This window comes from Dermacentor variabilis, chromosome 8 (assembly GCF_050947875.1).
Source record: "Dermacentor variabilis isolate Ectoservices chromosome 8, ASM5094787v1, whole genome shotgun sequence".
Taxonomy (NCBI): domain Eukaryota; kingdom Metazoa; phylum Arthropoda; class Arachnida; order Ixodida; family Ixodidae; genus Dermacentor; species Dermacentor variabilis.
This window is the reverse complement of record NC_134575.1, coordinates 62,320,258-62,392,103: the sequence shown is the minus strand read 5'-3', so window position 1 is coordinate 62,392,103 and position 71,846 is coordinate 62,320,258. Positions and strand designations below refer to the sequence as shown.

At 44.6% G+C, this 71,846-nt stretch overlaps 1 protein-coding gene across 1 annotated transcript; it reads left to right on the top strand.

Annotated features, from left to right (window-relative positions):
- Positions 1-12,045: 12,045 nt before the first annotated feature.
- Positions 12,046-46,155, top strand: LOC142591053 (uncharacterized). Its single transcript, XM_075703425.1, has 6 exons — positions 12,046-12,109; positions 30,279-30,431; positions 39,297-39,448; positions 40,133-40,388; positions 42,316-42,479; positions 46,064-46,155. The coding sequence occupies exons 1-5, from the start codon at positions 12,084-12,086 to the stop codon at positions 42,404-42,406; spliced, it is 678 nt and encodes a 225-aa protein (XP_075559540.1). The 5' UTR covers positions 12,046-12,083; the 3' UTR covers positions 42,407-42,479; positions 46,064-46,155.
- Positions 46,156-71,846: the final 25,691 nt, after the last annotated feature.

The following is a 71,846-nucleotide window of genomic DNA, read 5'->3' as shown; positions in this document are numbered from 1 at the left end:
ATGTTCTAACTGAACACCATGATCGGTGGGTTGGGAGCTTTAGTAACGGCGATGCTGTTTGAGCTGGTGGTTAGGCCAGAGAAGGTGCATAGCGAAACCTCGCCGAGCGATGACGTTATCGTGCGTGCCGGCACCGCTTCGCCGTAGCTTTGCCGTGCCGTACGGATGCCGCGCATGCGCAGATGCGGATCGAAGCCGTAACGTCATTACCGGGGTATAAAAGCAGCTCCGCTCCGCCACCACGCCAACAGAAAAGCCGGGTCTACGAAGAGAGAGATGAGGCGACAGAAGAAGAGCGTTACTCCGGAAGAAAAGGAATATCAGGGCGAAATCCACCGTACCGCTACTCGAGAACAGTTGCGACAACTTCCGTCCAATACCGAATATCGTGCCAGTAAATGGGCGGCAAAACGTCAACTTGGCCAAATCTCCAAGCACAACCACGCATAAATTTAGCCAAACCAAGAATAACCTGGGTGGGGCCGCCAGATTCGCTGTTTGCCCAGTCTTCACGCCACCAGTGCGAAGCTGTCGCAATTTTTTTTATATTTATGGATTTGAGAGATTGCTGCTTTGCATACGCGTTGTGTGCTTTGAAGTTGAGCTTCTTTTCGAAGATTGTACACCAAGAAATTTGTGTTCATTCCTTGCTGTGACTTGTTATCCTTTAGCGTGTAATGTTGGGTTCTATGTGAGACTTCGGTACTTACTGAAAGGTACGCGTATTTTTTCTGGGCGAAATTTAAAGTCATTTTCATTTGCCCCTGGCACGCCCAGCTGGAGTTGGCGCTCGAAAGTGACCATATTGCAAGAGGAGCAACAATGTTGTATGTCATCGACATTCAAACGCATTAAGGACGACGTAATAACTGTATTTATCGATTTAAGCTTAATTAAAAATAGTGTAACACTTAATACTCCACCCTGTGGTGCACCATTAATCTGTATAGAACAGTTAAACAAAGTTGTTCCAAACATTACCTGATAAATTTTATTCTCCAGATAGGCTTTGATTATAGCAAGCATGTGCCTTTTTGTTTCTGTATCTACGCAAGTCCATTAACACGCTATGTCTCCACGTCGTACCATATGCTTTTGATAAGTCAAAGAAAACGGAGCCGCTCTGTTGCCTTTGGACGAATAATTCGTGAATTATCTTTTCTAACTTGACTAATTGGCCGATTGTGCTGCGATTGGCTCAGAAACCACACTGATACTGATCAAGTAACCCGTTATTTTACAAAAAGGTGCACAAGCCGGTTGTTAAACATTCTCACAAATGCTTTTCCTAAGCAGCTGGCGAGAGAAATGGGACAATAACGGTTCGGGTCAAATGGTTTCTTTCCGGGTTTTAGAAGTGGCATAGCTGTCGCCTTCATCCATGCTTTTGCAAAATAGCCTTCCGTCCACAACCGGTCGAAGAGGCGCAGCATTGTACCGCTGGTGTTCGAGTGTAGGTGTCACAGCATTTCATAGTGTACCTTATCCAGACCTGCTGAATGGCTCGTTCCGAAATTGATCGCATCAAAGAGATCAGTTTTAGTAAAAGGACAGTTATATGGGGCAGTACTATTCAGTGATATCCGAGGATTTTTCTTTTCTACAGTGGACTTAATCTTAAGAAGCTCAGGAGTGTAGCGAGCGTCGCTCGAAATTCGAACAAAGTGCTCGCCAAGTATATCTACTTGCCCTTCAAGATCCGTTTTCTATTCAGATATAGGAAGTCTGTATTCTGCGTGAACTCCATCAATTTTTCTCACTTTATCCCAGACTAATTTATTTCATGTGCGACTGTTTATTATAGAGCTTACGTATCTCACCAATGATCTCCTTTTTGCTATCCGTCCTTCCCTCCTTGTTTCACTGCGCGTACGTTTAAATAACAACAAATTTTCGAAAGCTGGGTATCTGTTCAGTCGCGACAACGCATAGTTTTCCTTCCAATGAGCCTTAAAATATGCATCATTCCACCACGGCTTTGGTCCACGGGAAATCTTCCCTTGTGAAAGCGGAATAGTGTTTTCAGCTGCTTCTGAAATTTCTTTAGTCGCGGAATCACATGTATTCCACATCGAGTGCGCTGATGTCTTCAATCCCTTTTCATAAATTTGTAAAAAAAAAAGAGACCACTATGCCTTACCCAGTTTCCATATCGGTCTTCGTGCTGGCATTGTTCGAAGCACGCAGGTCGGTTTAAGTACTCTCTGGTAGTGGTCGCTGCCACATGGGCAGCGACCACTACCAGAGACATCCGAAGAAAAAAACGTGGGGAGTGACGGCGTGCAGCAAGAGAGGCCATTGCTTGAAGTAGATTGCGTTTTGTCAATAAAATATGTTCGCATTCTATTGTTAAAAGGGTACAGATTACAGTTGTCTAAAAACTGTTCCCCCATTTTTCCCCTCCAGTCGGTCTGGCTTCTGCCCAACGTGCTGTTCTGAGCATTGAAATCACCCAATAAAAGGAGAGGTTCTGCAAATTCGTTCGCAATATTTTTTATCCCGTTTCTTCTGATATTCTTACCTGTTCGTAAGTACAGGGAGCATACTGTTATTACTTTGTCTATTTGAACCTTTACCACAACAGCTTCTAAATTGGTTTTAAGCTTCAATTTGCGCACTGGGACTCCTTGAGCAACCACCATAGCGACTCCTCCGAAGTCGACTGAAGACAGTTTCCGGTCTTTGCGAAATATGATATATTGACGCAGAGATAGTTTATGGCAACCTTTCAAAGGAGTTTCTCGCAAACACATAACAGAATTCGCAGCATCTTCGAAAGCATCCTAAATCCTCATCACTCAAGGCTTCTTCTACTTCCTGGTCTGTGCATTTTAGGAGTTCTGTATCTGAGATTACACACTTAGCATTGTATGGTGTATGATGCGGCGAGACAGAAAAAAAATGTAGCTGATCTCCTCAAGTCTCTTAATCTTTCTGCTATGCTCAGCCATCATAACTTCGAGCAAGAGATCTCCAGAATTAATTTTCTTTGCTCTGCAAATCTGACCAATACGCTCGTTGAGTGCTTTGGCAATCAGGAAAGGGGACAGGTCCTGAATTTTTGTTCAGTTTCAATTTATTTATTTATTTATTTATTTATTTATTTATTTATTTATTTATTTATTTATTTTCAATACTGCCAGTCCCATCAGGGACCATAGCATGTGGACATACAAAAATGAAACACACGGTAATATTGGTGCAGATACAAATTGCGTGTCAATAAGCCAAACAAGGAACCTAAAGGAATAAGGTAAGAATACATAAAAAACAAATATAGATATCGCAATTCTAGGACACATGCGCAATACAGAGAATACGTCATGAAAAGGACAGCAAACGGGAACAAAAATAACAGTAAACACCTTCACGATAATCATCATGGCTTACAAGAGTTGCAAAGCTTATTACGTGAATAATATCGGCGTTACTGATTGCTTGATATGGATTCTAACCGTGATGTGAACTGAGATAATGGGTCTGCAGAAATGACTGAAGTATCGAGGCGATTCCATTCTCTTATCACTAGGGGGAAATAAGAATACATGAATGTGTCATTATGGCATGAATATTCTGTTAAAGCGTGTACACGTTTATGTCTCGATGATCGTGACTGCGGAAAACATATGTATTCTGTTAGATCTATCTTATAATAGTTGTGAATCTAGTTAAATTAAAATTTGAGCCGCGCTTGCTTCGCTCTTGATGAGAGCGTCGCTAAACAGGATATAGCCACAAGGTTAGTGGGTGAATCTGTGCGCTTATACTTGTTGTAGATACACCGCAGCGCTTTTCGCTGTACTTTTTCCAGTTTAGTTATGTTAGTTACTGAGTGGAGAAACCAAACTGTATTAGCGTACTCCAAAACAGGTCTAACGAAAGTAGTATACGCGAGAAGCTTAGTCGACGTTGGTGCGAGGCGGATACATCTTCGGAGATTATATAGCTTGCGTAATGCCTTCGAGGTCACGTTGGCAATGTGCGAGTCCCATCTCCGGTCAAAAGTTAGAGTGATGCCTAAGTATTTATGCTGGTGAACGTTCGTTAGCATTGCGCCGTTAATAAAGAACGGAAAGTCTTAAGGTTGTTTTTTTTCTTGTTACCGTCATGCAAACTAATTTAGTTGTGTTTATCGTCATTTGCCATTTTGCACCATTCATTTAGCTGGTATAGTGAGTCGCTAAGCGAAACATGATCTTCGTAGGTGTTAATTGTTTGGTAGATGATGAAGTCATCAGCAAACAGCTTTATGTTACAGTCAATATTTCTAGTTATGTCGTTAATGAAAATTAAAAATAACAGTGGCCCCAACACGGATCCTTGGGGGACGCCTGATGTGACAGGCACTGTCGCAGATTGCACATTCTGAAATAGTGCGAATTGTGTCCGGTTTGTTAAGAAATATGTTACCCAGTCTAAAATTTCTCCATTCCTAATAAAGCCACGCAATTTTATTAATAACTTACTGTGGCTTACGCGACCAAATGCTTTCTAAAGGTCTAATATTATTATATCAGTCTGGCTACAGTGGTTGATGTTAAATGCGAGGTCATGCACAACTTCCGCAAGCTGCCTGACGGTTGACAATCCATGGCGGATCCGTGCTAATGTGGTGTTAAAAAGTTGTGTGTCAAAAAAGTTTGTTAGGTGTTTAAGAACGATATGCTCGAGCATCTTGCAAGTGTTGCCAGTGAGTGATATTGGTCGATAATTAGAGGGCAATGAGGTGTCTCCTGTTTTGTGTATTGGGATGATTTTCGCATTTTTCCAGTCGTCGGGAAAGGATGATTGCAATAGGGATTTTCGAAATATGAGGCCCAAGTATCGGCTGCACCACTCTGCGTATCTCTTTAGAAAATGGTTTGAAATGTCATCTGGTCCGCATGACTTTTTAGGGTCAAGTGTGAGCAACATGTTAAGGATAGCCGCGTCAGATATGATTAAAGGATCGATGCGCGATGTTGAACTGCTACTCATGTCGGACAGGTTACCGCCATATTTTGTGAAGTTCGAGTGAAAATAGTTATTGTACTCATTAGCGCTGTTAGTTTTTTCATCAGGAGACAAGTCCGATAACGTGTCTTTAGTAGGGTGGAATTGGTTCCAGAATCGCTGAAGGCTATTTGTCAGATAGTTAGGCAGCGTTACATGAAAATAATGTTCTTTAGCTTCTTTGGCTGTCTGTCGAAAATGTGCTACTGCGCATGCTAGTTCGTTAGTTTTGGATGGGCTTGATCCATGATTTTTAATAGAGGTACGTATCCTTTTTACATGACACTTTGCGTGGATGACTTCCCGAGTTATCCATGGGCTTGTTCTTTGTGGCCGCTTGTTTTTTAATGGAACATAGTTAGTTACGCAGTAGCAAACCATATTCTTAAAATGAAGCCAGGCTGCGTTCACATCGACTGAGGGGTCGGAGGTTATTTCAGTAAAGGCTTTAAATTCGTGCGCAAGCTGGGTTACTATGCTGGCGTCATCCGCCTTCTCGAAGTTGGTTACTATAGACGTGCTACAACGCGTTCTTCTCGAGCAGTCCAGAGGCAACAAGCATAGCGGTATGTTGTGATCTGAAATGCCTTCAATAATTTCTATCTGTTCTTGGTGCCCTGAAAAACAATCACTGATTAGTATAAGGTGAAGGATATTGTATGGTGAACCTTGCTCTTACGCGTCGGTTCTAGGATTATTTGGTGAAGGTTAAATTATAACATTAGGTCAAACAGAATTTCTGAAGATGATGTGTGATGCATAGTTACCCAGTTTACTTCTGGAAGGTTAAAGTCTCCCATAAGGATAGTTCTAGGGTTGTTAGCATATCGGTGTAGAAACTCATGAATGGCAGAAATGCTCTCATCACCCGAAGAGGGGCTTCTATTGAAGCAACCGACACAAATAGTAGTATTGTTGCAAAGAATCCTGCAAAACACGCTTTCAGCACCTGACACATCTGGCAGTAAAACAAACGGAAGGTTTTTCTTTATCACAAGAGCCACGCCACCACCTCGGGAACCCCGATCTTTTTTGAATGACTGAATAGTTCGGTGGAATGATTTCATGGTTGGAAACACCCGGTTAAAGCCACGTTTCCGTGACGGCGACTATATCAGGTTCGCGATCAGTTAACAGGTTTTCGAAAGATTATATTTTGTTTAGTAAGCTTCTTGCACTTACATTTATGATTGTTAGTTGTCTTATCCAGCTCTTCTCCGAGTCATTGGCGGGCGGTTTATTTTTCTTGATACCGCTTCGTTTTTTAAGGGGTACTTTCTCATTTGTTTCGTCGTCCCAAGCAAAAGCGCGACTGTTAATGTACAGTTTGTCGAAGGCGAGGGAGACTTTGTCCTGTTTGTCGCGATTTTCTTTGGCACTGTTCCACAGTCTCTTTCTAATGTCCCGAATTTTAGGAGAGAAATCTACCCAGATGGCAAATTAGGGCCTTTAAGTTTGAAACCTTTTTTTCAATATTGCCGATTTGTCATGGGAATTTAGAAGTTTAAAAATTACCGGCCTAGTTTTTTTCGCTTGCGGCCTGCCTAACCGGTGTATACGCTCTATGGCAACTGGGTCCAGCTCTAGGTTATCTTGTATGATATCTCTGCTAACTATATGCTCAAGATTGTCGCTCATTTCTTCTTCCGATTCCGCTATGCCATAAACTATTAGGTTATCTCTCCTGCTTCTCTTCTCAAGGTCATCGATTTATTGTTCCATTGTTTCTATTACGCGACTCATGCGGAAAATCTCGGTCTGAAAAGATTGTACTTTATTTTCTAGAAGTGCTATGGTACCTAATTTGGTCTCTATATCTGCAAGACGTTCTTTCTTTATTTCTTTGATATCAGCAGCAATTTCCTTCAGGTCCTTAACGATGTCCTTTAGTTCAGGGCCGGGGTTTGTTTCTACGTCTCCTGATAACAGTAGCAACTTCCACAGAAATACAGCCATATCAAACATCCCGTGACATAGCTGCGGGCACGGCAGCACCACCAAAAAAGCGGTCGCTAGGGCGGAAGCGTTTTCCTAAAGGCCTTCTCACCTGCACAATGATGATGAGAGGATTAGTGCACCGCATGCTAGTAGTGCCGCCATGCCCACTGCCGATGTAGTGCCCGTGCGGGATATATATGGTCCACACTTGTCGCAGCGGCTTATGCGCCGATCAGTCTGCGCACGTTGCCGTCTCAAGGTGACTTGGCCGATGAAGGTCTGATGATGTCAGCGTATTCCACACGTGGACGAGTGCTTCATTCACCGGTGGGGTGGCAAAGGTTATCCCAGGATGGTCAATGCTGCTCTTGGTGCCATGAAAACACAGAACAAGGGCGAGCTACACAACGAAGATGAGACGATTAGTGCATCGCATGCTAGTTATGCCGCCGAGCCCACTTCATTGTAATGACAAACGAAAACTTTGTAAAACAATCACAAGGTTTAGTGAAATTTATTACCTCGGTCCGGTGCCTTTCTGGCTTCCGGTCAGGTTCTGCTGAAGAGGGAGTTTTATACATAAAAATACATAGACGTTCCGCAGCTAATCTGGCTGCCCACCATGGAGCCCAACACGGGAGTGCTTTAAAAAACACTAGCCATATGTAACTGCTATGGCCATATGAGCCTGACCAAGGATGACCGTGCTAACATTGTTAGCCCTAGCCACCCGGAAACTCGAAAATGAAGTGAATAGGAGACAGAAAAGATGGAATTGCGTAAAGGAAAGGAAAATACCACCCAGTATTATCAAATAACGAGCGTCTGACAAAAGTGTTCCGGATGTACCAATGGTTACCTGTCGCCGCAACAGGACCATGAAAGGCATGCGAAAGTCAGCCAGCATCATTTTCCCATAATAGAAGCATGTTGTCGCCTCAGGTGGGAAACTTGCAGGCACCTTCAAAGTGGCATTATAATGAAAAGCACCGCAAATAGTTAGACACGCGAAGCCAAATCTAGCTTCACTTGTACAAGTTCGGATGTGATTTATATGCTTGAGTGTCTCTTCTGTAAGAAACAATATATCGGTGAAACGGGGCAATCAATGAACGTCAGATTAAACAAACATCGCGCGGACACAACTAGAAATATTCCCAAAGCCGTCACTGAGCATTTCAACCAACCAGGTCACAACTTTGATGAAGTTGAACTCTTCACCTTGCAGTGAAATTTTCGTTCTGAAGGAGACAGAAAATAGAGGGAATAATACTTTATCCACAAGTTCAAGACATCGCAACTAACAGGCATAAAAGTTTCAAAGGAAGCTTTAGATGCTATTCGCTAGGCTAAATTTCAAGCTATAGGCAACAACACTTAGTTCGGTTGCTCAGTGTTTCTTTCCTTTCTTTCCGTTTTTCCCATTTATTTATTTATTTATTTATTTATTCCATTTCAATATTTTCTGTGAATTTTTCCTTTTTTTTCTTTTTTTTTTACGAGCACCGGTTTCTGCCGCTTCTTCTATTATCTCTTTCACAGACACGGTAGCCCACGACCACCAGCGAAATAGGTAATGGAGAGCTGCTGTGCCAGCCGTTGACATGCCGGCATACACATGGCCGTTGACGCCTGATTGGCAGACGGCCGTGTCACTGGCCTTGTACACCGCACTCCTTTATTCTCAATTCGACACCCCTGCCGCTAACACAACTTCGCTCGTTGTCACACCCACCCGCCTTACACCCTCTTTTCTTCAGAAGAACCCCACCGATTTACACTGTCGCGAGGAAAGCATATGTCGCCTTGAAACAGACAAGTGCACTTGTCGAAACGTTGGCTCCTGCTTTCACGTTGTTGTCGTTTTGTTCATCGTCTTGAATTTCCACCTCGCGCCCTCCCCCTGTTTTCAAAGGAAAGACAGAGATTTAAGAGGGGGACAGGAAGCGGCAACTGCTGGTTTTTTTCCAGGTGGGTCAGTCTGGAGGGGCCTTTCTATGTGAAGCAGAGGCCAAACAGATGTGTTGCCTACGCCGGGGACCCTGAACACCCGGAATCCGCTCAATCCCCCGGATTCCGCTTTCCCCAGACACGGATAAACGCGCACGGCTAGACGCTGGAGGGCCCGACTCTCATGTGCTCGGGGTATACGTGGTGTTGCAACACATCAAATGGCATCTGACGCAGACGCCCCTGCGGGGAGGTAGTTCATAAGGCCGGAAGGAGCGTAGTTGATAACTGTTTATAATTTTTACCCGCGTCATGACCAACTATTGCAAAGGTATACTACTTCTACATACACATGTGAATGTAGTGAGACTATGCATGCAGAAAAATATTCTGTGAAGAAGGACGGTGAGCAGCGAAACTGTGATGTATGCTCCCGCAATCGACGCATCTATGTAAATACAAGTATTATTATTATTATTATTATTATTATTATTATTATTATTATTATTATTATTATTATTATTATTATTATTATTATTATTATTATTATTATTATTATTATTATTATTATTATAACACACAATGCCCACCGGTGGTAACAGTGTGTATAGCGCGCAGGTGGCCGTTAAAATGAGCCTCGAAGCGAGCGATGACATATGTTGACCGGGGCACAGTTAAAGGAGTGCGCAAAACAAAACGCGTTTGTTTGTAATTTGTGAATGAGCATACTTCCTAGTTAGTTAGCTAAATGAAACTTACAACACTAGAGTTTTATTCTAGCTGACTAACATGGGGCTGTCCGTTTCTCTCCCGTATTGAACCTCTTGTATTGACAGCAGACGTGAATTCCACAACATTTACAACTTCACTGTGAACTACGTAGTTTTGAAAGGTAGGTGAAACTCAGTGTAATGCTAGAGTCATCTTAGCGTTTAGTTTTCATATTTTGTTTCCTAATTTGTTTCGGGATAGTTTTGATAAAACAAGATTTAGAGCCTTTTTCTGTAGCAATACTCCCGCCGTAGACGGCCATGCATTGACTGCAGACGGGAATTCTGTTACGTTTACAATTTCTTTCTGAACTAGCCAATTAGGACAAGTAAATGAAATTCGGTGAAATGCTAGAGTCGTCTTAGCGGGCAATTTCAGCAAAATTATTTTTAAGACACCCGCAATAAATCGAGAGCTACAGAGCATTCGCGAGAAACTAGAGACAAACATTTTTTCGTACCGACGCCCCGCGTAAACGGACAAGCATCGACCACCGCCGGAATCATTGCTATATACAACTTCGCTGTAGAAAGCCGTAGCGCTGTCTAGGTTGGAATAAGTGAATTCGTGCGAATACACATGCTTCTGTACGCTTACCGCCACCTTCTTCTGCGCTCACGAACCTCCGATGCGATATTTTATCAGAAAGCCAGAAGGTGTCTACACACATGCACCCAAAGTCCAAACTGTTGCTAGAATTTTCTCAACAAGCGGCGAAGGTATGTGTAGCGCGTGGTAGCGAAACTTCCATAGAAGCCCATATTTCCAGTAACGGCGGAATGTGGAGGCCGCGTAGGGCCATCTACATTCTGCAGGGTCAACATATTGGGAAATAAAAACTACGTTTCCGTACGACACTCGCTGCTCCAAGACAGCCACTGCCGTAGCTCACATCCATCGCTGACACTGCATAAAAAGAAAACATAAGAGTACAAATGAAGCACAAGCAAGTGGGCAAATTCTCCACAGCAACGCGTTACAATCCGGCGCAAGCACAGTTACTAACCCATCTATTTTTTTATAGCGCTTGTTCTAAACGGCAGGTGTTAAACCGGTGAGACTCGCGAGATTTGCATGAAATATAAACAGTGAGCGCACATTATTTTCAACTAAGTACCACATGCATGCAGCACTTAATTGTTTTTTATTGGCCTTGTGTTGGGTCGCCAGGTTTGGTATGAAAGCAAGAGAAGATTCGACATTCGTGGCGAAGTCTCCAAGGGAGCGTATTTCATTGGCCAAACACAAGACTGGTGGTAAAATGAGTTTGCTGGGGCGATCGCCAAAGTGTTCGAGCAATTCCTGGAAACTACTTATTTCTTGAAATACAGTAATTTTAGTGTCAAACGCACGATTGAAGCCCGTATATAATGATTCCAAGGAATTCTACGCACCATATGACAAGTTCCCAGTGGTGAGTTTCTGTCGGAAATGCTTGAGATGCACTGAGGTCAATTAGCTCACGGCTGCTGCCGCGATTCCAAACTCTAGCGTATACTCAGAGTTTCCGCTGTCATCGAGCGAGATGTTTTCATGTTTACCTGTGCGTGCGTGACACCATGCTGGTTAATTTAGTTAAAACACCTTGACGGGCTAGTTGGTTTCAATCCATGATAAAATGGCTAAGCGCGACTGAACAAGACGTCCAAAGAAGCAGACATGCAAAGGCAGCGCTGTCTTAGTGTGTCTGTTTCTTTCTACGTCCTTGTTGGATCAGCCTTACAATTTGTATCATTGTTAATTTAGTTAGTATGCGAATGTTACAAGTTTACACGACCGATAAAACTATTACGGTAACTTTGTACAGCTAGCTGTTAACTTGTTATCGCAGTCAGTGCTTCGCATTTTGGGCAGAACTGCGATTTTTTTTCATTCCCGGCAATAGCTGCGACGGACACTGGCGGTGGCGGCAGACAACATCGCCAACCAAAACAGCTATTTGAATGAGCCCATAACAGCTTACAATATAAAAAAGGTTCTCGTAGATACCACGATTGCCAGGGTGCGCCTTCTCGACACGTTTTGCTTTCAACCTTTGGGTAAGGCCAGCGGGGCATTGTGCCCTTGTGTCCGCTTGCCGTCTCCCCTTTATAGCTTCCAGCAAGCTAGTGAAAATGAAAGTAGTGATAAAGCCGGTGACCGCCTCGATGACGACACCTAACAATGGTTGAGCTAGAAGGATTCAAGAAATATATTTATTCAAGTGCCTCACGCATTGCAAATAGATTATTATGTGAGGGGGCTTAAAAGTTTGGTGAGCACAGAAGCAGTTTGAACATTGTTATTGGAAGATCATTACACAGTAGTAAATAAATAAACACATTGTAAAGTCTCACTAAAAAGAAACACTTCAAGAACAAATGCTGCCTGTTTTTATTTTTAAATATGCAGGGGTCAGAGATGGGAACAATCCTGTCCGAAAGGCCATTCCAATGGGTGATTCCTCGTGGCAAAGCCGGTGAGTTGAATGCGGTGGTTTGTCCCGAAAAACGTTTGAAACGGAGGTGATTATGGAATTGGTCCGTAGTGCGATTTGGCTGTGTAAGAGGTAGGGACAAAGGAAGGTGGATATGAACAAGTTTTTGGAAGAGGAAAATAATTGCCATTATTCTGCGACATTCTAAGAAAGGAAGGGACAACAATGCCTTAATATTAGTTATGATGGAATTCTGGCGGTAGTCTCATGCAATAAAGCCAGCGACATGACTTTGCCATAAGCATTCGTGAGGGCCACTTAATTTTATACTAATAACATTCTGTCATTAGTTATAAAACTGTTCACACCCTTTTAAGTAACGCGGTATTCAAACGTACAAAGGCAGAACTTCAAGCACTGCGTAGGCTTGGGCGATGTTCCTGTAACACCTTAGTTGAAAATCGGTCAAGATTTTAAAAAAAAACGTGCACTCTGTGTGTGGTTTACGAATTTGGAAGCCGGCGTTGAATGTAATACAGCAACGAATCATATTACAGAGTGCTAGAGTACGCAGTGCCAAGTAAAACAGACATCAAAGCCCAGATTCGTCACCACATGCCAAAATTTGCTGTTGAGCAGACGGTGCCCCAAAATTCATGATCAAAGTCATCATGAAAGAAAACCAGATTACCATATCCGTAGCGCGCGTACACGCCCCGTTTGTAACATTATCATTCGCCAAAACATTTTGCGTTGCCAATGGCTTAGTACTCTTCTCGCGTAGACGCTTGTAAAAGAGTGCGGCCAGCTCTGACTTCAAACATCAATAGCCACTGTTTTGAAATGAGACATATTGAGGTCGTCTTCTTTGCTGCCTTCACGCGTGTTTGGCGTGCTGTGGATCTGGGTAGTTTCTGAGCAATTCTAGAGAAAAAACTGCCCTTGCGAGCCTTATGTCATGATTGCAGCCATTGTCAATTTTTATAGTTCACAATAATGTAGACTACACTGTGCGCCGTACATAGTGGTCGTCATACCTTTCCTTTTGTTTGGCAAGCAGCAACACAGTTTTTTTGTCCTTTTCGTTATTGCCGTGCCTCGCCTTTCGATTCCCGAGTTCGCTGACTAACTCGCGCTTTCGGCATCCATTTTATGTTGTAGAAAGATTCTCACAAATGCCTAATGCAATTCCATCAAAGAGATATTAAAGAAGAAAGCCTCACGTTTTCACCTACGCCACGAGCCCCATTCCTCCTCTAGCGACCCGATTTGAAAGTCAAGCGTCACCTTCTGTTCTTTCTTATCGACCCTGGGCCTGTTACATTTGGAGCGCGTGATAACGGAGGTAGCATTTGATGATGACGAGTGTCGTCTCGTCCTTACGCATCCCTGGTACTGAGTACTTACCTGGTTCAGTGCCACAGTATCCTCGAAAACACAGAACACCGAGACCAGCCCGGTAGCCTGTTTAGACAGAGTGAAGTCACCCATTGTTTATTTCGCGTGCTTTTTTTTTCATGTGTATTGCAAACTCACGTAAATAGCCACACAGTTTAGTAAACTTCATACATACAGGGGCACTCTCTCAATGTTGGCGCCTTTCAGGAATAAGCACGCTGCAGGACCAGCTGATGAGAAAATATCGCGGTCAAGTGCACAATGCGGACTTTTCGGTGCGCTGTAATTGCGATAGCGTGTCTTGGCATCAATGAGGACGAGAAAATATCATGGGTGTTTTCCATTAATTCTGTCCACGGTCTGCGAGCCTGCCTCGCGCTAGCGCCTCTTACGAATGACAGCTATAGAAGACAACTATTTATCAGTAAGCTTAGTTCAGGCTTTCCTTTGGCCTTTATAAGTATTTCTCATAATACTTCACTTAACCGTCACCAATCCTAACATAATTTGTCATTGTCTTCAATATGCCAGCAAAATACTAAGTGATGCTAACTGTTTTTTTAACTACGTAATAATGTAGTTGGGAGCTGCTTAAGCCAACTGCAACGAAGTTCCACTTGGGCTGAATTTGGCTATAAATATGTGGCATATACTGCCAAAGTAATCTTTGCAAAATCGCACAGCTAGTAATTCTATCACTTTAAGACAAGTATCATTGAAATAGCGCTGAACCAGAACACGCGAGCAGCAGGTGGTAAGTGGTAGTGATGCGGATATGATGCTGCAAAGGCTACATTTCGCGAGCATAGTCTGCACTTGCGGCGCCAAACAATGTCTGAATGCAGTGCTTCCAGAGTGTATAAGGCGAAACTTCGTGCGCACTTTGTGATTAGCGTCAGCTACTTTCCGTGATTTTCTACAGATGGCGCTACTTGTCGTCTTCATCTATAAAGTGCCGTATGGCCCTCAGCTTGGCAACGTCAGTGCGATGCTTGTCTCCCAGCGAAGACGGAACGCATCGACGTTCTGCTCATTGATCGCAAAGAGTCAGATAACCAAATCGAGCTTCACTCCGTAGAGAATCGCATTAAAAAAGAACATCGCCGGCATGCAACCCCGGTGGCACAGCACACAAAGCAGCCACCAGTTCGCCAACTCTATGGCTTGCAGACGTGCGCGGTCTAGTCCCTGACACATGGCCTGTGCAAGCAAGTATAGGAGACAACACTGGCCCTAGTTATTTATAGTCTAAGTCGTACGTCACTTCCGGCGAGTGGTAAATGCGTCGTTTTCTTTTTCGATTTTGGTGTGAAACACATAAAATTCGGCAACAGTATTATGATGCATCTGCTCCCGTTTCAAGCGTCAAATATTGATGGCTACAATATCGTACAATATTGACACGTGTACTTCTTTATCTTTATCGGGCGACCACATTTCGCCGCCTAACGAATGTTATCGCACAGCGCAGGACGCGCCTGCATGTAAAAGAAGTTTCTGGGATGTTATCGACGGTTCTGTCCACTGTCCTTCACCGCATTTTGTGTTATCTGATTACATGTGTGCACGACGCGAATAATGTGGAACTTTGTGGAAGGCACGCGGGTCCCAGCGATTGCTCTGGAACTTTCGACGACAGGTGTATAAAAGCCAACGCGCTTGACCCGCTCATCAGATTTTCGATGACCGCCGATCGTGTTCGCCGCTACCATCCTTCTTTGAGTGTAGCCTGTTTTCGAGGGCACAAGTTCGCCCAATAAAACGCTCGTTTCGTTAATCACAGTTTTGCTGCCTTCTTAACCGTCACTACCACGTGACATCTGGTGGAGGTACGGGGTACGTCACGGTAATCTACAAGTCCGGGCGAAAACACTCTGACGCGGACTGCCTATCACGCGCCCCCATCGATCCCCCGCCGGAAAACGACGAGGATGACGACACCTTCCTCGGAATAATAAGCGCAGAAGACTTCACTAAACAGCAACGAGCAGACCCGGAGCTAAAAGGCCTCGTCGAGTATTTGGAAGGGAACACCGACGTAGTACATAGGGCTTTTAGGCGCGGATTGTTTTCGTTCACTTTACAAAACAACCTGTTCCTAAAGAAGAACTTCTCACCAGTCCGCGCCAGCTACTTTCTTGTTGTTCCGTCAGCGCTGCGTCCAGAAATACTGTACGCCCTACATGACGATGCAACGGCTGGGCACCTTGGATTCTCCCGAACGCTGTCGAGGATACAGGAAAGGTATTATTGGCCGCGTCTGACTGCCGACGTCGCCCGTTACGTCAAGGCATGCCGGGATTGTCAGCGACGCATGACAGCACCGATCAAGGCCAGCAGGATTACTACAGCCAATCAAGCCCCCTTGTCGACCGTTTGAGCAGATTGGGATGGACTTGTTGGGACCGTTTCCGACGTCAACATCCGGAAATAAGTGGATCGTCATGGCGACGGACTATCTCACCCGCTTCGCTGAAAGTAAAGCTCTACCGAAAAACAGTGCAGCCGAAGCAGCGAAATTTTTCGTCGAGAACATTCTGCTGCGACATGATGCCCCAGAAATCCTCATCACCGACAGAGGAACGGCATTTACAGCCAGAGCTCACCCAAGCGATTCTGCAGTACAGCCATACAAGCCACAGGAGGACTACTGCCTACCACCCGCAGACGAATGGTCTCACGGAGCGCCTGAACAAGAGCCTCGCCGATATGCTAGCAATGTACGTCGACGTCGAGCACAAGTCGTGGGACGCAGTCCTGCCGTACGTAACCTTTGCTTACAAGACGGTGGTGCAAGAACAACACAGATCACGCCGTTTAAGGCGGTTTACGGCAGGAACCCGACGACGGCGCTCGATGCCATGCTGCCGCACGTCACCAACGAAGAGAATCTTGACGTCGCGACCTTTCTCCAGCGCGCCGAAGAAGCCCGACAACTCGCCCGCCTACGGATCAAGAGCCAGCAGCGTACCAACAGCCGACACTACAACCTCCAATGACGCTTCGTCGAGTACCTGCCCGGTGACCGTGTTTGGGTTTGGACCCCTATACGCCGACGAGGACTGAGCGAGAAGCTTTCGCGTCGCTATTTCGGACCGTACAAGATCATCCGACGTGTATGGGCACTGGACTATGATGTCGTACCAGACGGCAATTCGCTATCACAGCGGCGCCGCTCACGACCTGAAATAGTCCACGTTGTGCGACTCAAGCCGTACTACCAGCGTTAATTAATTTTGTGACTTCGCGTAACCAACCTTTGAACTTTGTTTCTTTTCGTTGTTTTGTTATTTTTCTTTAATGAATGTTCTTTTGTGTTTCGGTCTCATATTTGTAGCATCGGAACGATGCTTTTTTAAGAGGGGGGTAATAACACGTGTACTTCTTTATCTTTATCGGGCGGCCACTTTTCGCCGCCTAACAAATGTTGTCGCACAGCGCAGGACGCGCCTGCATGTAAAAGAAGTTTCTTGAATGTATCGACGGTTCCGTCTACCGCAACTTGTGTTATCTGATTACATGTGTGCGCGACGCGAATAATGTGGAACTTTGTGGAAGGCACGCGGGTCCCAGCGATTGCTCTGGAACATTCGACGACAGGTGTATAAAAGCCAACGCGCTTGACCCGCTCATCAGATTTTCGACGACCACCGCTCGTGTTCGCCGCTACCATCCTTCTTTGAGTGTAGCCTGTTTTTGAGGGCACAAGTTCGCCCAATAAAACGCTCGTTTCGTTAATCACAGTTTTTCTGCCGTCTCAACCGTCACTTCCACGTGACAATATATATCTATATGCACTATAATACAATACAAAATATTGATGTCTATTGATGTCTAAAACATATAGATGTATACGCTACATGTAAATGGGCTTTTTGCGTGATTTGAGCGAATGGGCTTTTTGAGTGCAGTTCGTATTCCGTGTTCCAATAAGACACATTGGTGCACAGATGCGGCCGAAAGTTAAGAACTCAGTACCTTCGCTTGATGGAACAAATTATAACCCAGTTATGCATACTCGCCCAGCTTCTGCCATCGTTTTCCCCCGCAAAGTAACCATGCTAGTACCTTTAAGTGCTCGGTTTCTGGAACGAAACACCACGTCCATCACATCACGCCAACATGCCTTTGCGTGATATTTGTCAGTACACCGGCCGAGAAGCTCCAGTGAAACGCTAATCGCAGTGATGCAAGGAGGGCCCGCAAGCGCGCAAAGACCACTCCGTGGTCCAGACGCCCGGACAACTTGGTGGAGCGTGTGCGGCGTACGCTGCAGCTCAACGCCGGTATCCCACAGACACAGCGCTGCGGAAACAGTAGGCCGAGGCTGATTGACAACGCCGGCAAAATCCAGCAGTTCAAAACTGCGAAGCATGTGTGCTGTGTGATGTGTGATGCATGTGTGATGCTGCGAAGCATCATGCCCGCCGTGAGCATGCCGCAGTACGGGAATGTGAGGACGCCTCAAGTCGACAACATCGTCTGAGCCTAGCTCAGTTCTAGCTGTTCCTGCATGCGGTCGTCGAGTTCATTTCGTCAGCGTGTGCCTGCGCTCATGACGCCACAGGTATTTACTTAGCGAGCTTATGTTTACTGCCATTCATGCTGCTACTAAGGCTGCGAGCGTAGTTCATGTAGTATTGCAACATGTTGCCATCGCATTCATTGTCTCGCCTTTTCAGCAAAATTGCAATTTTCTAAAGTCAATCAAACAATAAAATTCTCCAAAGCCCGATTTCGAACGGAGGCCATCTTGCATAGAAGGTGAACCTTTACGCCATGGATGGGTTTACCCCATAATGGTGTGCCTCATAATCTGGTAGTAGTTTTGGCGTGGTAAATTTTGGAAATTATTTAAAGTTAAATATTGCATCATCATTCCTCAATATGTGGGGCCATCCCGAAGGTAGTAAAGAAAAAAAATGAGCCGACACTCCTGCTACTCACCTCTCGCGAGGATTGATGCAACAAACTGTTGTACGGGTCGACCCCTCCTTTATCTCGCACCTAACTTGCTCAATAAGACTTTCTTTCACCGACTGCAACTGGGGGTTGCATCACCTTACAACTTTTTTGCTAGCAAAGGCTCAGCGGTATTGACCAGCCGGCATCGTTAACGATCTGTATCGGCTGCACTTTTCTCTCGGAAAGAATTCTATCGTGAGACGTTTTTGTGAATACGTCGCCGATCAATAAAACAGTTATCCAAAAACTACAGAGACAGTGGCCGAAGATAACAAGCTCGTGTACCCTTTCTGACACCTTAATGCATTAGGCCCTTCCCCGGTTGCAAGCCGCGGAGTATAGCTTGTCTGTTTGCGAGCGCCAAAAGCGATATCTGAAGCTTTCAGCTCTGTGTTTGGATTTACCGGACCCGGTGTATATGGTTCACTGTTACGAAGAGCGCTTATGCTAGTAGTATAGGCAAACGTAAATATTTTACAATTAGCATGAGTGAGGACAAAAAGAATAGTCTTACTGCCTTGCTTAAGTTGCCATTCGCTTTGTGTTGTTTTTTGTGGACGGTATTTTGTTTTTATTTGCGATAGCAAATACATGGACATCCTAGGTACATTTCTACCGTCGTCGTGATGTTCTGTACAAATGCAAAGATCTAGAACGCTGTCGTCGTGCGCCGTATGCTCTATGTGCTAGGGAAACTTGCGAGGGTGAGCCGATAAGGGCGGCTCCATCTCGCGCGCATAAGGGAGGAAAGCGGGGAGGAAGCGTGCCGTCTTTCGTCGTGCGGAAGGTACCAGGCTGAGGGTATGGAGGGGCGAGTTCTATCCGGCGGCTGCGCGGGTTCTATTTTGAAAGCGAACTGTTATGAGCAGCAAGTCTAGGAGCGCGGACAGCTCAAACCTTGGTATGCGCTGTCTTCTCGAGGCTTATTTAGCGTTGAAGCGAGAGGCGGCATCAAGGTGACTTCGCTCACTGCTGTTGCTGCACTTCCTCAATTCAGCGTTGGGAGAAGGAGTTTCCGCGCTCATCGAGTGAGATGTGTTCATGTTTCCTCGGGACGTGTAACACCATGCAAGCTAATTTAGTTAGTCAGCGAATGTTTACAACTTTATACGGCTCATAAAGCTTCTGTTCTTACTCTGTACAGTTGTGTACTAATTTGTTATCGCAATCGATTATTCGCCTTTCGGGGAAAACTGCGACTTTTTTTTAATTCAGCCCACATATCATAAGAGATGATTTGCATTGAGGGGAAGTAGGGGAAGATATTGAAATTTATTATCTTATCACGTACGGGTAGCGCTCCGATGTTTGTTAGTAGCTTGTAAGACTTCTGTAAACCTCTCGTAAAGATTTGTAACATGTTAGACGTTAGCTCAAAATTTATGTAACACATTTTTAGGAATCAGATGCTTTAATAGATGCATTTTACAGAATTGTAATACATTCCTACGGTTGGGGATTCGTAAAATTCATGCTCGAATTTTTTTTTAAGTTGCGAATTATAGTAATAGTTCTAAAAGTATGTAAGCCCAAATGAAAATTTAGCCTCATGCACTTGGTAGAATTCAATTTTCTCTCTCAAATGGAGCACATAATATTCAAGTTTTTAGAGCTATTGCCAAACCAGAACATTTCTGCGCTTCCGAAGTTTTTTTTTTTAATATAGACTAGAGAATTGGCCTTAAGGTACACCAGCGTTCTGAGGCGGATACTTTTCACAGTTATTTATTAGTGATGTTCTTTCGTGACCAATAGCATTGGTCATGTTCTTGCGGTCACCGCTTTTCACCGCTTAAAGGCTGTTAGGAATTAGCTTGGTTTTGGCACGTAAAACAAAACTACATAAAGAAATGGTATCACTTCACATTAAGTGCTGTCCGATTCCTGATTTTTGACGAATGTTGCCGCCAATAATATGATGAAAGAATCCTTGTCTAAGCACATTTCATGCGTGAACCAAATGTTGGTGTACATGCGGGAAGTTACGCGAGCCTAAGCAGATAAGCTGAAATGTATGGTCAGTCATGTACAAATAGCTGACGCGCTTGACCCGTGAAAGAGTTTTCAACAGTCGACAAATGGGTTCGGCAGTATTGTTCAGCTGTTAGTATTACTTATTTTTTTTGTCAAAAGCACAACGAATGAAAAATGAACTTCTAAAGGTGATGAGTCAGGCAGTACCTTATATATCACCGTCACGACCACGTGACAATTAGCCTATAAAAAAACCGTGGACACAAACAGGAACAACGCAATGCAAGCACTTGTATGTACTGAATCAATCTGGGTAGTCTTTCCTGCAACACTTAGGAAAATGTCGCTTTATCCTAATTAAATTTCTAGGCTCAGTTTTGAGAGGATTCGTAGAATAATTGGCCCTTGTGCAATTAACTATATTCCGAAAGCAAAATGGTACTGCCTTCAGTTCAGAATAATATGAAGGAATTAGCATGCACCATCATGCTGTTATAGCTGGTTTCTAGAAATGCAGCAAAGCCTGGCAACACTTCAGCTAAGGGGTAACTGAATGAAAAAAATTGCAAGCAGATATTTCAATGCACAATGCATAGGACTATGAGGTCCTCGAAGAATTTACATTGTACTATACATACATTATCTAAGTCTCATATGAAGCTGCTTTTGAGGACATGAGTGAACACAGTCTTTTTTTTTTCAGGTTATCAACTGTGCCCAATCCGCTGCAGTAACATATCCAGAATAGTCAGAAATATGCATTTAATGAAAACTACTGTCACAAATTCAATTATTAAACTGTAACGTGTCCATATGAACAATACATGAAAATTCGTGCCGAAGTTGGTGCTTTTCATTTCGTTTGGTTGGAGAATACTTTCATCGACATAGATGCTAAGTCGACCACCATGGCGCTTCGAGTACACATTTCTGAGTTCCCTTTTATAGTGGTCACCTGTCTATGTCCATGCATTCGGGTACTCCTGTAGTGAATAAATAATGCTGTAACGCACCAGCCACATAGACTTGTGCAGTACCCATTGGAAACTAGCTCCAACGGTGCACTGTAAATCATATCTGTCTCACAACTTTGAAGATAAGCAATCTCACAGTGATATCCTGACTTTCTTATACCTCCCCCGGCAGCGTACTCAAAGATGATACCTTCACTTGTGGAGTCGAATTATTTATGAAACATCCATACGAACAGTTATTTGCAACGAATAACGCTGCGCGGTCACAGCATTCATGTACATTGGATCTAGAATATAGGCTGCTACACCATGAAGATGACTGCTTTCATTCGATCGTATTCCATACTTACCCGACATTCATGACCGTGCGGCGCAAGCGATAAAGTATAGGCGCACGCAGGCGGAGCGTCGCTTGGATGACTGACGATACGAAATAGGAGAAAGAAATGAAAAGAAACATTATTATACCAAAGCGATGGGATTTCCTTTTTCATACTTTTTTGTGTGGCATCGCTAGCGTACTTAAATGGAAGTTTGCTATAGCACCGAATACAGCCGAGCAAACGGCGGTGCATGTGGCTAAAATCCTTTTTATGCAGCGCATGAAGTCTAAAATTGTGGCGCCGGTTCAATGATTGTGCTGTCTATCGAACGGGGATGGACGCGCCAAATCAGTGCTAGTGGCAGAAACATCGAATGTACCAGTGCAAGAATTTTTTTACCTCACTCTCACAGTTTAACTTTCCCAATTCTAGAAAAGGCACGTCGGCTTTGGGCTATAGCAGCTGTCATCGAACGCATTTCCTCTGCCAAACAGTTACCGCATCTTAACGGATGTCAGGTTGTGCAATTGGAGTGAGCATGCCATTCGCTCGCGTATGGTCGGAAAGTAATACGTTGAGATGCCGCGCCAGTGTATGTACAAGCACAGTCAGGCATACGTCCAAACGCATCTAAAACGGTGGGCACAATGCGTGTACAAAAGCGCTGAACTAGGCGAAAGATCAGCTGTGCGCTAAAGAGAGTGAGGGAGGGAACACTCGCAATTACTCTGAAACACCTGCGCTCAATGGGCTTAATGGCATGTGGCACAGAAACTAGCGAGGACACAAAGGCCGTGCGACGCTGACATTCATGACGAACACCATCGTTGGAATATTGCCTGTGGAGTGAGTTTATTTATGATATGCATTACAGCTTTCTTTGATCTTACGCAGATCCAAATTTTATTATAATGTAAACTTTGTGTTTGCGTTCTGTTTCTACGCGCACAAAGTTGGCATTCTAGTTGCACGAAACTTTTTTTTTTCATTAGGGAGAAAAGCAGGACAAGAAAGACATGGCGACGCTGCCAACTCTTTAAGGTTTTGCATATCGCACATAAGTCAATATAAAAATATGCAGATAGCAAAATTGGAACCACATTCTTTTTAACTTCTCAAATAGCAACTGACAGCCACTATCGATGCCGGACATACTATTACCGAAATCTTACGGTCAATCGCGAAAATCACTTATAAACGAAAACCTTTGTGGAGACGGCCCCTAAACTGTAAGTATAGTTTCTCACATTGGCTGAAATCCTTCGCTAATAATATTCTGCAGTAGTACAATAGTCGCTGGATTGGGAGGAATTGGGGATGAGACTTAATGTAGAATACCTTAGTAACTTGCGATTCGCTGATGATATTGCCTTGCTTAGTAACTCAGGGGACCAACTGCAATGCATGCTCACTGACCTGGAGAGGCGAAGCCGAAGGGTGGGTCTAAAAATTAATCTGCAGAAAACTAAAGTAATTTTTAACAGTCTCGGAAGAGAATAGCAGTTTACAATAGGTAGTGAGGCACTGGAAGTGGTAAGGGAATACATCTACTTAGGACAGGTAGTGACTGCGGATCCGGATCATGAGATTGAAATAATCAGAAGAATAAGAATGGGCTGGGGTGCGTTTGGCAGGCATTCTCAGATCATGAACAGCAGGTTGCCATTACCCTCAAGAGAAAAGTTTATAACAGCTGTGTCTTACCAGTACTCACGTACGGGGCAGAAACCTGGAGGCTTACGAAAAGGATTCTACTTAAATTGAGGACGACGCAACGGGCTATGGAAAGAAGAATGATAGGTGTAACGTTGAGGGATAAGAAAAGAGCAGATTGGGTGAGGAGACAAACGCGAGTTAATGATATCGTAGTTGAAATCAAGAAAAAGAAATGGGGGGGCATGGGCAAGACACGTAATGAGGAGGGAAGATAACCGGTGGTCATTAAGAGTTACGGAATGAATTCCAAGGGAACGGAAGCGTAGCAGTGCGCGGGAGAAAGTTAGGTGGTCGGATGAAATCAAGAAGTTTGCAGGGACAACATGGCCACAATTAGTACATGACCGGAGTAGTTGGAGAAGTATGGAAGAGACCTTTGCCCTGCAGTGGGCGTAACTAGGCCGATGATGATGATGAATAGTCGCTTGAGACGAATGCTGAGCGAATGATCGGTGGCAAGGAAGGACGCACATCTTTTTAGGGGTAATCATCGACCGTGATCTTTGTTGGGCCGCCCATGTGGCCTACCTAAAGAAACACCTGACAGCGACCTCTCATCTTTTCAACTTTCTTTCAGGAAAAGGCTGGGGTGTTTCAATACACATAACGATACAAGTATACCGGACTCTGTTTCTCAGATATCTGAGGTACAGCTTGGAAGTGCTGACAAATACCTGCAGAACTAACATCCGTACACTCGAAAGTGCTCAGGCCCATGCACTTTGGTTTTGCCTGGGGCTACCACGATGTGCATCAGCACCCGCAAACATTGCACTTGCGCATGACTACCCAGCCAAGATTTACTGTGTTACGGAAGCACTCAGAGCACACGTCAGGCACCTTCCGGGCGCTCCTCTCCACTATCTCGCCCTACTGCCAGAAGACCGGCCATGCACCCATTTTTGTCAGACAATACTGCCTCAACGTATATTACTGCCATCAGATTATGCAGCTTGAGTGAGAGTTTTGCTTCCCCCTTGGTGCTTGGCTCAGCCACAAGTTCGACTGAAAGTAAAATGGACTTGGACGAAGGCACAGCTGTCATCACCAGCTCTCAAGCAACTTTTGTGACTCTTCCTTTACGAACAATAGAACAATCACATTCATATGGTTCATACGCTCATACACTCATACGCTGATGGTTCAACGACCATGGACGGACATGCAGAATCAGTAAATTTTCCTGCGAAACTCACCGCCTTGAAGTTCAAGAAATTTCATCAGACGACATCCACAGCCGCAGAGCTTGCTATTCTTCGTAGCGCATTACGCATAATTCGAGAGGAAACACCACAAAAGTGAAGCATGGTTCAAGCATGAAGCAAGCACGCTGATGGTTCAACGACCGCGGAAGGACATTCAGAATCAGTAAATTTTCCTGCGACACTCACCCCCATAAAGCTCAAGAAATTTCAACAGACATCATCGATAGCCGCAGTGCTTGCTGTTCTTCGTAGCGCATCACGCATAATTCGAGATGAAACGCCACAAAAGCGAAGCATGGTTCCAGCATGAAGCAAGCACTCTGATGGTTCAACGACCGTATACGGACATGCAAAATCAGTAAATTTTCCTGCGAAACTCCCCCCTTAAAGCTCAAGAAATTTCATCAGACTGCATCCACAGCCGCAGAGCTTGCTGTTCCTCATAGCGCATTGCGCATAATTCGAGAGGAAACATCCCAAAGCTAAGCATGTTCAGCTACTCTAAAGCAGCTCTACATTGCTTTATGTCCGCCTTATGCCGTGTACCCTACGCAAAGCTAGTGCTACAAATCTAAGAGCTCCTTTATCGTCTTGTCGATCACGGACACGACGTCATAATTCAGTGGCTCCCTAGCCATAGGCGCATAATGGTTAATATACCGCAGTGGCTAGGGAAGCTAGTGCCGTTGAAGCTGCTCGATGTGCTCATGAACACGGCGTGCAGGAGACAATCCTGCTGCCAAGAACAGGAGGCGCAGCGCAACTTCGGTGCTCGCATATGATGTCTTACAATCGTTATGGAACATACCTAGTTTCCAGCGCCCACGTCTTCATTTACAGGACCCCTGTCTGCAACCTCAGTCTCCACCTGGACTCTCCGGACCCGAGACAACGGTACATCACTGATTGTGGCTTGGCATCGCATTTACGAAGTCGCTTGCTTTCCGCATCGGATGGAAGGATAGTGCCGCGTATGACCACTGCGGCGACAAGGAAACCATCGAACGCGTTTTTTTTGTCATTGTCCTCGATACAGCACACACAGGCCGTCATTGGTGACTGCGGCGTCTCGACGACCAGCCGTTTTTGTTTCAAACAGTTCTGGAACGCCGACCTATACAGTCGCCGCGCCGTAAGACCGAGAACCCACTCTTGAAATCTTTACGTTCCAGTGGCCTATAGTGGATACTAATTCTCATAGACGTTCACGACCTTCCGTACATTTTTTTCTAAGTTCTTTGGTTTTTTTCACCGCTGTTCTTTCTGTCCTTTGTTTCCCTTACTCTTCCGCCAGTGCAGGGTAGTAGACGAGAAGCTGATCCTGTTAGCCTCGCTGCCTTTCCAATCCCGTTTATCTCTCTCTCTCTATCTCTTTCACCACACCACTTTTGGTGGAGGTGTGTAATCAAAGTTCTCAGCACGGAACAGCGCAGTGGACGCTACAGTGAGTTTGCACCATGTAACCTGGAGATGAAGCCTTTGGAGGAAGGCCACGACTAATTACACTTCTCCAATCGCCCCTCGTTCTCTCCCTGTAATCCCTGGTTGGTTTTCCGGCCTGGACAGCGCTGATGGTTACACTTCGTTCAACCTTTATGCACGCGTGAGCGCCAATAACTAGTACAATCGAACGTTTACCCTCGCCAACGTCATTTTCCACGTGAGCGGTACAGTACATGTGTGGTTACGAACGCACGAAGGCAATTTAACACATTCCAAGATTTTCAACTAAAGGGTACAAAAATCCCTTGACAACTTTGCCGAACACAAGGACGCAGCAAGAAGACCCTTTCAAACTGTGTTCACAAATCAATTAAGCCCTTCAAATTGCATGTACATGAAGCCCTGGATCTTTGCCACCAGTCTGATGACATTGTTCAATAAACAAAGTGAGTGATCCGCAATCTCGAATGGCACCTTCAACTTGCTAGTTTTGAGCAGCGTCTGTGCCACTGGCGTCATAGACAAAGAATACCACCGCTTCTAAGAAGCTAAGAGCCACCATATTACGCACCGCATAATACGCCTGCCGAATACCGCAGCCACGTCTACGTATGAAGACATCGGAGTGGTGTAGCCGAGTAGATAATATTTCAAAGACGATTTGTTTTGCGCACAAACTATAGGACTTAGACGAGAGACTAGGACTCCTGTTAGTCACCTCTCGACGTACTTCAGTTGGTGCGGAAAAACCTATGATCAAAATCAAAAACCTAAAAACCAGGTTTGCCATTATTAAGGCCGTTGTCCGATAGAAATTTGACATGGTGGGTGTGAACTCATTGAGCTCGTCGACCCAGCAACACATTCCAGGCGTTACTGCTAATCTCCAGCAGTCATTTCCTGTAACGTCACGCAACCCGGCTGAATATCGTACCTCTTATGTCTGGCTTACCTTCTCCCTTTGGTGACTCATTCGCCAAGGTTCCCCATCGCTGACGCAGCCAACGGCCTCCTCGGCGAACAATATACGCCAGACCTTCTGCTTGTATTGTTTAAACTACTTCTAAGACTGGCCACTCACCTTGAGTGCACTACTGCGGACGCATGCATCTTATCATGCTTGGTAACTTGCACACGCTGTCCTGCCAGCGTCTCAAGAGAGCCAAAAGCGTTGCTACGACCTCGGCCAGCGCGATATGCACTTTTCGCCGAGCTCTTCATGTGGCTTTGCTCGCGTTGCCGTTAAGTTGGCCCTTGTGAGTCACTCCTCTCATATTCCAGCAGGCTCCACTACGCCCTCCGCGGCGACAACCAGTGACATCGTTCACATCGCCCTATACAACTCTCCGCATGCCGCATGTTTACAACGGCCCCAGGAAAGCGCTTTAGCCTCCCAAGCAAGTGTTGCGTAAAACCGATTATTCGGAGACCGACTGAGCCAGAAGCCGGCTTCAAGCGAGTCTAGGTGGCGTATCTGGACTTCTGGTGCAATTTGATTTTCATCTTCGTCTCAGATGATCGAGCTTGTACGTTTGGTTACATTGTTCAAAGTCACTTTTGCCTGTGTTTATTGCACACGTAAGAAGTCTATCCAGCATTAGCATTGGCTGAAATTTGCTTTTACGAAAAAAAAAATTACGGCGTACTAGTTTTAAAGAATGTTACTTTTTTCTTTGCTTCCTCAAAAGACACTTAGGTGCGCCGGTGATTCCGCCAATGAAAGCGATATTTGGTAAAGCTTCCTTTTACCACCGCCGTATAGTATTGTCCTGCACTCACTACTACAGTTACTGTGTTTGTCTCCTTAATGCTCCTATCTGAGCTATATAGTAACTCAACGCATCACGGTCGGCGGAACTTGCACTTCTGTTTTTCCTCCGCCGCTCACACCGCTATTCGCCCAGTGCCATCGCGTGGCTAAAATGAGCGTTAAATGTTCGTCCGCGACGCGGAGAAGCCTACTTCACGGATGTCACACCAACTTTTCACTTTCTTCCAACTCATGAACACTGCAACCCCACACTTCTGTAACACCAATAAGATGATATGAGTGAGATGGCGTGCCTTCATGTTATATCAATTGCATGCACGCATGGCATATGACATGGTAGGGGAAAACATTCGAATGAGGGATTTTTCATGGTATGCGCCAATAGCGTAGCATAAATAATCTGCCGGACAGGCACGACAATCAGCACGTACCTAGTGGCCAAAACTGGGCGCATGTGGCCCAGGTTGATCTCCCTAACTTGAGGGGGCAATCATCAGAGCTCGATCTTGTGAAACCATGCTCTGTGTGGAGTTTACTTCATGTTGCTTGGTATTTACTGCGTGGCAAGAGAGAAATGACTTGACATGAATACTATTCAAAAAAATAGAACAGCGTCTACCTACTTCTGCTACCCTTCCAACTTTGCCTCCTGCCCGCACCAGGGGTCTCTTTACGCATAGCTTTGTAGCACAATGGCGAATCTTTGCGCAACTCTTCTGCCTTTGTGTGCATATACAAGCACAATAAATTGAATATATTGGCCGCACCCGCTTTACCGTTGGTGTTATCGTACATTCCCTACAGACGACGTATGCGCGCCACGTGCGCGTACATACGGATATCTCCAGCTACAGGCAGTGCGTGCAGTGTGCCTGCAGTCTGAGAGACGTGCAAATCGTTTGGTGCTCAAGAGCAGGAGTGAAAATTAGGCTCTATGAATGGAATCATCTGCCGGCCTCGATTGCTAACATAACCGACACATCTGCTTTTACAAATACTATTGCAGAATACTTTTGTTAATCTGCACTTTCTAATTTTTTTCTTGTTATTATTATACCCTGTTATCTGCACATGCTCTGTATTTCGTTCCACTCCCTTCTGTAGCACCTTTGGGCCTTGAAGGTACAATAAATGAAATGAAATGAAAAGGCCTGAACCCAGACTGCATCTAATGTTCAATCTTTCGCTTCGCGCACCTTCAGCTAGGTGCAGATTTTCAGTGCGGAGCATTTGTGTCCGGTTCAACCCCGTTTTTGGCGCTCATCTGGTATCTGGTTTCTTAAGAAAGCTGCCACTAAATATAAAGAGTCTGCGTGTGGAACGTGACTTTACATTGATTGTTCCCGAAGAAACTTTATAGTGTCGCCCACTAAGACAAGGTTCGTAGAAGTACAAATTATCCGTAATATTGATGCTCTTATGTTCTGCAGAACTTGCCATATTTTTTGCCACTCCTCACAAATATGTCCCCCACTCCTCTCAACAATGCTCTCGCATCCTGTGTGTTCATGGGATAGGTAAATAAACGCGTCTCTTTAGAAGCTGCTTTATACTAAAGACTGGGCACCCTTGCTTTATATTTGAGGTCGCGCTTGTAATGTGAAAGTCAGATCGAGTGCGGTACCGCTGTCTACGGGTTGATGCTCCAACAACGCTCCGGAGATACACAGTGCGCTCACTCCGTGTTAGGCGCCTGGTGATTTCTAGGCACGTACAAACAAAGTGCAGCATTGTATGTACCACGGGGGCCAATGCGTAAGTGTCGTGAAGTATGCGCCCCCATACAAATATGCGTAAGTTCGTTTATGCATACTATAATAAACAAATATACCCAGGTGATACAGAAGATGCAATAGCAGCAACGCATTGCTGCAGAACACTCACAGATTTCAGAACAACCATTCCGTACAAAATCAACCATGCCTTGCATTCTGTTGATGTCAGTCGGAGTTTAGTATGCCTAAGTGTTTTACAGGCCCTTAATGTTTTTATATTTGCGAGAAAACCAAAATTGGCATAGCAGATGTTGTTTCATAATTAAACGCTGAGTTTTCCATAAGAACCATTATATGTTTGAATGAAATCAAGGATAGGACGACATCTCGTGCCGTCGGGAAGCTCAGTCATATTAGAAGTTCAGTTAATACAACGCCGAGCAAAAGGGTGTTGTCGAACGGAAGCGGCGGGGGTGGGGCAGGCTAGCCGAAACGCCAGACCCCTTGGTCAACACCATTTTGGTCAGCGTTGTGTTAAGTGTCTTTAAACTATGCATGATATATTTCTTGAAGCAACATCAGAAATATTATGTGAATATTACGTTCACTTTTATTACCGTAAGTATTTCTACCATATTACGCGAATTCTTTCAACATATTTGCAGTGCAAAGTGCGCATATGACATTTCACCGGCTACATTACAGTGAGCTTCAATATTATTTATAGTCTGCCTCTGGAAGAAATACAAGGCGGCATGACGACCATAGCCGATGTGCAGCGTTTGGGAGAAGCAAAACTGGATGAAGCGATCAGAGGCTATATCCGCAGTGGTGCTGGCGAAGAACAAACCTTGAGAGAGAATATCACAGCATTCAGACGGTGAGTTTTCTAGCGCTTTACGTCTTGCGTAAGAATGAAGTACTCACTCTAAGAATTCGCTCTGGTGCAGTCATGCGAATCTATGCTACCGAGTCTTCAATGTGCAGTTTGTAATGCGATTGCCACACTGCTCAGAATGGTTGTATAACTACTTAGAAAGAAAAAAAAACGTCTAGCGGGAAGCTGGCGAGTGTGTACGCTTGCTAAAGTTCACTATACAAGGCATAAAAATACGGGCACAGTGACATAAACTGACAACACGAAGCTCCAGGTTCCAGTGTTCAGAATAGCGTGAACATAAAAAAAGACCGACAGACAGACAAGGAACTTTATTCACAAGATCCTGAATAGCTTTGCCCTAAAGGAGAGCTGCGGGCCACTTCCCCGTGGGGACTGGTAGGCCGATCCTAACCGCCGCATCGTGGGCTCTCTGGACAGCCCAAGTTTGGCGTGAAAGTTCTGAGCTCTGGATGGCAGAGCTCCATTCTTCTTCCGTGATGTCATTGGGTTCCCGTAACGATAAAAAAAATACATCTTATTAATAATAGTTTATTACAGCTGCCACCATTAGAAACGGATTACCCGACGTGAAGCAGGGAAACAGCGCCAATCATCAGCCACTTGCAAAGGGGATGCCCTCCTACGGCGCTGTCTGACAAAAGCACGAGGGGCGTGGGGCAACCTTCAAGTGGATCCGGCCTTCAGCGGGGACTGACATTGTCGCGGGAGGGTGGTTTCTTATTTCTGCAGAATTAGGCGTCCTACGCATGGTGTAATCGTGCAGGAGAGCATTACTCGACGGCAATTATAGTTGGAATCTCCTGTACACAGTACTCCTGGTGTCCCTACAACAGCAATACTTTACACCCTGCGGGGCTTATCTCGCACCCGAAACCTTTATTGCCATTTATATTCCATGCCTTTGGTTTCTTTTATGGCGCATGCCTAGAGCTTCGAAATCACGTGGAAGGTACGCGTTATTGGGGTGACCTGGAATCCTTCGCCAGAAAGTAGGGAGTGAAGAGTTTGAAAGTAGGCAAGCGCAAGCGAGGCATACGACGAATAATGTTTAGAGACTAGATATGCTCCAAAGAATGCAAGCGTTCTTAGAGAATCATCCGCATTTTGTAACTTATTATAACAATTTCTTCTTTTTTCTGTTGGGTCATGCTGTTTCCTGAAGCAGACTTAACCCATCAAGACATTTGGGAATACGGTGTCATTCTCCATGTTTGTATTTCTATTGCTTTCAAGAGAACTGCAATAGTCGCTGTTTGCATTTGCGGATTCGTTGACATAAAAATTTCTCGTGGTTTTTATGTGCCTGTCTGGTTTAGGAAGTGTTGAGCTGTTTATATTGAATTAAACACTTTCAAGGGTTCAACACAATCCTATCGAACCTGTATGCCTGCCTTGCATTGCTCTACTTTGATGCGCAAGCATCAGAATTTTTATTCTGAAGATGGTCGAACATCAAAATTCTCGAATACGAATCGAATAGAAATAGCTAGTATTGAATACAGAAATGAAAAAGAGACCCATTTACGTATTTGCAGGTAGAACACTTATTTCTTTAGAGCTATATATATAAGCAGCACGCTTGTATTCACTAGCGTAAAAAATAGAGCTAACCATCCGGGAAGAATAATCAGTTTTAAACAGATCACTAATCATCATTAAAAACAGCCTGAATGGGCCCAGATGGGCCTATCAATTTCTTCAGAGTAGGTTTTCAAACACAGTCTACAAAAATGAATTGCTGCTGTATGAAATGGAGCTTTACGAAGGAGCTTAATAAATAGCTGCCAGGAAAAGATCATTAGTCTGGGGAAAAAAGGGCTTGTTTGTCCTAGACACACGCAAGAACGCCCATTGCAAAAAAAAAAAATCACGGGTACCAGCTAAAAAAAATGCTACATGAGTACACCACCAGGGAGAGTAAATGACAGACTTAAAGGAAAATTCAGTGGTTATTATGTAGATTTCCGCAAAAGAAAATCGCATTATCCATTCTGTATTAACACGAAGGAGTTTTCTTTCGAAAACTTTTGTCGCTTTACTGCTGATAATTTTCGACACTTTGTCTAGTCGACGAAGCGAAATAACACGACCTTACCGGTCGGTTATTGCGAAATATTTTGTTAGCTTTATTAATCGAAAATACTGATTATTTCCTTTCGAGTACTTTTTTACACATACGGACACGTATGCGCCGTGTCATGACCTATTTATGGTTAGCACGTTTGGAAGAATATTTATGTCCGCCCCTTGAAATATGTTGCAGAATATTTGACCTGCTACTGCCACTGTCTACATTTCTTTTTAGGCGAAGAAATAAATTGAACCCAGATCTACCATTGTCACATAGTCACTCAGGCTGCAAGCGCAATCTAGCTTTATTTTTTCACAATGGGTTTTGTAGTTTCATAATTACCAGTTTTAGACAGAAAGAAATGCAATAACGCCGGTGTAAAGCGCATTCTGTGCACTTTATGAAACCGCAGGTTGTCAAAATTAGTCTCGAGCCCGCCTCTACGACACGACTCCTCATCATGTCGCAGTTCTGCCACGTAAAACCCAATAATTTAACGCAATTATCATCGATGCCACTGAACGAACATATCTGGCTTTAAAATGGTATAATCATTCTGCTGCAAAAAAAGCGCTACTAATCACGCAAGTTTGATAAACTAACCTGACCTCACCAGTGAGGCCATAAATTAGGCAAAGAACAAACACTAAGGAGTAGCCCACTGTGCACTTATAAAACAAGATCAATTGCTTGTAGCCACTCGCGTGACCTGATTTCATGTTGCAGCTAAATTTGCTCTAGTAAAATTGAGTTGCTTTCGCTTTGGCCCCCGAACTTTGTTCATGTTTTTCTCTCATGGGAAAATAGTCGCTCCAAGTTTCCGTCTCTATCATTAGCAAAAACTTTTCGAAGCTGGATTCACACAGTGAAAGTCGTCGCTCTGATTACTGGCCTAGTAGACAAGTCTAGCCTTGTAGACAAGGACACACGCGTTCGTTTTGGCCAGAAAGTTTAGTAAATACCGGTAGTAGACAAGCAACTTCTCGCGGGTTGGTTTGCATCACTAACCTGTGTCACAGAACTGATAAAAACTTACCGGTAAACGCTGATTGGCAAAATTGACCGACACCCGCATTTTGCTTAACCAAGCAATAATAAAAAAATTATAGTTGCACACATTTGTTGGCTTATAGGCACCTCTCAATCACGCAGTTCTGTTAGCAGAATACCACTTTATAATATTCGATCGCTCTTTTATTTTAGTTTTATATTTTGTTGTATAATAAGCTTGGTGAACCTCATTACTAGGCCACCAGGCAGGTGCCCATTGTTTTGAAACGCTCCGTTATTGCTACAGGCTTGATGCGTCTCTCACACGGCGTCGCAGACAATGATGATGATTACGAGGATGATGATAAATTTTAGCGGTAACCCCTTTGAAAGGGGTGGTGACGAGCAAACACCTAGCCTGCTCGACTTAATCAGGTTTTCTTACATCTACTGGTCTAGCATTTTCGCTGTCTCTGTGTAACATCGTCTTTTTTCGTGGTTTCATTGAAACCTACCTGTGAGTGTAACGACTTCGGTTTTATTATGCTCTTCTCTACTTGTTTCTCACCAATTCCCTAAGCAGTTGTCGATAATCTGGACTGCCGACTACTTCATACTTTCATTCGCTTTGAGTCCCAGGGCTTCTGCAAAGTGGACGTTGCCTAAGTGACTTGCTTGGAGAATATTTCAGCATTCTATTACGATGTGCTAAGCTGTTTCCCAGCGTTTCCTGAAGGAGACGTCGTTGCACTCTACTAGTTAGACCCTAACAGCTGCCAATAATTTCTCCGGTATGTTTTTGCCCTCCGATAGCCAGCTGAGAACTCAAATAGAAATGAACGCCTCTTTTTGCCTTCGTACAGAATTTCCCTGCAGTTTTTTCTTTGCCGCTTTTGTAGACCTCCATAATGTTTGTTTTTCTTTTATCCTTTGCATTCACTTTACAATCTCTGTGTCTCTGACTTTCTTTTTGACGACACCAAGGGGACTTACACGAACGTTGATTAACGAAAGTAATGATGATTTAGTAACTTGCTATTAAAGGTTCATTTGAATCCCCCAACTTCGTGCCTATGCTATAGTGACCGGGCGCCCCAACTTCACGCAGCTGTCTCTAGCTCGGTGGCCACTTCGTGAAGTTGTGGCACAACATCTCAATCAAAATGCGGGTGGAACGCAGGGTATATGCATGCCTATTCTGGCTAAACGGCTGGCTCGTTGGCACTGAGTATAAGGCCAAAGCCTTATAGGACCCATGGAGCGAAAAACATGTGGCATTCATCCGGCGTTAACATCCGATCGTACTGAAACTCACGTATCCATGTGATGACGTCACGTTTCCGGCACTGCACCTGCTGCGGCTCGCACTGCGAAATCCGACGGTGAACAGGCACGGCGTCGGACGAACGCCGTGACCCACACCCAAACAACAGTTATTGCTCACTTCAAAAATTGTATTATGGTGGATTGAAGTGGATTAAGGTGTATAAAGAATAAGGTGAAAGAAGGTAGATTACGGTGTAGTAAGGTAGAGTTTTAATGTAACGCGATAATTATTGGAAATCATTAGGTTTTCGAATTCAAGTCACGTAAGGATACTTAAGTGACTGTGAATTTGTGTTTCGTAGTGCACATGTATTAATATTGCTGCCGAGCGTATTACTTGTAGGCAACGGCCTACTAAAGCGCCTAGCAGAACGTGTAGAACTTTGTGCGACATAATAGGGCCGCCGACGCACCCAACGCGAAACCATATTACATGGTTAAAAAAAAACAAGGTACGCGCCATGTTTGGCGGCTATTATGACAGATGGCACCGCGGTTCCGTTCCCGCAAATTGTTCACTTTCAACTTGGCAAAGACGCAGGCGACTTGTATTCCGATTTAGTCTGAACGAGATAAGCAATAGTGTATCAAAATGTTGCACTGGAATGCATGCATCCCGAAAGGTTCTCTCTCTTAGAAATTTGACTGCTAACAAGCGAGCACTTTAGCAGAACGAATGATGTATACCCCGCACTCATTTAAGCAACCTAATGTGTGGTCTTCGCTATGTAACCTATATTTCGCAAAAAAATACAGACAATATTCCGGTGACAAAACGTTTTTATTTAGAGCAGTATGTGGGGGCATAATTCCGCGTAGGCGATTTCTTCCCGCAAACATTACAGGCGTAAAGGGAAAGCGTGTGGGCCATAAGAAAGCATTCAATGTTTCTGTCATACAACACCTATGTAATAACATAAGAGGTGTGTTCAAAAAGTATCGTACCTTTGGTCAGCAGAAATATATTTATTGATTGGCAGGTACAAAACCCTAATTCCATCCAAAGTAGTCTCCTTGCTAATGCACACACTTCTTCCAGCACTCCCGCCACTGTTCAAAACACTTCTGGAACCTGTCTTTTGGAATGGTCATCAGCCGGGCATTCCGCATGATGTCATCTCATGGCACAAATCGGGTCCTTTTCAGCAGCATTCAAGCTTGGTAAATAGCCAAAAGCCACACGGAGCCATGTCAGGGGAGCAGGGAGCCTGAAGAACGACAGGAATGTTGTGTTTGGTGAAGAAACCCTAAATCAGATCCCCAAAATGGGTGGGTGCATTATCACGATGCTGCTGCCAACTTTTTCCAGTCCACAGATCAGCTCGTTTCCGCCGCACAGCATCACGAAGGTGACAAAGGACTTCCTGATAGTATTTTTTGGGATGGCTTGGCCTTGGGGTGCGTGCTCATGCTGCGCCACCCCACGATAGTCTACAAAAGCGGGTAAGATGACCTTCACATTGCTGTGGACCTGCCGTGCATTTTTCCAGCCTCGGGGACGTCGGATTTTTCCAGTGTGACGACTGAACCTTGGTTTCTCGGTTGTTCCCAAACACCCACGATTCATCTCCTGTGTGTGGTGTTTAGAAAATTAAGATTACTGTTTGCATTGCCAAGCATTTCCTGTGCAATTTCCAAACGGAGCTGCTTCAGCTCCGTTCTTAGCATTTTCAGTACGAATTTCGCGGACACTGTCATAATGGCCAAATCCGGGGTGATGATTGAATGTACTCACTCAATATTTACTCCTACCTGGCTCAAAAGTTCTCGGATTTTGATGCGATGGCCCTTCTTGACCAAAGTCCCCACTTGGTCAATGGCATTCTAATTTTGGCTTGTTGAGGTTCCGCCTGAACGCAGTTAACTGTCCACTGATGTGCGGCCATCTTTGAAGCGATTGTACCCCTCCTTTATTTGTGACGTGCTCATGGCGTTGTGTCCTTAAGCCTGTCAAACTTGCGAATGGCTTAAACTTCGGCATCACGGAGCTTTTGGCAAAATATGATGAAATATCGCTGTACATGTTGTGCCGACATTTTACAACTTACTGGCATCCGACAAGCACTCACTACATGTCCTCACTCATAGGCCGACTGCCAGCACTTTCTGACACTTTCTGCGGGCGGGAATAAATTGACGCATACGCACTAATGTTCCCGCTATATCTCCATCGAAGGAAGCCCCCCGCCCTTCATTGGTTTAGGTGGTAAAGATGAAGGTTAGGTGCTGTTTGAACACACCATGTATTTATTTACATCGTGCATACGTAAAAGTGATAGTTTCAGCAAGGGCAGTTTCCCAGAATGAGCGGCAGCGCATCAAGCTCAGCACACCACAACGCGTGGTAGTGAACAACTGTGGCATTGCCATTGCTTGTACGGCCAGAGTGCGTAGAACGCATACTGCCGGCTAAACATGAATGCTACAATAACATGAGACGAGCTCAAATTCATTGAACGATTCCGTTAGGTGCAGTCTATACAGCCAAAATAGTCACTGTGAAGCCATCAGCCGCTTTATAAACATCGCTGCTTTTCACCTCAAACACACTTAACCCCACGATCATGACACTGCGACAAACGTGTAAACATATCACTGCAAATTTTGTACTCACAGGTCACAACACACCGGCACATTTACTACGTAACGAGACTGTAACCGGGAGGCAGCGTCTGGCTCTTGTCCACTACGATTAAATTCAGGGGATGTGCCGCATCAAAAAAATCCTCCGCGATTGAAAAGTTCTTGTGGGGGAAAAGACGACGGACGAAATTATCCCAGAGTCTTTGGTCATCACAAAAAAAAACTTCCAGTTGGGGTGAATGTTCAAAACGGACACCGAGAAACAGAACAGATTGCGGCAATTAACGGCAATGTTGACTGAGCCAGCTGTTGCCCAGCGTCACTAGCCTAGGCAAGAGCCTTACCGTTTTACTAGCCAAAAACGTGGCATACACGCATAACATCTTAAGGAACAACTTTTCTATATTTAAGCAAATAGCGCGCCTTATGCAGGACCCTGTTGCTGAAAATCTTAATCAAAATTTTGTTAAAATGTGTTTTTGTGACGGCAAAGCACGCTTTGCATTGCGAGTTCCACATGGCGTTATCGGCGATTTGTTCTAAGTTTGTCGCCCGAGTTTCGCAATGTTCTGCATTCAAAGGCGACATTTTCAGAAGACATTTCCCGACTAGTATATTTCATAAACTGAAACTAGGCGCACTGCAGCGGCGATTTAGGAAGTGCTTAATAACGCTTTAGTAAGATTTGTATTATTTTTAATAAATTTTTGTGCAAGCCGCCCCTGGTTGTCGAGTTACACGTTCATTTTACTGTACTTCGTTTCCAGCTTTGTTATCCTATTCATCCAATCTGTGTACAGGTTTTCGAGGTACAAGTATTTGCACACTTTGGTCATCTATTTACTTTCGTTCATGCACGTGAGTCTTTCTTCTAAACAAATTTTTCTTGGCGTTTCCCTAACTACAAAAGAAGGCTAAGCCATGTCGCGTCGCACTCCTTGATTTGTCGATTTTAGTGTAGGTTCCCAACGCCCTAATGCCTCACCGAACTTTGGTAAACTGCCAACCGCGACAAAACTCTGATTTTAAACTAAGCATAGCACATACAAGCGTTATCATATACACAACATAACTGCTTTCCAGACCTCTCGCCCCAGTTGATATTTGTAGCAGCGCCATAGTGTTACATGTTTCATTAGGGCAGCATTCAATTTCCCCTTCATTCTCCAATTATATTGGCGGACGTTCGAATAATTATTTGCTTTGTTTCTATATAGCCAGGTATTTATATTTCTGGACTTTGGGTATCGCCTACTGTTGACGTGATACCCCGTTGCCTAGTTGTCTCTTTAATAAAGTCATATTTTCCGATTTTATTGTAAAATTAAGGCTGTGATATGTCGATTCATTGTCGCACGCAATCGCAAATCTCAGCAAGTCCCTTGCATTGTCTGCTAGTAGAACTATGCCGCCACCACGCACCAGGCAAAGACCTTCTGTTCTACCAATTGCCCATCATGGTTGTGCTCTGAAGTAAAACCTAATTCTGTCTCCCAGTCGTCCCTTATATGCCCTTAGCAAAAAACTTGAACAATACAGGTAGACGAAATTGTTAGGAACTGGCACATGAACTAACCAGCCGTGTTCAAAGTACAATTCACCAGGCTTATGTGCCACTTTGACACTAGCGGCATGGAAGGCTTTTCAATGTCGCAAATTGCTTGTTTTACTATTTTACACACCTCTCTAACTACATGGTTCTCTCACAAGCCTGATACGTCCCTTTCGTTTTCGTGACGCAAAGACAATACAGCTGCATGTGACGATGCCTTGTGCGTGCCATGCACTACTTCCTGCTCCCTGTGCAACTGAAGCACGCTTCACGTCATTTAGCAACCAACATTGCGCTATCGCCGTGGTTTGCTTTCGCCCAGATTCCGCTTCCGGCCTCGCGTCCTTGTCGACGTTTCTATACCCAGCACCAGCACTGTTGTTCTTGGAAAAACGATTGCGTTTCCTATCGGACTGGCACCAACGGCAGCCCATAGGATCGCACACGTTGAAGGAGAAATCGCTGCAGCGCAAGGTAATAATGACGAGCGTTATTTCTGGTACCATTTCATGAGCATGAATTTTACCTGTGGCCTCGTCTTCAGAAGCCAACAGCTTTCGCAGTTATAACTGTAATGTACAACGTCCTAGCATTCACGTAAGAAATTCACTTTTGTTACAACATTAATTCACCATTCTTAGTGGCATAAGCAATTCGAGCTATAATTACTTCCACCAGCGTGCGTTATGTTTTTATGTGTTTATAATAGTGATTACTAGAGCTGCAAATCATTTCGTTCTCCATTGCGTTGCAGGTCGGTGGCGGTTCTAGCGAACCACCGTATATTCACATATAAATATGATGGTCTCGCAGCAATAGTAATTTGTTGCGCATTAGTGCTACAACACTGCAAAACTATGAAAACGCATGAGTGTTCTCGCTCAGAGCAGCAAAAAATTTGGGAATATCACTTTATTTGTTACACTGAGCTGTTATGGAAAAAAATAACAATGATTTATACTTTCTACGCAATGTTCAGACGTGTGGCTGGAAGCTTGGTACAATAAACCATTAAGCGATAAAAGTATTAATCGGTTCTGCAAAACATACCAAGACGTTGTTTATGTTGCGTGCTCATTCGACTCGGGTGCCAGGCCGTCTAAGTAGCAGACCGAACGATTCAGCACATTATGCTCCACCACACAAGTGTGTTTGCAGCGGCACAGGAAGCCCGTACGCTGATGATACTGAGTTCCATGAGCTCTACAACGATCGGTGACGTGAGGGCCAGTGCACCCGACCTGCTCCTCTGGCAGCAGATCTACCTGTTTCGTAATCGCTCCCTGACGGAGTCGCTTGTGAGGAGAGCCGAGAACCAAGGGTCCACCGCCATCGTCGTCACCATAGACTCGTCCATCTCTGCACAGGCTGCCGTCGCTGCCAAAAGCCAATTCCGTCTTCCAAATGGCGTTACGTAAGCTTATATAAGCTTGCTACATTTGCCTCGCACTGATCATTTTCAGTGGTGCCAAGTAAATGAGGGCAGGACGTGTTCCCACAATTGGTTTTCTTGAGCCAAGGAAAACACTTCTGTTCAGGGCAAAGAGTCCAAGAGTACCTCTTGAGAGGCGCCAGAACTGTAAAGGCCGTGCACAAAAAATCTTGCATTGATGATTCATTTTTAAGTAATGAACAACCTCGCTCCCCTAAAGACTATTGAGAAGAAATGTTGTTTAAGTGAAAACGGACAAAGTAGAGTATGTGCTGACATACTGAGGCATTCGTCGAAATAGTGTGTCCTTCAAAGTATGGGCGCTATAGCGTAAAACTATTCCAAACTTTTCTATTCCAATTCTGCAATCAGCCCACCGCGATTGATCAGAAACTTTTTTGGACCACCCCCAATTCACCTGTCGGTCACGCGTCGTCACGAAAACCGCGATAGCTCCCCATGTGATATGACGTGTGCACACTGAATATGCATATTTTGACCGAACAAAATAAAACAGTTATTTCTGATTCGACGCCTTTTTGCCATTAGCCTCCGGCTATTGGTCAAAAGTTTCGGGCTCCACCTACTTCACTGCCCTCTCACACGACGTCACAGAACCGCAAAAATTTTACGCATCAAAGTAACGCGTATGCGTAAAAGATGCATTAATATGCCGAACAAAACTGAATTTTCTTCTGAATAGCCGCAGGCTGCCCCATTTCGAAAGGAATAAAAGATGGCTGCAGCCGATCGCTTCGGCACTTGTTACTCGCCCCTGCCGGAGAGCATGGGCTTATTGGCGTGTAATAAAACATTTTGCGTGGCCGTGTGACGTTTTCGAGAACTTTCACCACGTTAGGACCTCGTTCTGCCAACTGTTCTTCGCTGAGGATAAGTTTTAGCGTCATTCTTAAGCTTCCATTGCATGCCGCCGCGATTGTCCATGAGCCACCGCAAGCTAAGTAAGAGAAAAAGGACGAATCGCAGATGCCGGCACCAGCATTTCCATTCGGTTATCAATATTCAGTGCAGCGGCTCAGCCCCATCGAATCCCTCACCACTTGAGCATGCTCCTAGCCTCTTTCGAGCCAATTACATAAGACAAACCGCTCAGTGCAGGCAATGTAATTCGTTTTTCAAGCAAACAAAAGTCCTACGAACGAGGGGAGCATTTGATTGCTTTGTTCCGACAACCTTGCGTGTGACGGCCCGATGCTTGCGTCGTGGTTACGCAAATTTTACGTCAGGAAGTTGCAATGAAAACATGTTGGAATAGTTTTGCGTTATACGGCCCCATATTTAGTTTTTTTTTTACAAAGCAGAAAATATGTCCCACGGCCCACCATACAATCGCGGAAGCATTTTGTGAAAGATTGTATCGAGGATCATTCATTGCCAATAACATATGCGGGCTAGCTTTTTCTGCAACTCGAATAATCCTAATACCAGGGCGTGTGCCTAACTTATACTAGGCAGATGAGCAAAACGAGAACAAGGTGAAAGCAGGAACCAAAGTTTCGGCAAATGGACTTGTCTTCTTTAAAGCGCAATGATGAAGATTAGTCCACTTGTCGAAACGTTGGCTCCTGTTTTCACCTTGTTCTCGTTTTCCTCATCGTCTTGAATTTGCATCTCCCGCCTTTTCCCTGTTTGCCCTTGATAACTTATACTAGGCCACTTAACTTGTTAATTGCTACTGATCATAAACTTTCTTGCCCTTTGTAGACAGCCAAGAACTAGAATTGTACAATCTCCATTAAGCTGTAGCTGCGTGAAAGAAGCTGATTCAGTTAGTGTATTTTCTCGACAAAATGCATTTGTAGTAAAATAGCCCAACATGTCCTTACTGTCCGCGACTTCGTAGTCCCATGCTTTGGTTAATACACTTTCTTTTCTTCTCACTGAACAGCCTTGCCAATCTCGAGGCTTCGCTTCCCGGTCACCCTTTCAGTTACGATCCGAGCAGTGAAGGATATCTTCCAAAATACCGCTCAGCCTGAGTTACATGGGATGACGTGCTGTGGTTGAGAAGCATCACAAGCCTACCTATAGTTGCCAAGGGCATCCTCACAGGTGCGTGTACGTGTAATGTTAGAAATTAAAATTTCTTGAATCTCTTTATCTCACGAGGTTGCAAGGTGGGCTTGTTGGTAATGGATCTTCAAAGGGTGTAGGGTAGCACAAATAAAAGACGGGATAAAAGACACACAGGGACACACACAGCACTAATTTCCAACAATGTTCATTATTGAAAACCAGGTCGTACTTATACACTCTGCCAACATGAGTCCCAGCCACGTGAAGAGGTGAACAGTCAGAGCGAAACGTTTTTGTAAGTGATATTTAGTGAAAATTTTTGGTTCTTTTCAGAGGCAGCTAATGGCGGTTTGCTGATACAGGAATCCCCTAGGGCATCAATCTGCTCGGCTTCTATTATAAGTACAGTCTATCTCGCATTGCGATTAAGAAGTTCTGTCACGGAGAAAACTATTTATCCAGTGTCTGCTGGTGAATATGAATATGACGCGATCACGCCTCGCATATTCACCATTGTAATGCGGGAAGGAGTTATAATATCCTTTTCTTTTCTACACGGTGATAAGGCTATGCTCCCTGCGCACCAAAAGTGGTTTACTCAAGGCGTGCGCAGTAACGTAGTCACGTTTCGATACTGTGCTGTGATTAAATTTTCCTTGCGCTCAACAATACCATATTCTACGAAGCTATATAGCTATCGTTTTCGCTAATTTTACAAATATACGAGGTTAATATATGACATAGATCAAGGTTAACGATACTGTATATCTGAGCTACGGAAGCGATGAACTATAGTAGTAATAAAACTAATAGTACTTTTATTAATTACGTTAGGTATTATCTCTTGCGCTGTATCTTATTGATATATCATGTTATGTTAACGTCAATGGCCAAACCTCTTCTTTGCACATGGCAAACAGCGGCATGTCTGAAAGCTAAATATTAGGACCACTCCTCTTAGAGCGCAGCCCTTTGGGCGGCATTCCTGGGTTGAGCGTCGGCGTATCTCGGTGTAACAGCAAGAACGCGCTCATGCCACATATCGTGCATTCGTAGTCGTCTTGGAAACTCGACTCCAATGCCCTTCATTATGCCAGCGTTCCCGTACTGCCTCTGTGTAAGTGCTGATGACAATGGATCATCGTAATCATGGGACAGTCTTTTAATTGTTATTAATGACGTTCATGCCGTTATTTCGGACCCTCCTTTCCTTCTTCATGTCAACGACGTCAACATTTTCTGTTGGAAATTCATACTGTTGATGATTGTCGCATCCTGCAATGTGGCTGGGTTTTTTTTTTCTAAAAGGTTCAAAGATAATAACCTCAGCTTAAGTCCTGCTAAGACCAGAGTTATAACTTTCAATCGCAAAAGAGCAAGTATTTTTTTCTTTATTTTGTAGATTTTGTACCATTGTGCAAGGTTTATGAGATTGGTGTGCCTTTTTTTACATCGTTATACTTTTATGCTTACACTTAATGCGTTAAAATGCTGGTTATGCTCTCTCTGGGCTCTGCTTGTAAACTATCGATATATCAATATATTTAACTTTTCTTACCCATTTCCGCAATTTTCGCACAGCAATCTGTCTTCCTCACCTCAAATACGCGTCGGTCGTCTGGAATAGTACTTTTAGATCGAACGGTGACATTGTACATTGGGTTCAGAAACTTTTTCTAGGCAGATATTATTACTACTTTGCTAAAACACGCTCAACTTTCTTCAAGCCCTGTTGCATTATTGTCATCGCCCTGACTTCGCAGCAGAAGTAATGGTGCTGTCCTTCTGCTTGCTTTTCTTTTCAAACTCTTTCACGCTACTCTCAGCTGGCCCGAACTCCTCTAGTGTATCATGATTTGTATCCTGCACAAGATCATCAAGGATCCTACACCCTTCAAAGCTCCTGCCTTGTCCTCCCCACACTCAACCGTTCACTGAATACCGAGTTCTTGTACGGCTTATCCTTACCATGGCGATAATTTTGATAACTGACTGCCAGTATTTTGTTATCTTTGCCTCGTTGTTTCACGTCCACACATTGTTCAACTCTCTTTCCCCTTATATACTGATATGTATCTTGTGCTTTCTTGCATGTACACTCGTCTTCTCATTTTCATTTTCATTTCTTGCATGTACACTCGTCATTCATTGCGCATTTCTTTACTTATATTCTCCTGCTGTTTTTTATAGAGTATGTGTATGGCGAGCACTCAGACATTAGGTTTTTTTCTGGGAAACGATATATTAACTATTGAATAAAGGATTAAGCGATTGAATATTGCCATCTTTAAGGGTGGACATAATTAAGATCTGTCAAAGTGTCAAAGCCAGTTCGAAGAAATGCGGGGCCAGTCATGCCAGAATTGGCGAGGAAAGAAAAAAGATAGTGCCAAGAAATACGAAGCAAAATATTGTTAGACATTGTAAAACTTTGCAGTGTAGAAGTAAGATTTACTAGAAGAAGCAATATGGTAACAATGCGGTGGTTCACAGAAATTGCAGTTTCTTTCATGCTGTGCTTTCATGTTGCATTGAAAACGTCTTCTGGAAGCTCACCAAGCCTCATCGTTATTAAGAACGTGAAGAACATGTGCGTCTAATATTAGTTGTACTACTTATAATAATGATATTATCATTTTATTACTATCAAACTACTAATAAAAATCTGTTGTTAATACTGCAAAAATCACAAATGCAAGATAGTGGACATCTGGGTTTATACAAGAAAGCATTTCAAGTTCATACAGCGTAAATTCCAATACAGATATTACGCAATATTCAAATTATGCTTCTGATGACATTCTAACAGTGCCAGATAAATACGTAGTCAGGCTCACAGAAGGTTACGGCTGAAATCGTCTTGCTTTGGTTGAAAATATTATGCAAGAAGTACTCAACCCCAGCTTGTACGAAAACTTCAACTGATTCTACACCTATTCATTCTATTCAGTGGTCGAATTTTCCCACTGTCGCGATGGGGGTGTCCACTTCAAATTAGTAGGAGTAACGAAAAAATTCGGGTGCGCATGAAGTTCACGAGCATGCAGCTGAGAAACCATCACGCAAGCCATGCATTCGCACCAAGACGGTGCAGTACCAAAGGCTTCAAAAACTTGCAGTCAAGACGACTGCAGGTTTTTCAGGCCTCTGTTATTTTTAGTGGTTCCTGAATGATGTCGAGTCTGTATCTGGTCGCACAGTTTTAAGCATTATTCCTTTTATTGGGTTTCTAGTAGGTGGCTAAGGTGATGTGGTCCCACTAATGAGGTGCAATGTCCCACAGCCATTGAGAATGCTTGTGTAGCCGCTGCGTCATTGGCATTGCCAGTTGTTATTATCCACACAAACGAGTGGCCGTGTCATTTACCCTGTGTGTGCTGAGTGCTCTACACGACTGTTTGCAGTCGTGGCGGTGTTGCGGCTGCAAATAAGTGTGACAGCAGCACCTGAAGGGTAACCAGAGCTTACCGTTCGAAGGGCTTAAATGTGCTTCAGCTGTCTTTAATTCACGTCTGTTTCTCCCAGTTAACCTGTGGTTTAGTGACGTTGGTTGCCGTAACTGATTCAGCGTGATTCATTCTGGGCTTATGTAATTCGCGTGGCTCATTTCTCTGTTGCAGCCCAAGCTGCCATCGATGCTCTCAATCATGGTGCCGCGGCAGTTATAGTCTCAAATCATGGCGGGCGCGTTCTGGATGGCACGCCAGCAGCGGTATGGTAAAATTATCCACAAGCTTTTGTGTTGTATTGTTGTCAAGGCGAGAGAAATTCCGTTGAGAGTAGCGGTGTTGTATAACCTGTGAAGCTACGAATAAAATTAGGATATGATCAAATCCAGCTGCACAAGGCTGCCGTAAAGGGAGATTAGTCGAAATACCTACAGCCTGCAATTTACGTAAGCAGGAATATGATAGGTATACTAAAACAATGAAAACGTGGTTCGTATGGAGAAGACGTCGTAATATTGAAAACGAACGAACGTATATAATTGTTTTTGGGCATAACTTTTATTCATACAAGTGCCAGATATGAAGCTAAATTAACACCGTAACCTACGACTTTATCCCTGGTTCAAGTCCAGTACTGTAGAAGCATATTTATTTGATTCTGTTCCTGGCGTTGAAGCCTGCTTACTTAATTGCCAGTGATTAAATGTATTTTACTGTATCTTGTAGGAAACTGAGTGAAAGAAAGCACGAAAGAATTGTACGTAGAATCTCCTCAGGGAGTTATCTGAATGTTGCGTAACAATTTCTTAGTAACGACGTGGTGCTGAGTGGTCGTGCGCTGGTGTGTTTGGTATAATTGCGAGAACGACCGTGAAATAATTGTGAACCGCGGTTTGAACACCAAACTGTTGAGTGAGACCTGCACGAGACGACGTTGAATGTGCGAGTAGAGGCAATGTTCACTCGCGTTATAGAGAGCCCGCAGCGCATGTGGGCCAAGGGTGAAATGACGAGGGACATATAGGAAAAAGAGGAAATCCAGCTTTGCCTGGAACGTCGGCATACGGCAGCGTCAGCACGGCGTCGTCCCTCTTGTTTGCTGCGTTAGGCAGCGTGTTGCTGTATTTCCCTGCTCTGCGTTGCATCGTTCGTTTGCTTCCGGCGTATTCTGTATTGGCGCTGATACTTTGCATTGCTGCGTTGCCATTCTTCTTCGCTAAGCGGCGCGGTCGTCTTTGCGCCATCACGATAAATACGACAGCGCTGCGGTGACACGAACCGCTGTGGAAGGCGGCGCAACGTGAACTGATGAGGCGAGCAAACTACAACAGCTGGCGGCGCCAGGTGCGATGATGATGTTTAGATCAGAAGCCACGGCTGCTCTATAGTTTTTGGGCGTGCTTGACTGTACACGTCACGTGGTCACAATGACGCGCTCGTGCCACTGTTCGCGCGATTGTCGTGTTCTTCTACAGCTCGCTAGCTCTATCCTGAAAGTGATCACCTTACGCGAAGGAGGAACGGACGGGCAGTGTTTTCGTTGGGTTATCATAGAAATGCTTGCACAATTAAACGGTAGAGGCACCGAGAGAAACAACGACAAGTTTTGCAAATAAACGGTACTTTCGGCGCGGTAGCGCAATTATTGAAGGCATCTGTGACTTTTCTTATTCAATCATGTCCCGGTGAGAGTTTTACGATAAAACTTTGACACGGTGCTTCTTGTTAGCGGTGAGGGAGCATAGTCGACTTCAAATAGTCTAGGTTAGATGACCGGTGGACCATTAGGGTTACAGAATGTGTGCCAAAAGAAGGTAAGTGCAGCCGAAGATGGCAGAAGACTGGGTGGACTGATGAAATTAATGAATTCGCAGGCGCTAGGCTGGTATCGGTTGGCGCAGGACACGGGTGATTAGAGATCGCATGGAGAGGCCTTCGTCATGCAGTGGAAATAAAATAGGCTGGTGATGATGATGATGATGATGATGCGAATGTTGCATTTGTTTTCGATATTGTCATCAGAAGTTTGAATGGAACCAATATTGTTACCCAAATATTCTGAAGCTTAACCACCTAAACGCTCATCCGCATCTTTCTATCTCTTTAGCAAGGGAAGCTTCACGCTAGAGGAAACTCTAGTGCCCGGTTTATTGCGTCTTCTTAAGACACTTGTCTATGTTTTCTCCCATTCGGTTGGCATTTTGAACTATTTTATTTGTGTTATCACAGGTTCCAACTAAAAACGTTAGAATTATCCCCTGCTTAAACAATATGCGCTAGTCTATCAAACAGCGAATTAATTCACATATATTTCTTTATAACGTATCAGTGGGAAAAGCAACACTCGTTTTGTAATACGAGGCTCTTAGAGCGCGTGTCCTTATACTAAGAATTTATGCAACAGTTACAGTCCTCGATGGTTAACGCTCATTCCAGATCGAAGCCCTACCCGAGGTCGTTGCAGCAGTTGGTGACTGCCTCGAAGTCTATATGGACGGCGGAGTTAGATCTGGCGCTGACGTGGCCAAGGCACTTAGTCTTGGAGCACGCGCGGTTTTCATCGGACGCCCAGTGCTATGGGGACTAGCCTACAACGTATGTTTTCAATGCTGATTGTTAGTAGTGCTGGAGCGCTCTTAAAAAGCGTTGTCATCAGAACTCCTTGCAAAGCTGCCACTCTTTGCGGTTCTCAAGGAAAAATAATTTGGTAGGCTGTATCAGGCACACAGCCCCAGTGAGGTAGACTAAACGTTCATTCGTCCGCTAACAAAATTTTCATAATTTCATAATTTCATGATTTATTTATTGGCAAAATGTGTGTAGTATACATAAGGAGGTTCCATAGTCAAAGACTGTATCGGGACTTCCTGTTAAAGACACTTATGTTGGTATACAATGTTTAACGCAACAGTAGTACAGATGAGAGCTAAGAGTAATATCAAAATATGTTTATAGCATATGGGTACACGCCGTGGTTGCTTAGTGGTTGTGGTGTTGGACTGCTAAGCACAAAGTCCCGGGATCGAAACCCGACAACGGCGGCCGCATTTAGATAGGGGCGAAATGCGAACACACCCGTGTACTTAGATTTAGATGCACTTAAGGAACCCCAGGTGGTCGAAATTTCCGGAGTCCCACACTAAGGCATGCCTCATAATCAGAAAGTGGTTTTGGCATGTAAATTACGATAATTTATTTTTACTTAAGCATATGTGTAATAAGAATACTTGTTAAAAGCATGACAATATAAAGAAACAAAACAAAATTGGAAAAGAAAACGGACAATATAAGTCAGTATTATGCTTTTAGTTCACCTTTAAATTTGTATAAATTTCTTGCATTTTTGATTATAGGTGGTACATTATTCCAAAGTGATATCGAGGCAAATTCCGCAGTCTGTTTACCACAGTTAGTTCGCACTTTGGGTAGACGGGAATTATTATTTAGTGCAAGTCTAGTGTGACTATGAGCTGTCATGTCACAACGTTAGAATCTGATCGATGGTTGTGTCTAAGTCTTATATTTGTAGAATAAAATTCCTAGATTATATTTGGTGAGTTCTGAAATGACTAGGATGTTGGTTTTATGTAGTAGTGATTTTCCATTCGCAAAGCGTGAACTGCTTGTAATAAATCTTATGGATTGGGTATGGATAACCTGAAGGGATGCCAAGTGAGTGTTATAAGTGTTGCTCCAGCATATTATGCTGTAGTTAATACGAGAGCGAATCAATGAGTAGTGACGAGTTTTAATTAGAACGGCATTACCGTATGTTATTTTCCTTTTTATGTGATAAATGTGATGTTTATATTTCAAGTTGCAGAAAAGAGAAATCCCAAGGAAAGATGAGCCTGGACTGGGAGAGATAGAGTGTGAGCCAAAACTTAGAGAATGTAGGATGCCGAATGTTGTTGATTTGCGGAAAATACAACAGATTTAGTCTTGGTGGCATTAATAGATAATATGTTAGCATTAAACCAACTTAAAACAATTTCTAGATCAATATTTAGCTTGTTAATAAGGAGAGGCGTTTTCATCAGAGGCAAATATAGTAGTATTATCAGCATACAGAATGCACTTAGTAGGTGATAACCAGTTAAGTAAGTCAGTAGTATAAATCAAAAACAGTTGTGGTCCTAAGATGGATCGTTGAAACACGCCATTGTTAGTGGTTTGTAGTATGGAATAGGCGTTACACAAAGACACAACCTGAACTCTGTTTGATAAGTAACTTTTTAATAGTAAGAGCGCAGGATCGCGAACACCGGTAGCCTCAACCTTAGCAAAAAGGATACTATGGTTTAAGCAATCGAATGCCTTTGTTAGATCGATGAAAACTGAACTTGCAAGTAGACCTTCGTCATTTTTTAATTCCTCAGTTAGATGTATCAGTGCCAAATTTGTTGAATATCCATTACGAAAGGCAAATTGGCATGAAGATAGATTATTAAATTTAGTGAGATATTTGGTCAGACGCAATCCGATTAATTTCTCCAGAACTTTGCCGAAAAGAAGGTAAAATAGAAATGGGGTGGTATTTATGTAATAATGTGCTTTCGCCTTTTTTTAGAACTGGAATGACTTTACCGCGCTTAAGCTCGTTAGTAAACACACCAGTCTTGAATATCGAATTAGTAATGTAATACAAGGTATCAGAAATTAGGTGCAAATGGTAAACCAACAGCGTTATAAATGGTACTTCACAGAACACCATCCTATGTCTTCTTGTTTAGCTCCGTTTTAGCAGTGCCTGCTTTAGGGCTGTTTGCTTTCCGTGTCTTCGGCGTGCTTCAGAGGGCTTATGTGCATTAGGGAAGAAAAGTGACGTAAACAAACACACAAGTTGCATTTATACAAAGTTGCATTTCTTCGCGCATGAGGATGCCTAGAAGCTTAACGTATGCTACAGTTAGTGGGGATCTTAAGGTGCAATTTTGCAATCCTGCTCACATCCGCATTCATAGGGGGACCGTTTGTTTTCGAGAAGGTGTTTGGGCACTGGGGTACACAAATTACCCCCTACTGGCGGCACCCAGCACTGCCTCAGACCGCTGGAGCCCCCGCACTCTTAGATGGTTGGGGCTCGTGTGCTTGCCTCCATCTCCGGCCCTTGCGCTCGCTATGCAGACAACGCTACGCCGTGGCTAAAGTGATTGGGCATCCCTTTGTGTTCCCTCCCGAGTATCTTCATTAAATTTCCAAACCCTGTGTGTCGAACGCGGGAACACCATGACCGAGGTAACCGAGAAAACCTAAAGTTTCTACAAAAATTTCATACTTGTTGGCCTCATAGCTCGTGATGAGCACAGGTGAGAGCCTAATGGAATATTCATATCAGTACGGCTCAGTCATCTCTCCTAAATACAATCGCACCTGTTAGGAATGACAAATGAACTGCCGAGCTGTACCTCCTTTATCGGCGAACGAGAGGCCAAATGCGTGACTCGACAGCGCTGTCATGTGTGCGCTCCACAAATGCGTAATATGGCAATGGCTATTTTTTCTCCTAAACAAGCACGCCAAAGTAAAGGGGCCATGTACCAAAGATATTGGAGATTAGGCTGTTACATGCTGTTACAAGATCATTTAGGAAACAAGCGCGGACAAAGTTGTAAAGAATGACAAGGCAAGAAAAAAAAACCCTTATGGCAGCATGTCTCATTGCATTTAACGAAAGTATATGCCAACTCTGGTTGTTACTTATTGAGCTTGGCCCATTGTACGGTCATATGAGCACCCCTGTAGAGTTAACTCGCATCTGCTAGGCATTTCTGTTCGTCTAGTATTTTTATTGTTTATTTATTTATTGGTACCTCAAATACCCCATTTGGGGTTTTACATGAGGGGTGGGCATATTTAGATCATATTTTCAATGAAGGCCTTGAACGATGAAGGACTGGAGGGGTGCACCGCTTCAGCAGGTAGATGATTCCAGTCTTTCGCTGTTTGAACGAAGAAAGACTTAAGATGAGCGGAGGTGCGAGCTGGAGGGGGATAAACAGCCTTTGAATGGCTATCAAGGGATGAAGTGCGATGCACAGGCGTGAGGTCGGTCTGATGAAGTAGTGAGTGATAAAATTTGTAAAAGAGGCGCAGTCTTGCTGTTTTGCGGCACTGCTCGAGGGTTGGAAGGTTCAGAGATGATTTAAGTTTAGTAACGCTTTTGTGGTAAGAGCAGTCAGAATGAATTAACCTTGCTGCACGATTCTGTATGGATTCTAGTGCTGTTGCCAGGTTAGATCGGGGTGGGTCCCACACTGAGCATGCGTATTCCAGTTTGGGTCGAATGATTGTTAAATATGCGAGTAGTTTTACTGAGGGCGGAACAAGACGTAGATTGCGGCGCAGGTAGCATAGTACACGATTGGCATCATTGCTAATTTCGCAAATGTGCGAGGACCAACTGAGGTTATTGGACAAGTTAATGCCTAGGTACGTATATGAAGTCACAGCACATATTTCTGAACCGGCGATAATGTAATTAGCTGAAATAAATGATTGGCGGCGATGGAAAGTAAGTAGCGACGTTTTTTTTTTGACGTTGGGGGACGTTAGCCAATTATTACACCAAGTTTCAATGACGTTAAGGTCGGACTGGAGAGCGCGAGAATCAGCGTCGTTAGTAATAGGACGGTAGATTACACAATCATCAGCCAATAAACGAATTTCGGAAGAACAACCTATCGGTAAGTCATTAATGTATATTAAGAAGTGTGGTGGCCCTAAGACTGTGCCTTGCGGCACGCCAGAGACAACGGGTGATAGGGTAGACTACTGTAGCTAATCATTCTATCTAAACACGTATCTTCATACACAGGGCAAAAGAGGCGTCGACAAGGTACTCAGTATATTACAAGACGAGTTTGTGCGCACAATACAGCTACTAGGGAAGTCTTGAGTCCTTTCACTTCACGGTATTCTGTGTTAGCATAGTTACATAGGGATGGTCATGTTATTTTTCAGCAATATCTACTGCATTTTCTGTGTTACTATAAATAAGTTCACATGCACTCAGTTTTCAAATAAACTTTTATGCGCTCCCCCCCCCTCTATGTTAGTGCCGGAATATATCCTTACCAGGGATGGCTGCAAGAATTTAATGAAATTGAAGTAGTTTCAATTAAAATTGTTGTTCGGATATTAAATTTATATAAATAAATTCATCCGCCTCTTATAAGCTTGAATTCGTTCAAACCTATTAGAAATAGGTTCATCATCAATTGTGAAACAAGCACCATTATCAATGCAAATGAAATGTCAGGTCACATCAGGCAATAAATATTTTTCTCCTACTTAATTACTGCCAATCATCTTTCTAGAAAAGTGGTCCAACGAAACAAACATAGAAGAAAATAAGTTTTTTAAATAACATGCACGCAATGTACTGAGCACAGACTTTGATTTGCTGACTAAATGTGGCATAGAATTAGAGTCGCACGGATGGCATGAAACACATTCACTTGAGTACTTGTTGGGCATTTGGAAGAAATACTTACAGTAAAATTTCCTTTCTGTTGTAAAACTACTAAAGTAAAGTTTATTATTATATACAAATTGTATATTACCATATTTGTCAATTACAATTCTACAATGAGAATATAACTTTAGTCATGGGCGTGATCTGACATATTATTTTAACCTGATTTCCTAAGATCTCGCTACACCTAAGTTGTGCTTTATTAGTAATGAATTTCAGAGACAGAAGTTGTCTTCAATGGCAGTTGGTTGGAAAAAAACAAGAAGGAAAATTGAAAATTAATTGTCCACACCCGCAATACACAGGTACACCATTTATACTGTCACAAGTTTCCATTGATATATAGGCCTTCCTTTTTTTACCATTTTTAACGCAGTTTCTTCAACATTTCTTCAATCTTTCTTTGGTGTTACGACTGTGTTTAATGCTGGTTTCTCTACTTTTTCGCAGTAGGCAAGCCCTACACCATATAAACCCATAAGCTAGTCACTGCGCGAAGCCCGACATTTTTCTCTACCGAGGACCACACATTTCTACAATTCCACCACAAGAGTGCGCACTTAGTGTTTGAACGTGCTACTCATAAGAAGTTAACCCGCATTGGTTGTATTGTGTCTTCGACCTTAAGAAAATTGTGAGGAAATGAATCCAATGCCTGGTACAGAGAAGCATCAGGTGACTTGTCTTCAAGTTGAATGTGTTAGCGACAAGAATGACAAGATTCGTGCGAATGAACCACAAGATGCTCCCCTACCAGTTCCAGAGAAGATATGGATTGACGGCGGTGCAGAGCAAATGAATATGGGAAGAACGTCGCCATTTTCTAGCACAAATTCGAATGGGAAAATTATGGCAACTGTTTCCACCGATGGAAACATCTTGACGATAGAGGCCCGCGCCAATAGGCAGAACTCTCGTGTGCTAGATCCGTGTGCTAGTCACTTGAACACTTCTATAAAATTCCCGATGTAGCCTCTGTCATGGTTAAAGCTGAGGTAACCGCCACTTAATGCATCCTTTTTGTTGACAAAAGTGGCCAAGGTCGACACTCATACTTACCTTGAAGTTATTCTAGAGCCTCATTCGCAGCCTCATTCGCAGTCCATGGCCCATTGTGCCAAGTAGTCGTTGACTTTGCAGCAGGACGCCACCAAAGCCCAACTGCAATTCCAGTTGAAGAGCGGCCGCCACACTTCCCAAAGCCAATGAACTTCTTTTTGTAACCTATTGTTTAAGAAAGACCGGCGACCACAGAAGCGTGGGGGCCCGAAAAGAAAAGAGTAACTATAGAGAAGCATTTCCTTAGAGCTAGCTTGCTCGCCCCAAATGAAGCATACCAGAAGCGTTTAAAACACATGAGTAGATACAATGAATACAATGTTTTTATTGTATTCCAAATAAATCCGCTAAATGCCCAATAAAAAATTCCCAGAGATTTTTTATTCTCAGGAGACATTTTAGGGAGAAACCTTGCGACAGTGTTGAATAACATTTGGATTTTGCAAGTGATTACAACAAGTGGGCACCACGATTACGTCGCATGTTAGCGCGTGTGCCGTTTATAACTTCATATTTGCCCGTAAATGTCACAGAACCGTCTGTGTGTTGCACCACATGACAGTATAAATAGGTTTATTATGACAAACTTTCACTGATACCTTTTATATGTGCTGCTGGGTTCTCTAAGTACACTGAAGCAGCTGAAATTAGGAGCATGAGTTTGCGCTGATCAAAGATGTTCTGATACAAGTCGGCATAGCCAAATTTTACACAAGAGCCAAAATATATTCATAGTGAATTGGAGTAAATAGTTCGACTTTTTGTACAAATCAAATTTGGAGCAATACTGAGCTCCAAAAGGCTTCCCACTGAGAACATGACACAGTTAGCACGATGTGTAGGACTTGGCTCCTTCTTGTATTCCCCGTTTGCAGAGAATAGAGAGCTCGTACGAATCAGTAATATGTCAACTTCGCAAACATACGTCAGTTTTCCTTATACAATACATGGCTCTTCATTTCTGCATTCTAACAATCCAGTTGCTAGAGGCCACGATGACGCGTAGAATCCCCCTCCTACACTTGGAATTGCCGATGAAGCGCGTTGTTCCACAACTCCGCATTGTTTCGTATATGTCGAATTTCTTAGTATGGAGGACATTCATAGGACTAGAAATAGTTTTCCTCCCAACAGCAGTAAAACCCACGAACTTGTGCAATGTTGCCGGCTCGGTATGCGTCTCAGCCATTATTTCATTTACTGATATCTCACAATATTTTTGCTTGTGAAGAACGCTACAGATAAACTTAAATTGAAGAAACGAGGTCACCAATAATTTCATGTGCATTTGATAAAGCAGTAGTCATAGTATTGCCTCTGTGGAAGTGCCAGCATCCTATTTTCATTTTTAAGTGAAGCCGCTGAGACTGGTTTCAAGCTGTGTCCCTTTATTGAATTCTACATGCCAAAATTTTCTCTTCCTTTTAGGTTGTCCTAACTCCAATGACCTCAGCACAGACTACGTTGTCCGGGAGGAGCACTACCACCGTTCTTAGAAAAATATCGTAGCAACGCAGATATATTCAAGACTGAAAAATTCTGGGACAGTAGCAGTAACGTAGGGAAGATGCGTTGACATCTTTCCTCCTCATTAGCATTAAACCCAACAGGTACATCCAATAACCTAAATGAAAAGGTACACCATCAATACATCGGGCAGAGTAATAGTTCTACTGATAGCAGCGGAATCATACTTATTGTTTGCTAAAACTATTATGTGATTTCATTCCCTGCAACAATTTTGTGATACCTGATTAATACAAAATACAGGAAACAAATATTGTATCTCGAAATTGAGTATGACACAATGTTCTATAAGAACACTGCGTATTAGGAAAAAATACTGTCCCAAACAAAATCTTCTGCAACTTAATCTGCAGGCTGCTTTTTTAGACGATACTAAGTTTTTACCAATTATCTGTGGCAGATGGTGCAATAGTAGTCGATGAGCTGGATTATTTGAAGCAGCGCATATTCCCCACACGAAAAATCAAGATGCAACATCACTAATTAACTAGTTTTCACTACTTACCTCTTTAATAATTTCTTCAGCTCACATATTGTAACTTACGAGTTGTAGCGTGTCAGTGACGCACGGGTTCGCAAACATGCGCGCCGAATCTTGTGGCAAAAGTGTAATTTTGTTGCAGTTATTTTTTTACAACAATGCGCTGTTTTATGCTTTGATGCACATATGTAACTGTTGCACCCATATATTTCGTCGAACACTTGCGAATTATTATATCAAAAGTGAGATCATCTTGAAAGTTTCTTTTAAGTAGATAGGTTTACGAACTCACGTGCAACGATTTGTGTATTGCAAGTGTGCCGTAGAGTAAATAGTCAAACTGTCTGTTAGTGAATGCCTGATTACTCGAATATGCGTTTTGATTTTGCATGTAATTTCTTCCTGTTTAAGTAATCCAGCCTAATGACTAGAATTGTGCTATTTGTCATGGTCTTTTTTATTTTATTTATCTGAACAATCACGCAACAATTTTTTTGTCCTATACAACATCGCTGACGTCGAGGCTTTCACATAGACATATTGTAATAGGCTTTCCATCAAAGCGGTCTGCTTTAGTTTCCTGGCAATATGCATCAGCGTGATGAACAGTCTGGTCGCGGCCGTTCAATAAGTTCTCACACACAGCACCTCCACTTGAGTAGTCACCTACGTTTTTGTTTGAGTTTGTTCCTTATGTTGCATTGAAACCTTCCTGACATACTGCCTCTGCACTCCGTTCAGTTGCAGCATTATACATATTTTCCTATAGTTTAGTATTAAATATTTTACTGAAATAGGCACGTATTGGCAGGTTACACTTCCTTTAGATTAACGACATTTAGTTGCAGGCGTAGCTATAACAAAATATCTTTATTTTGGGACCCCATGCTTCATAGAAACCTGTTGAGAGAGTCACGATAAGTTAACCTTATCCTGTGTTCTGACACTTTCATTTCCGCTTGATGTAGTTACGTGTATCCTGTTGTTATTGAAACCTGTAAGCAGAACCCGTACTAACAAATGCGTACTAATAAAAAGGCAGACTGTCAATTGCGAAGTCAAAGCTTATGTCTCTGTTTTTTTTTTCAAACAAGGACGTTTAAGTCTATAACCAAGTTATCAGGCAGCTATATATAGCAGGTAGAACGCTCCTAACGGAAAGAGCGTGACCAATATATCTTGGTTATGGTGCAACGCTGAAAACTTGTATTACAGTGGAGATCACCCGGCACTATTGTAAGCAGCCCCTGAAATTAGTCAAACAATGTCAAGGATTCCAAGAATATTTTTTAACATTGCCATAGCAATTATATGTAAAAAAGCAGACGAGAAAACGCGGTATTCAACGTGCGAGGGTGACGACAGAACATTGATGCCCTTGTTGGGAGGAGACGGTTGCTACACACTTGTGGCGGATGGCATATACTTGCGTTCTATGCTGCTCCTTGTTCAAGACGAGACAGTTCCCCTTGGATGGCCCTTCTTAAGAACCAAAAGTACTCTGGCATGGCGTAATCCAAACTTCAAGTACCCAAAGGGACCATGCTGTTAGTGTGGAGTCGGTTCATGTCTACCTAGCGCGGCACAACGTTCAAGGCTAGAATAACTTCTGGTCAACCAGTCCAAAAATCCTTCCGAGCTGGGTCATTACTTTGTGTTATCGCGAGAAAGGGCCTTGCAGCTGGTGGCGAAAGCAGCAGCGAAACCTTTTATACTTTCAAGAAGCCCGAAAGAACTACTAGCCTGTCCTTATGCATTGGCAGCAGTGGGTAATAGTGCTGCTGCTACAATTTCTACCACTGCTGCTGCTTCTGCTGCAGCCGCTATTCATAGTAGAGCACTGCACGGGCCTGATGTTTTGGTCCAGGCTCGTCCCGGCCCCGCTATATGAAGCCAGAGCCCAGCCGAGGCCCGTGATGCCAAACCCAGGCTCGGCCCGGGACCATGGTTCCAAGCCCGGACCAGGCCCGGGCCCGGGCATTTATTACTAAACTTAGCCATAGCACACGTGTTCATGACCAGGCCCGGCCCGGGCCCACTAGACGATATTTGTTGTTGAAGATGGTTATTATTGATTCCTTGCGCATTGTAGCGGGCGTTCAGACGGAAAATCCGGTGTGTACATGCATCTAAATGTTGCTTTAGCTACGGGGGTAGCTCAGTGGTTAAGCTGTTGTGCTGCTAAGCCCTAGGACGCACGTGCGATTCCCGCGGCCACGGCGGCCGCATTTCTATATGGGCGAATTGCAAGAATACCCTTGTACTTACTTTAGGTGCACGTGAGAGAACTCCAAGTGGTCGAAACTATTGCGGTCCCCACTATCGCGTGCCTCGTAATCATATTGTGGTTTTGGCACGTGATACCAAAGAATATAAATGAAATGTGACACGTGTACATGTGGTAGATGAAAAGTCATTACAATAAAAGTGCACTTATAATAAAACATAGCAACAAAATTTATTTAGGAGGAGTGCACAACTAAAATGGGAAATGAGATAGAAGCAAGCCCGGGACATTTTCTTTCAAGCTCTTTTCTACACTCGCGTTGGACACATTCTTTACACAATTTTTTAAAAGAGGCTCTTGAATACAATTTGTTGCAGGAGGATAAAAAAAGCTTTTCATATATTATAATTTTTTAAATTTCAACAGCAAACGTAGATGAAATATAAGTCATTCATATTGTAACGTCGACAGGGAAATGTAATTTGCACGTGTAATATAATTACATAATCAACCTGGGTCGCACCTAACTTGATGCTATTTCAGATAAAATGTTTCTCCTTTTTGATGATATAAAGATAGAAAATACGCTTAAAATGACACCCAGTGGCACAAAAATACCGCACCCGGAAACGATGCCAAAGAAATTGGAATCTGAAAATGCCAGCAAAAGGCAAGAATTTACATGTTATTGTGCAAGAACACTAGGTTGTCCATGGTCTCCGGCTTCAAGCTGGTCCTCCTCTCTTGGAGTACGTATCCAGCTGCACTAAAAGTGCGTTCGCTGCTGGAGCTCGTGGATGGAATGCAAAGTACTTTTTTGCAAGAAATGAAAGCCCTCGGTATTTCCTACACTGGGATTCCCACCATTCAAGCAGTTTCTCAATTTCTTCACACGAGTCACTGTCCCGAAGGGAACTGTCAATCTCGCTGTCGGCTGGCTGAGTTTCCGCCTCATCGTGCCACTCCTTAAATTCGTCAAGGAACGTACGTTTCGCTGGGGGTCCATTAGCCAGCTGGTCTATGCTCGTTTCTCCTTGCGGAAAATGCAGATGTACATCAGTCAACAATTCGCGTATTCTGCCGTGAACAGCTTTCCTCCTCTGCTCAACAAGCACGCGGAGATGGCGGAAGGGCAGCCTCAAGAACGTTGCGATTTTGTGAAGCTCTCCTATGGGCATTTTCATTTGAAGAAATTCTAGCGTCCTCGACTTGAGCTTGCACACTTTTGGTGAGCATTCCAAAGCAGCAGTAAGGTGCTTCTTCAGTTTTCTGTAGTGCATCAATAAAGAGGCCACGTTACAACATTGTCCTCCTCAAGCATTTCGCTGGCCTTCTTGAAGGGCTCCAAGAATTCGACGACCTCCGTCAACAAAACCTTATTGACGTCTTCCAAGAGTAGATTGCCCCTTGCAACCAGGAGGTTCTCTATCGCATCACACTGAGTTAGCACGGACTTGCTCATGGCGAGCATCGAATTCCACCGCGTGCATATCTCCTGGCACACACCGTGTGGTAGTTGACTCGTTAGTTCACTCTGTTTTAAAAAGTCCCTACAGCCTTCATTTTTTGCAGTTGTTCCAAAAGGTCGGGCACTTTCTGAGCGAGGTACCCGTCATCAGACGCGTTCCGAAGAACGGTGTCCAAGACGGGAGGACAGTACTTCATTCGTGCATACGGACGCAGCGCGCTAATTATGTTGGCACCCAGGTCTGTCACGAACACCACATTGCTTAACATGCCTTCATCAATCCCCAACTTCGCGCTCCTTCGTACAACCTCTTTGCGGATGTTCTATCCCGTTTTTCTCGCGGGGTGGGGGGGGGGTGGGGAGTCTTGTGAACAAACCAAGGCTCCTCAGTTCCCTATTTACACTCACATAATGCGCCGTTGCAGTACTTCAGTACTTCAGTCCCATAGTGAAAGACTGTATCGGGACCTCCTCGGGACGTAATATAGGCTACTTTCTTGTAGTCATCAGTCCACATGTCAAGGGTCATCGAACAGCGACCTTCCTTCATCGCTGACTGGATCTCAGGCATCACCGCTTCTCGGAGTTCGTTTGCAACTTCGGACAACCTGCGAGGCACCGTCGTAGGATGTGGAATCACGGTCTTCGCGGATATACTCCCTTACCTGGCACCGATAGCAATCAGTTCGTCGGCAACTTTTAGGAATCCATCGTGGCAAACAACGTCAAATGGCCGAATATCTACTGCGCACCACTTGACGCAAGCAGTCGTCTGATTCCCCTTAACGGTAGATGACACCTGGCGTTGCTTCTTGGGGAAGAACGAAGTAATGGCAGTGGTGTCATCTGCAGCCTTGCACTTGTGGCGGTTCAGGTGCGACGTTCCTGTCTTCCCGTCATCATATGCGAAGAAAGCTTTGCAGCTTTTGGACTGCACATGCGCTACTGATGATAGAGTGTGCAAGTGAACAACTTCCTGGAACTGTTTTCAAACCTAGCTTTTCTTAACTTGCTTGGAGACAAGCTTTAGCTTCCCGGCAGCGAGCTTATCTCCTAATACAGCTGCATTCATGGTTCCACGTGTACAGGAGACAAGTTACGAACTATGTAACGCCGGTAACCAACACATTAAAAACATCAGCGTGCTCTGACGAGCTACGACAGAACAGCCAAAGCCTTTTTCCCTCTCTTTTTCAGTTGATGGCGACGTTGGTCCCACATCACGCACGAAGCAGTTCCTCGCTGGAGGTTCCTTATGATTTGGCCACGCTTTGCGCATGCTCCACCTTGCCGGAGGTCACCTAGCAACGGATGCCGTCTCTTAGGCGCATTTTCCTTCGCGCGCCTCTTATATGAGCTCACTTATGAGGAGTTTGCAAAATCTCTCAGTGATCGCTGCAAGGAGTCAAGGCCTCCATGTTCCAGACGGTGCGAATTACGCGCGCTTGTGCCTTGGGATGGTTCAGGTGTGCGCCTCGAGTAACACAGTTCTGAACTTACAATGTCTGTGACAAGGAATGTCCCTTTTATTCTCTAACTGCCCAAGCAAAAAATAATATGACGCTTTGAACGAGATTTAAATATTACACGCGCCTTAACATTAGCTCTTCCACCCGAAGGATAGTCATATACAGGGTGTTAACTTTGGCCAAACATTAAAAATATGCACATGCTTCGTAGCTCGACAGTACCAAGGTAATATTGTTTGCCGTCGCTTGTAGATACTCAGCTTATTTTTTGCAATCCACCTAGTTGGACAACTTGTATTAATTAATTAATCAACTTCTCAACTATTATATTTAGATGAAACGTGTCAATGAGAAAGTCATAGAGCAACATGAAAAACTTCGGATACAGCTTTCTGTTGCGCAATACGTGCTACATATTAGTGTTTTTCCGAGCGTGAAGCAAGCTCGTGAATACACGCAAAATTGCCGCGTGACTGGTCGCTCGAGGCACTTTCCGTGTATTCGCGAGCCTCTCTCACGTTCGAAAAAAAAAAATAATAATAATATTTGGGGTTTTACGTGCCAAAACCACTTTCTGATTGTGAGGCACGCCGTAGTGGAGGACTCCGGAAATTTTGACCCCCTGGGGTTCTTTAACGTGCACCTAAATCTAAGCACACGGGTGTTTTCGCATTTCGCCCCCATCGAAATGCGGCCGCCATGGCCGGGATTCGACCCCGCGACCTCGTGCTCAACAGCCCAACACCATAGCCACTGAGCAACCACGGCGGGTGTTTGAAAAAAAAACATTTTTTGTTGCACATATTGAGCAACAGGCAGCTGTATCGATAGTTCCTCATGGTGCTCTACAATTTTCTCATTGACACTTTTCTTCTAATTATAATAATTGAGAAGGTGATTGATTAATTAAGACTAGAAATCGAATTAGGCGAATCGCAAAACATAAACTGAGTATCTACAAGTGACGGAAAACAAAACTACCTTAGTTCTGTCGAGCTACGAAGCATTTGTATATTTTTAAAGTTTGGCCCAAGTGAAATACCCTGTATAATGCGGTCTACACGTCTATAGGCGCCGCATCAAAAATCTTTCTTACAGATTGTACCGTATGTGTCAACCTCACCTTCGGGTGGTCTGATCAGCTGCAGTGTATAAGCATTAAAAGACCGAAATCTTTGTTGCTCCCGTGGGAGCATCCGTGATCTGGCCTATTGCTCGTGCTGTTATTTTTCCGCTAGTGCGCATGTATTTACCTTGATCGAACGATTTTGACCTATGAGTTCATTTAGTATGCGAATATATATATATATATATATATATATATATATATATATATATATATATATGCTGTCTATGTATATACAGGTGAATTCATGAGCATACAGCGTAAAATAAACGCACCAGTACAAATAGATACCCTTCATAGTAGCGCTAAAGTACTGTAATAGTATCGAGCGTGGTAACAGTGTAATCACAAAAGCGGTCACGTGGAAATTGTTTAAAGAGCGGTCTTTTTTATAATTTAGTTTTCCTCACGCTTCCGCGTGAAGAAAATTGTTCTTTTTCGGTAAATGTTTGTTTTTCAGTAAAAGAAAAAAATTAGAACTTCATCTGTTTTTTTTTTTTTTGCTTTTCATGACTAAGCTATACTCAAGCCAGCTCTCCGCACGTGTCACTTCAGCTTGGCAGAAAATACCTTAAATCATGCAATGCATAATGTTCTCGTGTGCTGGAAGGCCCAACTTGGGCCTTTTAATGAGCGTGCCCGAGTCCAACCCGGGCCGACGGCCTTGAGCCCACGGCTTCAAGCCCAGGCCCGGCCCGCGCTTTCAAGCCCGGACCCAGCTCCGGCCCGTTGGAAAACGCTTCGGACGTCCCGGGCTCACTAAAGAAGTTTGCTTCATCACGATTTCAGGTTATGCCGACATCAAGCAAAACTTAACCCGAACAAAAAAAATTCAATACGCTGCCCTTAACTGTAGGATGGTTTATACAGAAAGCTAAAAAGAAATTATAGAGAAACTAAAAGCACCAGCACGGAATCAGAGCCAATCGCAATAACTCCACACGACCACAGCGCAAGATCGCATCGTGCAGAGTGAAGTGGGCACGAGCATCAGGCGACACTCTTGCTTCTTGCTCAGTCCTTCCGGTTTACCTCCTGAGACGACCGGGGACGAAATATAAAATAAATCAGAACCAAACAGAAAAAATACTACAATCCAAAATTCATTGGGTGTCATTATAGATATGATAGCAGAGCATAAGTTTAGTCGAAAGTTGAGTTAGGGAAGTGTCTGGAATAATTATACTTACTTAGAACTCACTGATTGCCGCACACCAGGGAACAGAATCGTAGACTTAAGAGACCCGCCTCGTAATCACACCTTTAGCGAAATTCCTGGAAACCCGGAAGTGGAAAGCAGAAGTAATGTCGTCGATAATGACGTCACACACAAACGGTTGGGATGATATTTAAGTGGTTAATTAATTGAAAACATTTGCCTGGCACAGACTGAACAACAGCCTAGCGGAGCGGATGGGACGTCACTCTCTACTCTCACGCTTCTCCCGTCCCGGCACACTCCTGCTCGCTCGATCGCTTGCTCGCAACAGCTGCGCGTGCGCGCTCGTTACGTGCTCTGACGCCAGCACCGGAGAGGGCGCATAAGGTGCGATTTGTGCACCGCTCGCTAGGGGGCTGCGCCCTGCCAAATGGCTCGCGCTGCGCTGCCTCCTCGCCGGCATATCGTGGCAGGGGAAACACGTCCGCTCGTTTAACCTAAAAAACACCAACGCCGAGGTGCGAGTGCCACTAACAGATACCTAAGTCAAAGATTATGGTCGCCTACCATATCTTCTTCCGTGTTAGGGGTCAATTTTACATGTAGTTGCGTCGGTTTCATTAGCTACTAATGACAGCTACGGTGTCTGTGCGTGCGTGTGTACGCGTCAGTGCCTTACCCTGTGCTGAGCCAGGGGCGGTTAGAATATACGTTGAACTGTCTGACATTTACTAAGCGGTTGCCACAAAGGTGGAGAGCGCACGCTATCCTGTTCTCCTCAATAAGGACGTTCCGCACTCTATTGATCCTTTTCGCAAAACAGTTTTTTCTAGAGAAACGAGATGGCGCTTTCGGCGGCGCGCCGCGTGTGGCCTCAGCGACAGCGCAAATACATGAACCCATTACCCTGTCTACCTTGGGCTGTGCGATCAGCTGGGGGAAATGCAACCGAGTTTTCGCTAATGCACTGTGTTTTAATCGTGGTGCAAATTGTGTAGCGGTGGATTCAGCAAAAACGTGTGCAGTGATTGATTGCGAAAATAGTGACTGAAATAATACGGAATGGAAAGAATCTGTGAGACCACGCTCCCGGAACGCTGCTGTATAATGACAGCCTCTGTTGCCGGCCCTTCGGAATGCACGGCTTTCCCCAGAATAAAACACTTCACTGGAGCCAGTGTTGTATCGCGAACAGCCATGCGAAGGCTTTCAATCCCGGAATATTGGCAAGAATGCGTGCCGCTCGTTAATTAACGACGAAGGGAGTAGCACCACGTCCTATGATAGTAAGTTTGACTCACTTGGTCTGCGCACATCTACCTCATCTGGTGCGGTAACCCAGGAACTTAACAAGCAATCTACCGTATTTACTCGATTCTAAGCACCCCCTGTTTTTCACGATCGCGATGCCCAAAGTGAGGGGGGGTGCTCAGGTTCGAAAATGTAGAATGCCCCCCCCCCTCCTCTTTTCGCTGTGACATCACGACGAGACGGGTGCGAGAAATAAGCTTTTATTTTGAAAATATTCAAAAGAAAAATCGGTGCAGAAAGTGAACCCACCGCTTGTGTCGGATGCTCAGTCACTATCACTGCCACTCGAGTTCGTCGCGTCGCTTGAACCACGGCTCCGTACCCTCTGATGTCGTCTTCCGTTCCGTCGAAATGGTTTGGGATCAAGCACTTTTTGAATGATTTGACCACAACGTTCACTTGGACCCGCTTCCAAGCGTCCGAAATCCGCTTTGCGATGGTTGATGGTTACGCTTTCTGCAACTTTCGCCGTACTGCCGTACAGTCCGGCTGTACGGCGTGCTCGCGCCGCGAATGCCGTTCCATTTCGGGACTCCAACGGCTCCGGCTTGATGACAGAGTGAGCGAGCGCGCTTGGCGGGCATGGCAATGCGCTCTTCCTATCAGATAGGGGGGTGCTTAGATTCGCATGCAAACTTTTTTCCCAATTTTCTCGCGAAAATAGAGGGGGGGGGGGGGCTTAGAATCGGAGGGTGCTTAGAATCGCGAAAATACAGTATTTCCTCTAGTGCGCAGGTGCGCCGTCTTTCTATAACACCTTCCCTCTCCCCTTGCCTTTTCTTTATATTTCTGAGCGCGAATAAACCCGGTGATCTTCAGCTGATAGGAATGCTCGTTCACTACGGGAGGGGGGGGGGGCGTTGCCTCCGCCCATCAAGCATCGTAACAGTGGCGACGAGAACTCCCACCGATACGCAACAGCGGCCGAGCACCAGCCACGACACGAAGACACCCATCGGCCCAGCCGCGGCCATGGCCCTCAAGCTTCCGGATTTTATAGCGGACACATATGAGTGGCACGCTTATCTCGTAAAAGTCGACGCTTGCTTTGAAACAAACGAGGTTACAAAACGACGCCAAGAAGAGGGTCTTGATGGTGGCGGCGATAGGATCTAGGACCGTGGAGATTCTTTGCGGTAGAGTAGCACCTAGAAAACCGAGCTCGCTAAGCTATGAAGAAGTTCTTTCATGGAAGCCAACAAGGAGTCTATGCATGTGTTTATCGTCGAGATTAGCAACTACAATTTATCTTCGATGTTGCAGCGAATGCTGAGGGATGGCATCGTTTGCGGAGTGCGGTCTAAGAACTTCAGAAGCAGCTACTAGCGAAGAAGGACTTTGACTCTTGCGGAAGCCGAAGTACTAGCTCTAGCAGCAGAAAGCGCAGGTGCAAGGTTCCCAACATATGGGCAAGCACGGTGAAGCACTGGGTGGGCTCAACTTTCAGCGGAAAGTCGCAACAATATAGCTGCTGTGGCAGACAGGGGCATCGAGACACTGCGCGCTCGCTGCAAAGGCGCCGGTGTTACAAATGCGAGCGACAAGGTCACTTAGCGCGAATATGCTCTCGAACAGTTCCCGCCCATCTAACCTTGGCCACAAACGAATGTGCAGCGGTAATTGAAGACAGCGGAAGCAATGCATTGCAAATATTGTAAGTAAAAACTAATGAATGTCTGGTGCTACCCAGATAGAAACTTTTCACGTGGAATAGAATTCCATTGAAGATGATAATCGACACCGATTCGCCTGTCTGCGTGGCGCCCAAAGCAATATAAGTAGCCCATCGTCAAAAGCAGCCACCGTTTTGTGAGGCTGCGCTAACCCTTTTATTTTACCTTGGAGAGCTACCAGTGCTTGGCGTTCTGCAAATGCAACCTTCCTATAAGTCCGCGACAGTTGACTGCAATCTCGTAGTCTTGAACTGCGAAGGCCCTGGCCTTTGCGGCCATGACTTCTTGCAGAAACTCGAGATGCATGGGGAACCGCTTCTCCACATTGTGTCGCAGTCCGCCGAAGTGAAGCTGCAGAGGCAAGGAGCTGCACCCGTGATGGAGCAGTACGCTGACCTCTTCACGGAGCTCGTGTGACTCAAGAGGCCACTCCCACGGTTGCATATAAAGGACGGAGCAACACCAATGTTCTGCATTGCAAGAAATGTTCCATTCACTCTGTTAGACAAGGTCTTCGCCGAGTTAGACCGACTCGTGGCCGTGGACATTATTTCGCCTGTTTCCTATGCAGAATAAGCCACCCTGGTGGTTCCTGTATTGAAAATGTATGAGACAGTTCGCACCTGCGAAGATTTTGAAGTAGCACCGAATCAAGTCTGTGGAAAAGAAAGGTATCCTCTACCCGCGGTAGACGACAGTTTCGCTACGCTTCGCGTCGGACAGCAGTTCAGCATCTTGTATTTACGCGATGCCTACAATCAAATTCTTCTAAACGAACATTCGCGTAAATTAGCTGTTATAAACACTCACTAAGGCTTCTTCAGCCATGATCAGCTGCCATGGAATTGTGTCCGCACGCGTGATTTTTATACATCGATTGAGTAAGGTCTTCCAGGGGTTCTAGCGTGCTTAGGTGAGGTCCTAATAGCAGATGCGAAGGATAAGCCGAATACGAATCTGCAAGCAGCTCTGCAGCGTTTTAGGGAATAAGGCATCAAGATCCGAGCAGACAAGTGCCGACTACGTACGCATCTAGGACATATAATTGATGCGGCTGGGCTGCACCCCTTAGCTAACATGGAGGTGGTTAAGCTGGCTCCAATACGTTGAAATGTTGCGGAGATTTGGTCCTCTTCGAGCATGCTTCATTTTTATAACAATTCTTGCCTAACCTGTCCATGCTCCTCAGGTGCTTATACCGACTTCTAAAAAAGAAATAGAAATGGTCTTGGAAAGATTCATTATGCAAAAAAGAAATAAGGCGTGCAGACAGGACACAAGAGCAGAGAAGTGGACAACATGAACGCCAGCGTTCGTGTGATTCACCTCTCTAGTCTTGTGCCCGTCTGCACACCTCACCCCTTTTTTTCCATTATGAATCCTTACCAACCAGCTCGGCTGTCTTTCGTTCTAAGCCTTGGAAAGGGCTGAGAATGATGCATTACGGAAGGCTAAAGCCGTTTTGTATTCCTCCCCGGTGCTGACTCACTTTGACTCTGCAAGAAAGCTATTTTTGGAGGCTGATACGTCACCCTACGACGTGGGAGCGGCTCTTGTTGCGTTTGGAGGCGATCGCAACGCTCGCAACCAGTTTGTTGCGTACTGCAGGGTGGCGTACCGTACTGCTGCCGAGAAGTAGCTGCGCCTGCCTATCGAAGCTCGACCGACATTACTTATTGGGTAGCGTGGCGTTATGGGCGGGCTGCAGGCATCCGGTAGATCATGGCGACCAAGCAGGGGCGAGACGATATGCTAGTGCGAAACTTGCACGGTTTATTCAAATGTAGTTGAAAGAAAATAAGAAAAGCATGAAGTATGAAGTATGTCAAAGTATATTTCGGAGCCCCTTAAATAGGCTCTCTACAAGTGTGGGCGGGATCTTGCTTCCGTCGATGTCACGTGACAGGCACAGAGAGAGGGCCCCTCCTCCTGCATTACCGAGCACGGGAAGAAGTCAGCCCTCTTTTCGGAGAATCCTGGTAGAAGGCCCTTTGTGCGCAAGCTGACTGACGCTCACCCTCGCAGAAGAAGTCAGCCCTCTTTTCGACGAATCCTGGTAGAAGGCCCTTTGTGCGCAAGCTGACTGACGCTGACCCTCGCAGAAGAAGTCAGCCCTCTTTTCGACGATTCCGGGGAGAAGGTCGGGTGAATGACTTCTTCGGTGCCGTGGGGTCCGGCCAAGTAGAGGGTAGGGGGATGACGTATCGCCCTTGGCGTCCGGCCAAACCTAACACCCTATTCCATAGAATTGCAGGACAGTATGAGCCCCTAAGATTCCAATCTCGGACGCTCGCTGCCGCAGAAAATAATTATTTGCAGATTGAGCGCGAGGCATCAGCTTTGTCTATGGTCTCACGAGATTCCGAGATTATCTGCTGGGCAGGGAGTTCACACTAATAACTGACCACCAGCCATTGTTAGGTCTCCTCAGTTGGGTCAGGCAAACGCCGGTTATGGCCGCTGCCCGCATTCAGTAATGGGCTATCATACTAGGGGCCTACCGATTTCGGTTGCAACATAAGTCTGGAAAATTCATGTGTAATGCCGATGTTTTGAGCCGCCTACCTCAATCGTTAAAGGCGGAAGCGGACCACGAGGATGAGGCCCAAACCATACTGACCCTGGGCCGGTGGGATCAACCTGCCGTGCCGTTAAAGGAACTCAAAGCACTTGCCGTCGCTGATGAGGTGCTCTCCCAGGTACGCAAGTACACACGGGAAGTTTTTCCGCGCACTTTTGACATGAAAATGAAAGAAAGGGCAGCGTTCTACAAAAACCAGCATGAGTTGTAGGTTACTGAAGTGCTCTATTGGGGTCATCGCCTTGTAGTGCCGAGAGATGCGCAGTGAAAGCTGCTAAAGCTACTACATGCAGCGCACCGAAGCCTGTCCGCTACGAAGGCAAAAGCTAAGTCTTTATTTTGGTGACCTGGCTTAGAGCGCGACATCGACCTCTTCGTTGCGACATGCCACAACTGCGTGCAAACGTTAGCGATGCCTCACGCGAAGGAACCGGTAAATCGCCCCGATACGCGCGAAAGGTGGTCGCGCTTGCATATCGACTATGCGGGACCAATAAAAGGGAAAATGTTACTGGTAGTCGTCGATTCACACACAAAGTTGATTGAGGTAGTTCCCGTGTAGCAGGCGAACAGTCGCAGCACCATTAATGCCCTCGGGACAATTTTTAGCCGTTTTGGCATACCGCGCAAGGTCGTGTCAGACAACGGGACGCCATTCAGAGCATAGGTGTTCGAGCAGTTTATGAAGCGAAATGATATTGCGCATATTCGGACACATCACTATAAGCCCCAGAGTAAAGGCCTAGCCGTGCGAGCAGTGCGCACCGTCAAAGAAGGCTTGAAGCAGATAGGAGGCGGTTACCTCATAAAGTTGTTGGCCCGCGTGTTGTGCAATTATTGAAAAACACCACACCAACCAGGCACTTCTACTTTAGAGATGCTGTTAGGTTACCTGTGGCGCACAAGACTGGACATGTCTTTTCCTTCCAGAGCCTTCCTTGCCAAATCTGCGAATGACTCGATCTTGAACTTTGCACAGGGAGACAATCTCTACGTGCGATATTACGGCGCCAGCGATAAGTGGTCCCCGGGCACTGTGGAAGCTACTTGCGGCGCTCCCCTCCTGGATTTTAGGACTGCCAACTGGCTTGTCCGCCGCCACTTGGATCAAGTTCGTAAGCGCAGCACAGATGAGACCCCAGCAGCTGTCCACCTGTGGTGACTTCCTACAACAGGTTCCCCCGTATTAAAGGAAGCAGGCGCAGTCTCAACATCCGAGAGAATACCAGAAGTGCCACCACAGGAGCTATGTTGCTCCACACAATCAAAGAAACCTGAATGAGTTTCGGTTACTAAAGGTGAAGAAATGTGGTAACCCAAGAACTTGACGAGCAAGCTATGTCCTCTAGAGCGCATATACTCAGTGTTTCTAGCCCACCTTCCCTCTCCCCTCGCCTTGTCTTTATATTTCCGAGCGTGAATAAACCGAACGTTCTTGGGCTGGTACGACTGTCTCGTTAACTACCGCAGGGCCGTTGCCTCGCCCTTCAACCATCGCAACATCTGGTACGCGAAGTCATGCCAACTCTGTCGCCAACGTATCAAGAATAAGTGAATGGGCGTACACTTGATTATATATGCACTTTATACGCACAATGCACGACAGGCTACACCTACAGCAAACGAATCCTCGAGACTGAATCTTCCGTCCCGGTCCACAAGAGGAAGGGAGTTGCTAGCGATAATAAATCTTTTCTAAAAGGTATTAGAATGCAGAGAACAGCTATGTTTCAAGCCTTGCGTGCAGTATGAAGAAATCTATCGGAAGTGAACACACGCGCGGGTGATTGGGCAGAACATAAGGCAGTAACCACACTGAGGAGCTTTACTGAGTCGGATAACTGACAAGCCGCAGCTTCAAAGTATTTGCCAAATAAAGAACTAAGAACAAAAGACGCTTATCCTCATTCAATTCATGCGCGGAACGTTTGGATAGCTTGGAACACATATTTAACCCCGCTTTTGAAGCAAACACCACATACGCTAGTCACGCCGTTCGGACATAGCTTAAACAACTTCGAAAGCGCTTTTACATGTTCTCTGAAGTAGTGGCCAAAGCTTCGTCTCGTCCACTCTGTCACCGTCAATGATTTCTCTCCAAACAGAGGTTTGGTAATCCTCACCGGCGTACATACACATACAGTGCAAACATGGAGGCAGCGGAGGCACGCAATGGATGCTCACCGCGTGATGAAACATAGCAGCGCTCACGGGACCACCGCTGAAAGTGTCAAGGACGCCCTCGCCAACTGACATCAGCCTTCAGCTTTTGAGCACGCTTGACTGTTTGCCGCTCTTCGTGAGGAAGCTTTTAGAACCGGCTGCTTCGTAACGATCTATTAAACGTTCTTGTTTGTTACACGTTACGTGGGTCATCTTTTGTCTCTTTGGGCCCC

Bases quoted from the DNA above. Each gene is read 5' to 3' on its own strand.
- LOC142591053 (XM_075703425.1), top strand. From the start codon at position 12,084: ATGGGTGATTCCTCGTGGCAAAGCCG. The intron at 12,110-30,278 runs GTGAGTTGAATG...TATTATTTATAG, and splicing joins GATTCCTCGTGGCAAAGCCG to TCTGCCTCTGGAAGAAATAC. The intron at 39,449-40,132 runs GTAATAATGACG...GTGTGTTTGCAG, and splicing joins AGAAATCGCTGCAGCGCAAG to CGGCACAGGAAGCCCGTACG.